General features: G+C 41.0%; 1 long non-coding RNA gene and 1 pseudogene across 1 annotated transcript, besides 3 other annotated features; one reads left to right on the forward strand and one right to left on the reverse strand.

Moving 5' to 3' along the window:
* Positions 1 to 10,253: 10,253 nt before the first annotated feature.
* Positions 10,254 to 19,386, reverse strand: LOC124902172 (uncharacterized). The gene is made up of 2 exons (XR_007061559.1): positions 19,286 to 19,386; positions 10,254 to 10,549 (listed from the first exon to the last, which is right to left on the reverse strand). It is a non-coding gene; the product is annotated as an uncharacterized LOC124902172 (long non-coding RNA).
* Positions 12,543 to 13,050: an enhancer, noted in NCBI's record as "OCT4-NANOG-H3K27ac hESC enhancer chr9:66128303-66128810 (GRCh37/hg19 assembly coordinates)". NCBI's record gives its function as "activates a minimal SCP1, AML or CMV promoter by ChIP-STARR-seq in primed H9 embryonic stem cells {active_cell/tissue: H9 hESC(primed)}" and the evidence as "EXISTENCE:reporter gene assay evidence [ECO:0000049][PMID:30033119]".
* Positions 13,051 to 13,558: an enhancer, noted in NCBI's record as "OCT4-NANOG-H3K27ac hESC enhancer chr9:66128811-66129318 (GRCh37/hg19 assembly coordinates)". NCBI's record gives its function as "activates a minimal SCP1, AML or CMV promoter by ChIP-STARR-seq in naive and primed H9 embryonic stem cells {active_cell/tissue: H9 hESC(naive and primed)}" and the evidence as "EXISTENCE:reporter gene assay evidence [ECO:0000049][PMID:30033119]".
* Positions 33,540 to 34,341: an enhancer, noted in NCBI's record as "OCT4-NANOG-H3K27ac hESC enhancer chr9:41202640-41203441 (GRCh37/hg19 assembly coordinates)". NCBI's record gives its function as "activates a minimal SCP1, AML or CMV promoter by ChIP-STARR-seq in naive H9 embryonic stem cells {active_cell/tissue: H9 hESC(naive)}" and the evidence as "EXISTENCE:reporter gene assay evidence [ECO:0000049][PMID:30033119]".
* CNTNAP3P9 (CNTNAP3 pseudogene 9) lies at positions 45,886 to 46,078 on the forward strand (annotated as a pseudogene).

Here is a 72,089-nt window from a genome sequence, read left to right on the forward strand (position 1 = left end):
TAAGATGGCTTTCCAAATTGATATACAGTCACCACGTCTCTATAGAAATCCCAACAGCCTTTTCTGTGGAAATTGACAAGCCCATCCAAAAATTCATGTGGAAATGCAAGGGACTCCTGATAGTCAAAGTAATCTCAAAAGTGAAGAGCAAATTTGGAGTATGCACACTTCTCTATTTCAAAATTTACTACAAAGCTATAGTAATAATTACAGACTTGTACTGGCATAAGGATAGACATATAGACCAATGGGATACAGCTAAGAGTCTAGAAATCAATGTTTACATTAATAGTTGATTTTCAACCAGAATGCCAAGGCTGTTCAATGGAAATAATAGTCTTTTCAACAAATGGTGTTGGGAAAACTGGATGTCACATGCTAACGACTGAAACTGGACCCTTTCTTCATATTTTATACAAAAAGTTACCTCAAAAATATATACTAAAATTTAATAGATAAAATTATAAAACTCTTAGAAGAGAGCATAGGGGAAAAAAATCTTCTTGACTTTAGCTTTCTTAGATATGACACCAAAAGCACAAGCAACAAAAGAAGAAAATAGATAAGTTGGACTTCCTATAATTTATACATATATGAATATATCACATTGTATCCCATAAATACACACAGTCATTATTTGTCAATTGAATTTTTTTTTAAAGTAAAAAAAAATTTTTTTTGAGGTGGAGTCTTACTCTGTCACCCGGGCTAGAGTGCAGTGGTGTGATCTTGGCTCTCTGCAATCTCTGCCTCCTGGGTTCAAGCAATTCTCGTGCCTCAGCCTCCCCAGTAGCTGGGATTACAGGTATGCGCCACCACAGGTTAATTTTTGTATTTTTAGTAGAGACGGGTTTTCGCCATGTTGGCCAGGCTTGTCTTGAACCCCTGACATCAGGTGATCTGCCCGCCTCGGCCTCCCTAAATGCTAGGATTACAGGCCTCAGCCACTGCGCCTGGCCAGAATTTTTGTAGTTCCAAAGATGCTACCAAGAAACTGAAAAGACGACACACAGAATGAGAGAAAATATTTGCAAATCATATATCTGATAAGATATTATATCCAGAATGTATAAAGAACACTTACCACTCAGTAATAAAAAGACAAATAACCCAGTTTAAAAATGAGCAATAAATGTGACTAAAGATTTTTCCAAAGATTGGCCTATGTGCTCATAGGAAGATGATCAACATTATTTGTCATTAGAACAATATAAATCAAAACCACAAAAAAGGCTGGGCATGGTGGCTCACACCTGTAATCCCAGCACTTTGGGAGGCTGAGATGGGCAGATCACTTGAGGTCAGGAGTTCGAGACAAGTCTGGCCAACATGGCAAAACCCTGTCTCTACTAAAAATGCTAGCTAAAAATTAGCTAGCTAAAAAATTAGCTAGCTAAAAATTAGCTAGGCATGGTGGTAGGTGCCTGTAATCCCAGGTACTTGGGAGGCTGAATTTTACTTTTAGATGGATAAAATGTACATTATATAAACTATATGTCAATACAGCTATGTATTTTTTTAAAGTACAAACTATTTTTTTAAATACAAAAACATTACATAGAGTGAACTCTGTGGCACAGCTGCCATACTGAAGGAATTATACTGTGTTTAAAAACCTGATTAAAAATTAAGTTTTTAAAAAATGGGGTCATTAAATTTTATTTTAAGGTTTTAACAGTTCTTTACCCAAGCCAAACATTTTATCTACAGTTGCCCAAGGAAATGCAGTAAGCGGGTTACTTAATTTCCTCCCTGTGGCAATCCTTGGCTCTCGCCCTTCTTAACACTTTATTAATGCAAGTCAGCAACTGCTAGTTTTACATCTTATCTTTCATCAATGTTTAAGAGATAGCAAGTCTAGGGCTCACTATGATCTGCTAATATAGTTCTTAACAAGACACTTAGCTTCCATAGTTATTTGCCAATGAAGCAAGAAAGTGGTACCACTTCATCATTATTCTGATTTTATTGGAGAGAGTGAATGTGTGAGTTTACTGAGGGAAGCAGCCCAAGGAAGTGGGATGGGACAAATTCTACAACAGAGATCACCCATAGACAAGGAGTGGACCCATGAAACTTAAAGACGTAGCGATTTAGGGAGTGACTTTACATCCTAGGATTAATGTCTTTGGGGGTTTATGATTAATATTTAGTTCCTTGTTGCCATGTAACAGAAGATGTAAATGGGTTGCTGTGGTGAGTCATATTATAATTTTTGTTTTTTTTTTTGAGACGGAGTCTTGCTCTGTCTCCTATGCTAAAGTGCAGCGGCGTGATTTTGGCTCACTGCAACCTCTGCCTCCCTGGTTCAAGTGATTCTCTTGCCTCAGCCTCCCGAGTAGCTGGGACTACAGGTGCCCACCACCACGCCCGGCTAATTTTTGTATTTTTGGTAGAGACGGGGTTTCACCATATTGGCCAGGCTGGTCTTGAACTCCTGACCTCGTGATCTGCCCGCCTCGGCCTCCCAAAGTGCTGGGATTACAGGTGTGAGCCACCGCGCCCAGCCAATTTTGGTTTTAATTAGAAACTAGATAGGATGCGTACCAAATATATATTATGACGTGTCCCCACCCCCTGCCAAATAGACACATATACATTGTCTCCTTATCTTTTCTCCAATCACAGTATCTATTTCACTCACAACTTTTATGCAAAATCATGAAATAAAAATAATTTAAAAAATTATTAATCTTCAAAATCTTAAAAATTATTAATCAAATGGATAAATTTGATATATGTGATATTATTTGTCTTTGGTAATTTTGTAAAGACTTTTAAACTGTTTTTAACATTCAAAAGGAAAGACACATCTCTCTCTTTTAATGTAGAAGGTCAGTCTTGGTTATTTACAGCATACATGGGGGGCCTTATCTGATTCCCCAATCCCTGGAAAAATAGAGTTGAACGCTCATTTGATCCCATTCCACATGCTACTGGTTTCCCTCCTGTTCACCCTGCTCCAGCCTTGAGGATGTTCTTGTTGAAATATCACCATCCAAAGCTCTTCCTCTATCAGGCTTTTGCATTTGCTGTTCCCTTTTCCACATCTTCTCAAGGCTGGATCTTCTTTAGTTTTCAGCAAAATGTGAACTCTGTGAAGAGGCCTCCCTGACCACTCAAACTAAATTAGCCACTGCCCCATGACTAGTTTTTTTTTTTTTTAACTTCCTTAAAGTGCTTTAACTTCCTCAAGCCCTTATTATTATTCTTTGAGTGCATTTTGATTATTTGTTTCTTGTTTATCATCTAGAAGTAGATGACAACTTCATGACAACAGGAACATAATCCTCATGAGGGCAGGCATTTTACTAGTATTGTTCACGATTACTCTCCCACTCCCATGTCAAGTTCTGTGCTGTGATAGGCATTCAATAAATAATGGAATGAATGAATGACAGACAAATGTCACACATCATGCCACCTGATGTTATAACATCCAATGTTGATAACCGAACAGAAGCAAAATTAAAGGCCATGAGATATTGGAATGGTCACACTGATTAAAGGCTTTGTGGGCTGCACCTCATTGCACACATTTATCAATGACTGAATTAAGGTGATATTTAGCAGTTTGATATTACCTATGAAAACAAACCAAATGGATGTAGCATGCTTTCTTTTTTTGAAACATATTTAATAATTGATTTCAATCATTTTCAATCTGAATTTTAATATACTTTTAACAACAGATTTCATAGTTTGGTCTTGTTTTTCTTGTTTGTTTAGTGACTCGTTTACTTGAGCATTAATATTAAGCCAGTTCTTTGTGTAGTTATATGTAGAAGTAGCCATCAACTCCCAAGCACCAACTCCAGGCCAGTTCGAATACGGAGGACTCACTTGAATTCCTGCATCTCAATGATGGTACAGCCTGGAGCCCTTCTGTCCTCCATACCAATAGGCAGTTACAGCTGATTTGGTTGTTTGGCAGCGAATCTCTGTCCTGCTGCCTTCAAGCTGCCATTTCATTTCTTCAATATGGAGACAGGAAACGTGGCTTACCATCAGCAACAAGCTAGTAGTAATCATCCTCATGGAAGACATAAAAACGTTTGTCAAGAGGGTCCAAAGTTTGTAGCTGGTGAGAATGTACAGGAAAGAAGGAAGGAAGGAAGAGAGGGAGGAAGAGAGGGAGGGAGGGTGGAAGAGACAGAGGGAAAGTGGAAGAAAGGGAGGAAGGAAGGAAACAGGGAGGGAGTAAGAGAGTAAGAGAGAGAGCCTGAGAAAGATAGAGGTGGATTCCACACATACCAGCAAAACAAACTCATGAGGTAGAACTTTTTAGCATTTAAGCTTTGACCAGCATCCAGATGATTTTCTTTTCTTTTCTTTTTTTTTTTTGAGACACAGTCTTGGGCCATCTCCCAGGCTGGAGTGCAATGGCGCGATCTTGGCTCACTGCAACCCCCTCCTCCTGGGTTCAAGCGATTCTCCTGCCTCAGCCTCCCAAGTAGCTGGGATTACAGGTGCCTACCACCAAGCCTGGCCACCACGCCATCACTTCTCCATGTTGGCCAGCCTGGTCTCGAACTCCTGACCTCAGGTTATCCACCCGCCTCAGCCTTTCAAAGTGCTGGGATTACAGGCGTGAGCCACCGCACCCGGCCTCAAATGATTTTCAAATGTACTCAGCAATGCAAAACTATCGTCCCGAATTCTTAATTTGGTGCATTTTGCTTAAAGGAATGTAAGTTGACAAATGGTATGTGTAATTTCCCCTGTGGTTTCCCTCTTCAGAGTCTGTGCTCCCTGCATTGAATAATGAGATGTAAGTTTAGGAAATGCCTCCATGGTGTTCATTATACTTTGTGTATTTTCCCTGAGACAGGAAACAGGACTGTCTGCCAAAGAAAGCAATTTTTATAAATTCACAGCCAACGGGGAATATTCCTTTCATTTTTTTTTAGCTAAATCTGTGATTTAACAAGTGTAGAGAAGTGTTTGTCAGCAAGGAGATTGAAACCATTATGTCTTTCTCTACCTGTTGATAATGATATTGCAAGTGGGAAGTCGCAAATATATTGGCATCAATAGCAACACGGCAAGCAGATGAAGCTCCAAAACTCGTCACCCACTTTGAAGCCAAATAAAAAGCCCATTTTTCTTTCTAGTTATTAATGATGTGAAACTACAGACTGTAACTGCAAATAATCATTGGCAAGGGCAACATAAAAGTTATAAATTTAGGCTTTGAAAACAAATCAAACTTGAAGCAATCCTCTGTATTTTATTCCTAAATTAAAGATTTCCTCTTTTTTTTGAGTGAAAGAACTTATACGTAAGCATGGAAATGAGAACTAAATCATTTGCTGAAACAATTGTCTGAGAGTTACTTAATTCAAAACCACTCTTGTCATATGAAATAAAGCAGAACTTGATTAGCACGTAATAAAAGGCGATTAGTTTAACAGACAGTAAATATATTGCTAATTCCTGAAGTCTCTGGCCCCATTTTATCTTCAGAAAACTATTTCAACTGATAGCATTCTCTCCTTTCATTGAAGTCCTATAGTAATTAAAATCAGTTATTTAATTATATACTGCCTTGATATACAGAGTTCAGAGTTTGTAGGACTATTGCTAATCATCTAAATCAGGAGTTTGGTAAACTATGGCCCAAAGAATTAAACTTGGCCATAACCATTTTTTTTTCATTCTTTTTTTTTTTTTTTTTTTGAGATGGAGTCTTGCTCTGTTGCCCAGGCTGGAGTGCAGTGGTGCTATCTGGGCTCACTGCAAGCTCCGCCTCCCAGGTTCACACCATTCTCCTGCCTCAGCCTCCAGAGTAGCTGGGACTACAGGCGCCCGCCACCACGCCTGGCAAATTCTTTTGTATTTTTAGCAGAGACAGTGTTTCACGGTGTTAGCCAGGATGGTCTCGATCTCCTGACCTCATGATCCACCCACCTCGGCCTCCCAAAGTGCTGGGATTACAGGCGTGAGCCACTGCTCCCGGCCCTTGGCCATACCCATTTTTTTACATTTTATCTATGATTGCTTTCCTGTGATTGAGTTGCACAGCTGTACAGAGACATTACAGCCTCTAGAACAAAAGTAAATTTACTATCTGGCCCTTTGTTGAAATAGACCTTAAGATTGTCACGGGAAAAAATTGAATCTCCTACTCAGAGGATATTGTTTCACAAGTGCGGTCCCTAAAATGGAGCAGGGAACCCTCTTGGGGCCTGCACCCCCTCCATCCACCACCCTGCACCCCCATGCATGGAAATAAAGGAAAATATTGAGTTCCTTCAAGGGAAATTCCAGGCACCTAGCTAGCCCTGAGAAGCAAGCAACTTGATAAGCAAGAAAGTAATCACAGCTTAAAACAACAGCCAAGGAACTTCTAGCCATAAGATATTTGAAACTAAAGGCAACATTTTAACATATGTCCCTGAGTTGTTTTTCAGAAACCCAGACTCCCTACCGAGCAGATCCGCTGGCGAGTAGAACACAGATAAGGGGGAGCTGAGGACTGAACCCCGAACTCCGTTTGTCCTTGGCTCTAAATTTATTCTTGAGGGACCTGGAGGAAGCCGTGCCCACGTGCCAGAGCTAATAATCTTTTCTGCTGACCCCAAATGTTTAAACAAACTCTTTTTTCATCAATTGCAAAACAGTCTTTGAATATACCTATGACCGGTAATCTCCTACCTCAAACTATCCCACCTTTTTAGGCCAAACCAATGTATCAGTTCACAATGTTGTAACTTCTGTTTTCCTGAAATTTACCCCTGCCTTTAAAACCCTTACTTGTGGCCGGGCGCAGTGGCTGACGCCTGTAATCCCAGCACTTTGGGAGGCCGAGGCTGGCGGTTCACAAGGTCAGGAGATGGAGACCATCCTGGCTAACACGGTGAAACCCCGTCTCTACTAAAAATACAAAAAATTTGCCGGGCGGGGTGTCGGGCACCTGTAATCCCAGCTACTCGGGAGGCTGAGGCAGGAGAATGGCGTGAACCCAGGAGGCGGAGCTTGCAGTGAACCGAGATTGCGCCACTGCACTCCAGCCTGGGGGACAGAGCGAGACTCTGACTCAAAAAAAAAAAATAGGTGCTTGCGATAACTTGGAGTGCTGTTCTTACTGATGCTTACACTTTGGTAGCTCACCTCTCCTACGGGAACTGTGTTCTCAGACATGTCATGGGAAGTATGTCATCGGCACAGCTTCATTGGTAGAATTTACTAAAAATACAAGTTATCTGTATTTGCCTTATAAAGGCCTTCGTATAGTGTCCAATATTTTCTAACCAGATGTACAGTGAAAATGATTGATGCTCAAATACATTTTCATGGTCAATGCAACAACCGTTGAGCAAAAAAAATAACATTTATTGCAGACACTGGGCAGTTGTCAAACAATATTAATGTCATTAAATCAATAAATGGGCACAGAATAATGGAAGCAAGGTCGTGGATGAACAGATGGCAGTGTAATGGAGTCAATCCTTTACTGATTTAACCACTCTCCTCTTATTTCTAATGTCCCTTCCATCACGATGAGTTCTCTTTGGGATGATGTGTATCTAACTGAAGCTCCTCCTCAACAGCTGCTGAGAATTGAGTGTTGATGGTAATTATCCATATGATTTTTAATCAGACACTTTTCACAGATTCAAGTGGAATGATAACTCTATGGGAAATTGATAGGACAGCCAGAGTTATGTAAATTTTGGAAAAAAAATTAATCAACAGCTAATACAAATATTATGTCTAAAGGCTAACAACGATGATCATAATAACTCAATGGCTAATAAATAAACTAGGGAAATCCAAGCCGGAATTAGAAGTAAAAATTGGCCATTATATAATTATGACCAAGAAGTTCTTTCTTAATTAGCAAGGGGTACAGCTGTATGTTTATTTCAAAGTAATTTTTTGTTTGCAGTTACAATGTTGAATGAAAGGCTGAAACAATTCCTTCCTTAGCCCTTTCCCTTTGATGTGAAAAATTAACTCTGAGTACCCTCAGTAACTTTGAATACGCTTTTTATACCCTTAAAGACAAAAATAAAGTCATCATTTTTTCATTGACTGTAACTATTAATATATATTCATGTTACTGTAGCTTTAACTGATGACTCATTTTTAGATCATACTATCGTTGATCTATGGCAAATGCTTTTAAAACTCCTCAGAAGCTAATCATTTATGTTGAAAACTCACAAAACTGCACATAATATAATAGATAAAGGGAGGGCACAGTGAAGTTTTCATTTGACTTATCTGGGTTTTGGGATTTACCCCCTTACAGTATGTGAGCCTATGAATAAGTAGGTGAGCTTCCAGTGCTCAGAGGTTTAATGTAGAGTGTGTTTATTTTTAATATTTGTGAATTTTCTATAGAGCAGAGCTGTTTCCATTGAATTAAACCATATTTACTTCTGCTACAATATTGTAGAATGTAATTGTTCCCTTTACTATATATATATTTTTTTCTTATTTATTTATTTATTTATTTTGAAAATGAATCTTGCTCGGTCACCCAGGCTAGAGTGCAGTGGTGTGATCTCGGCTCACTGCAAACTCCACCTCCCAGGTTCAAGCAATTCTCCTGCCTCAGCCTCCAAGTAGCTGAGATTACAGGCACATGCAACCATGCCAACTAATTTTGTATTTTTAGTAGAGATGGGGTTTTGTCATGTTGGCCAGGCTGGTATCAAACTCTTGACCTCAGGTGATCCACCTGCTTCGGCCTCCCAAAGTGCTGGGATTACAGACATGAGCCACCTCACCTAGCCCCCTTTACTATATTTAAAGATGACATTGTCCTGTGATGTGTATGATGAAAAGTATATCATTGAACTCTATTCTCATATGAAAGGACATCTGATTTTCTAGAAGATTTATCTGCCCCAGGTATATTCCTGTGGGAATAATACAAACCAAATTAAAATGAAGTCTGCTTTTTTTTTTTCTATTCCTTATTGAGATTGAATTCAGAATTCCAAACAGGTTTGCTATTCATTTTCATCTTGACAAAATCAAAACCTAAATATTCTATGTGTCACCTACTGTGATGGGAAAGATAAAACTAATTATTTAATTATCAAACATGAGTAGGTGAATTATTTTTATTAATCAACATTACATAAACGTGTTTTGAGAATAAAATTTTGTATCCTCATTTTTTAACCAAAGACATAAAATATAACTGACATTCTGTAGCCAAATCAATGATATATACACCCAGATTGACCTTTAAGAGTTTAAAAATAAATGTACGCTGCATGGTCAAATGGATTTGGAGATACATAGGCTAGTAGATGAAGCACTAGGGCTTTATGAAACCTTTTTTGAGGGCCGGTGCGGTGGCTCAAGCCTATAATCCCAGCAGTTTGGGAGGCCCAAGCGGGCAGACCACTTGAGGTGAGAAGTTCGAGACTAGCTTGGCCAACGTGGCAAAACATCTTTACTAAAAATACAAAATTAGCCAGGCATGGTGGTGCACAACTGTCATCCCAGCTATTTGGGAGGCTGAGGCATGAGAATCACTTGAACACGGGAAGTGGAGACTGCAGTCAGCTGAGATTGTGCCACTGCACTGCAGCCTGGGCAACAGAGTGATACTCCACCTCAAAAAAAAAAAAAAGGTTTTTTTTTTGAGTTAGTGATACATGTTAATAAATTAATCCAGAGATTAAAAAACCACTTTTACTTTCCATGTTAAAAAAAATCAGCATACTTTCCAACTATAACCTAAAAATCTACAAAAAACTTTCCAAATTCTCAGTAAAGGAAGTATTGCAATCCACAGGAGATTATTGCTTTGTTCTAAAGACAGTTGAAACATTTTCGAATCTCTGACATTTTTTAGATCACCCTTTGCAGGGTGTGGTTCACGGAACACTTTTTTTCCTGATCATATGACATTGCCTACATAATTTTGTGATTAAATGACTTTGGAAAATCAGGATTGAGTCAAGTAAACATTCCTATCAGAACTAAATATGTTAATGTATGGTGTCCCCAAGGGGTGTGATATGCAGCATTAACTCTTAAATGTAGATAATCATGGGACTTTTATAAGCAGATACACTTTGTGAATTACTACTTTAAATATTGGTAGTAATAGATTGCTTAATCGAACTTAAATTTAAAGAGATGATGTTGGACTTCTAGTGAATGGAAGCCAAGTATTTCTATTTACTAGAAAAATGTACATGATCTATTATCCACAGTGAACTAGCAAACCTTCCATCTTGATATTTAGTTTTCATATTAATTGTATTATATTTCATCAGCTTACATTTTTTACTCACTAGGGCATACTTTTATTTTTTTCATTGCAATAGCTTATTCAATATCTGCCTATTCATATATTAAGTAATAACTTTTTTTTAACCTGCATCTCACACAGAGAAATCATGAGGAAATCTCCACTCATTCTGGTCAGCATCACAGTTGCAGTATGTTGCAGGATTCCTGGGAGTCGATGTGATTTTTTCTAATACACACATATGTTTCTCAACATTGGGCAAATAACCTCTCCGGTAACTGTGCGCTTCGCTGGTTCTTCCTACCTACCAGCTCAACAGGGTATCATCTGAAAAAAGAATATGAGAAAGGCGAGTCCTATTTAGCCCAACTACTCACCCTCTAATGCGGTTCCGCTTCCGCTCAGATAATGACGTAAAAACAGTTTTTTGGTGTGTGTGGGTTTTTTTTTTTTTGGGGGGGTGGTGGCAGAGTCTTGCTCTGTTGCCCAGGCTGGAGTGCAGTGGCGTGATCTCGGCTCACTGCAAGCTCCGCCTCCTGGGTTCACGCCATTCTCCTGCCTCAGCCTCCCGAGTAGCTGGGACTACAGGCACCCGCCACCACGCCCGGCTAGCTTTTTGTATTTTTAGTAGAGACGGGGTTTCACCGTGTTCGCCAGGATGGTCTCGATCTCCTGACCTTGTGATCTGCCCGCCTCGGCCTCCCAAAGTGCTGGGATTACAGGTGTGAGCCACTGCACCCAGCCGAAAGAAACAGCTTTAAGAAAATAACAATCCAAACCCTGCAACAGAACATTTCTTTAAGAATACTAACCAGCTTTTTTTTTTTTTTAATTAAAAAAATATTTACGGCTGGGCGCGGTGGCTCATGCCTGTAATCCCAGCACTTTGGGAGGCTGAGGCGGGCGGATCACGAGGTCAGGAGATCAAGACCATCCTGGCCAACACGGTGAAACCCTGTCTCTGCTGAAAATACAAAAAAATTAGCCGGGCATGGTCGTGGGCTCATGTAGTCCCAGTTCACGGGAGGCTGAGGCAGGAGAATGGTGTGAACTCAGGAGGCGGAGCTTACAGTGAACCGAGATGGCGCCACTGCACTCCAGCCTGGGGGACAGAGCGAGACTCTGTCTCAAAAAAACATAAAATAAAATAAAGAGCCTTTAATATGTTCAGTAATTACACAAAATTAATTATCTTGAGCAGACCAGTTACATAATTTCTTTTGTTTTTGTTTTCTCTTTCTTTCTTTCTTTTTTTTTACACAGAGTCTTGCTTTGTCACCCAGGCTGGAGTGCGGTGGCCTGATCTTGGCTCGCTGCAGCCTCTGCCACCTGAATTCAAGCGATTCTCCTGTCTCACTCTCCAAGTAGCTAGTACTACAGGTGCATTCCACCCCACCTGGCTAATTTTGTGTTTTTAGTAGAGACGGGATGTCACCATGTTGGCCAGGCTGATCTTGAACTCCTAACCTCTGGTGATCCTCCTGCCTTGGCCTCCCAAAATGCTGGGATTACAGGCATAAGCCATCACGCCCTGCCCTGTAATTTCTTGAAAACAATTTTCAAAGATTGTTTTCATAAAAATAAGTAGCAGCTATGTAGAGATTGAAGCTAAAATCTGTTTGAGACAATGGAGTGCCTATCTAAAACCCTAATGTCATGAGGAGATATGATTTGTTATTGCATTTATTAGATAAAACCCCCAGCTGCATATTAAACATTTAGCGTGACATGGTTCTACTTCTTTGTATTATCGGAGCTCAGAGCACAGTACCCCAAAGTATGGTGCCTTGGCATGTGTGGATTGTTGCACTAAAGGAGACAGGAGGGTTTTAGAAGCAAGTAGTTCTCTTTGGCCTTCTCCCATCCTTCTGTCTCCTGAAACAAGCCATAAAATCTAGAAAGCTTATCTTTTACCTACCTCCCCTGAGAGCTCATAAGACCCTCATTCCAGAGGAGTCCTGCCCCTTACCTGGAGAAAGGAATGCTACACATGAAACCGTCATTGCAAAATTATAACTGAGGCAGTGAAAGAGATCTGACCTAACCAACTCCATCTTGCTTCTAACTTCCAAGCTGTCCTTCGTCATTCCTTGGCGTAGGCTGAACTAACTTTGGAAGGAACTTAGTTTATAATTTATAGATTAAAATGAACATAATGACAGCTCTTTCCCAAAACAAATCCCTTTCTTGCTTAGGGACTAGACTGCCTTTGTAGGACTAACAAACTAGTCACAAGATTAGAAATTATGGTTTAGGAGTCATGCAGCTGGAGGCTACGAGGTTCTTTCCAGATTGCTCCAGGGGATAACATCACTACTGTAAAGCCTAAGACCAGCTCTTGAGATATTTTGCAGACGCTGCACTTGATGGATCAGCAGCCATCACCCCGATCGATAAACTGGCTCATCTGATATTGTGGCCCCACTCAGGAACTGACTCAGCACAAGAGGACAGCTTTGACTCCCTATGACCTGACCAATCAGCACACCCAACTCACTGCCCCCCACCAGTTCACAAATTATCCTTAAAAACTCTGATCCCCAAATGCTCCAGGAGACTAATTTGAACAATAATAAAACTTCAGTCTCCCACACAGCTGGTTCTGTGTGTATTACACTTTCTCTGTTGCAATTCCCCTGTCTTGATAAATCAGCTCTGTCTAGGCAGGGGGCTAGATGAACCCATTGGGCGGTTACACACAGAGAGACCAAGAAGAATCAGAACAAACAGGCCTTGCTGGGCTCTGCTCAGTTTATTACCATTAGATCATATCCCTTTTGTCCAGTTACGTTGCTCCACAACTATTCACTTCTTTCATCAGATTTAACATAAAAATACAGTTTCCCCCTGGGTGTTTGGGTCTTCATTTCTGAAGCCTCCTGTGTCAAGCAAAACTTTGATTAAATACCTTTGTTATGCTTTTCTCTTGTTAACCTGTCTTTTGTTATGGGGGTTTTGGGCTGTAAACCTTGTGGCGGGTGAAGAAAAGATAGGACTTTTCTCCCCTAGAGTATTTTAAAAGTCTTGTGGAGGCCTGTGCTTATGTCAAAGATGTCTGGAGGCATGGCTTGACTGTTCATTCAAAGACAAAGAAACAACACTCATGGACTTTCCTGCCTGGAGGAAATGTCACCCTTGGCCACACAGCTTCTCAGAGCAACGTTCACGTCCACCAGCGGCACTGATAACTGACTCCTCAGCACTGTCCAGCGAATGCTGCATGGAGGCTCGCAGGCACCCCAGCTTAAAAAGGAGGAGGAGAAGGTAAATACCTACCTAGTACACAGGAAATCAAAGAGCAAATCTTAAGAAGTGGGCTTAGACTCATCAACCCCTCAAAAATACTCAGCCACTTTTATGTTTTCTTCCCCAACCCCAAGCTCTCATCCTGAGGTCCTGACTGAATCTGGAGCGTGCTTCAGTATCTCCCTAATTTATAAGCGCCACTGCTCATTAAGGCTCCCTGTTAGATGAGACCTCTGCTGCAACAGCCTCTCTGCTTGTAAACATCACTGCATATATCACCACCCACCCCAGCCCAGCAGGGAAAGGAAAACAACAACAACAAATAAAATGCAATTCTAGGAATAGTGAGATATGCAAGAAGGCATCAGTATTAAACTTTCTGTTTTGTTTTGTTTGAGACTGAGTTTTGCTCTTGTTGCCCAGGCTGGAGTGCAATGGTACGATCTCCGCTCACTGCAACCTCTGCCTCCCGGGTTCAAGCGATTCTCCTGCCTCAGCCTCCGAAGTAGCTGGGATTACAGGCGTGTGCCACCATGCCTGGCTAATTTTTTTTTTTTTTTTTTTTTAGAAGAGATGGGGTTTCACCATGTTGGTGAATACAACTCCTGACCTCAAGTGATCCACTCATCTTGGCCTCCCAAAGTACTGAGGTTACAGGTGTGAGCCATCGCACCCGGCCAGTATTAAACATTTTTTTAAAAATTATGTTGAAACTTAAAACTAGGTAGTAGAAAGTACGTAAAACAATTAATAGATGGTTTTCAAATACCACTTCCAACTTAATTACTAGTCATTATATTTTCTCTTCAGATTGAAGAGCCAAGACATCATTACACCTAAATGCAAAACTGTGTGTTTACATCCAAATCTCTCATCTGTCTTATAAAATAGGAAATAAAATTTTAAAGGTACCAAATGTGTTTAGAACCATTGAAGATAGTTTAAATATTGTTAAACATTTAGGGGACTATAAGAAAAAGTTTGTTTTTTTTTTTTTAAATGAGATGGAGTCTTGCTCTGTCACCGAGGCTGGAGTGCAGTGGCGCGATCTCTGCGCACTGCAAGCTCCGCCTCCCGGGTTCACGCCATTCTCCTGCCTCAGCCTCCGGAGTAGCTGGGACTACAGGCGCCCGCCACCACGCACAGCTAATTTTTTTGTATTTTCAGTAGAGACGGGGTTTCACTGTGTTAGCCAGGACGGTCTCGATTTCCTGACCTCGTGATCCGCCCGCCTCGGCCTCCCAAAGTGCTGGGATTAAGGCGTGAGCTACCGCGCCCGGCCAAGAAAAAGTTTTTTTAAAATTAGTGAAAATATTAGACTCTGAAGAATAGAAATAATAAATAAGAAAAATGTAAATGACCTTCTCAACAATTTTAGCCACTGACTCCCATCCTCCTCTGTGCCCTCAAATTCAATTTTCAGTGACTTTCGCAGGCCAAGAGTCATCATTCCCGTTGCTGACAGCTCAGCTCCTCAGCTTGGGAGTATCCATTTTTGGACATGCATTTTTTATTGTACTTGCTTTTTTAACAACTCACATTCATGGTTTCATTTTAGAATATCCATGGTGTAAATAACACATTACTTCGTGCAATGGAGACAATATTGCTTGATTGATTCTGTATTACTCAAAAAAAAAAAAAAAGGCGAGAAAAGAACTTTTATCTGAGGAATGTGAGTCCTTTTAAATAATGAGGCCCAGAGAGACATTAAAATGAGGCAGCAGTCAAGTCCTACTCCCCGCTTTGAGCTAGGTATTCATCTCCTGAAACTGCTTATTGCCACAAGTAGCTATAAATTAACCTAATAATGTCAGAGCAAACGCTATAACCCACACCCTGTAGCTTAACAATGTATAGCCAATCACTAATCAATGTTATTTCTATAAATCAATAAGAATGCCTGACAAACAACTTTGTATCAGCCATGCCTTCTCCCCCTTTTTTGCCTTTAAAAATCTGTTTGTAACAAAGGCCAAACTCATATCCAAGGTTACACGGGTCCGAGTCCTCCTGACAGCTGTCTTCACTTTGGCTCAGTAAACTCTTTAAATTACAGAGTTTGTGTCTCAGCCTCTTCCTTTTAGGTCGACAAAATGATAGAGCTTTGGAGGTCAATATTTATCAAAACTGCCATCTTTGGGAAATCTTCTGCATATAAGAGCTGGATGTAATTGAGACAGATGCTGCTTTATTCCACAGCACTGCAAAATATTACCCTCCCTTTCAACTCTACCCCAATCGAAAGCTTCTGGAAATACTAAGTCTCTCGTGGATATTTGTGTACATTAACTTTTAAAAGAAATTCTCGAATGGCAGCTTTGCTGTGGCAGCTGTCAGGCATGCATATGAGGAAATGTGTTGTAAGTGCACAGATAAGGAATTACCTGATGTTTCTGTAGACAGATTTTCAAACTCATAATTCTTTTCATGTTCATCATCTTCTCCCCAAATTAAAAAAAATTATCGTCTATATATTTATCTTTTCAGCTAGGGTTTTCCTCATCTCTATATGCATTTCTCTCATTTTCAAATATATTTTTAGGACACGCATGTTCAGATCATGTGGACTACAAGTTATCATAACTTTTGTTAAATAAAAATATATTATCCAGTATCAGCTCCTCAAACAAAATGACTTTGGGTCCATAATGGCTACTGAAATGTCAACTGACAAAAATTCAAATATATTTCTGGCACATCGTTTATTTACTTCTTTTGTATTTAAAAATGAAATACAACCTGCCCAATCGTGTAACAGGCAAAAGCATTCTTAGATCTTTTACCCCTCTAAGACCAAATGCCCAACTGGAGCATTTATGCTGTTTGTACAGCATTGCCCAGCTGCAGAGAAGCCCAAGGCTCAGAGGGTAAGAAGTGACTGGAAGTTGTCTTGCTACGTATGTGGTGCAGGTTCTTTAACTTTCATAAAAATATATTTGATAAGATGGTCAATTTGCATGAGTATTTACCCAATCAGAGGGTGCAGAGAACAGTTATATGGAGATTTTTTTTTAAGCTATTACATTTACATCATTTAGAAATCAAAACGAGATAAGTTACCTACCAAGGGTACCTTCCCCATTTCTACTCCCATCATAGGGAGCTGAGAATGGCCTGACTAATAAATTTGCATTAGAATTAACAACCACAGGGATGGCATACTTTACAACAACAACCCAGGGACAAGGAAAGGGGAGAGGATGTTACCAAGCCTAGGGAAACAACTCAGGCTCATGGTGAACAGGGAGGGAAACTGATAGTGTCTAACTAACACAATTTTAAATTCAGTAAGAAAATGGTTTGTTAGATCATGTAGCTCACTTACTCGCCATTGAAAAATGCTGTGAGTGTTTCCATGGAAATCTGAATTCAAAAGATCTTTCCTTTAATCATATTCTGAGATTTACACGGAAAATATCTAAAATAGGCTTTTTTTTTCCTTGAACATTACCTACTCTATATTCACCCTCAGGGTTTTTTCTCTCAAATGAATCAAATATAAAGAGAACCTTGTAGAATACTGAGTTGGGTTGTGGAGTTGACTTATCAAGTGCTATTTTTCTCATTCTCATCACAGCTCATAGCGTGTTGGGAAAAAAAATGATGCCTGAATAGCTCATATGGGCAGGTGGTCAGTATAATTGATTTCCAGTTATGTATGGTTAAAATTTAATAATAGAAAAAACATCCTCCGTAAAGGGAAGTATTGAGAATACATCTATAAAATGTTTTCTTAAGAGTAGAATAAGTTAATCTGTGGATAATAGGTGTGTGTGTGTGTGTGTGTGAGAATAATCCCTCTAAGTCACAGATTTTTACAATACTAATATTTGAAACACCCAAGCAAGGGCACAGACAATTATGTTATGTTTCCCTAATTGTCCATAGCTTATCTTCAAAGAATGAAAGAATGTTAGAGATGGGGGGAAGAAACAGCCTAAGGAATTATAAGTAACCTGCAAAACAGAAAAGTATATAGCTGATGTTCACCACCTTTGAATCATGAATAGACTTGGGAGACTAATTTTAAGAATGGCAAAATGTTGAGACAGTTTCTGTGATGTGGTTGAGTAAGACACTTCAGAACGTGTTTGCTCTGACTCACTGGAGCTTGTCTGGCATCAAAAAGGGTGATTCTTAATTGACCCTTTGTCCACCCTGTCAAGAGCGGTCAAAAGAACACACAATTTAGCAGGTTAAACTATTTTAATTTCATTATTTAATGGGATTTCACAGTATAAATAATAAAATTTACTAGATGTCATATGAAACCCCATGTTTCAGTTCATTTGCCATATTACAGCAATTTTGCAATATTGCAACTTTTTCCTAGATTTTATAATTTCCTATAAAATGTCTTCTATAATCCATCTATGTGATTTCTAAGGGAAAAAGTGATCTTATGTAAAAGGAAAATAAACTTGGATTTTCACATTAGATAGGAATGTACTCATTCCCACGTCTCCTGGAGGAAAAAAATAAAGACCCTGTCAAGAAAACATTGACAGTACTATAATTAGTGAGTCCATCATTCATGATTTGGAAATTGACCTATAAGAAAGTGGAGAAAAAACCCCCTGTCTCACAGAAGGCAAAAATCATTTCCATTTATGTCAAAATACCATCCTTTAAGAAGAAATGGAGGGCACTGATTCTGATGAGAAAGGGGAATGCAAGTCATGAAGGAATTGTGAAATAAACACACAGAGAGGATCTATCCTGTCATTTTATCTCTAAATAAAGAACTGATCCATGTCTTGGACTCATGTTGATGAGTAGTGAGGGATGGATGTAACACTAGCATCTGTGCCCAGATACACGAGGATAAACGACGTGCTACTTCATGACTCTGAGGATTTGCTGCCAAGACGGATATTTAAAGTGCAGAAATTCTTCCACAATATTGCTGCCCTTACAGAGACAGGGCATTGGTTAGGCCCTGTATTTTATCCAGGCTAACCCCCTCATCATACAGATGAGGAAAATGAGTCCTGGAAAAATTATTATGACAGAACTGGTGAACTCTGACGCTTCGGGTTTTGAACTTGGCTAAATTCTTAGATTTTGCCCAAGAACACACTCTAGGGTTTCTCACTGTAGTTTGACTGTTTTGTTCTGAGGATTTTGGAAATAGTATCTCCTGACAGGATTTCTGTGTTTTTTGCTGCTCCACTGGCTCTGAAATTTCTGAACATGCCCTATGCAGTTTCAACATTCTTCTGTAATCTCTGCTGAAACATTTTTGTATCTATATTTTATATCGATACTTTCAGTGTGTGTGTGTGTGTGTGTGTGTGTGTGTGTGTGTATGTATGTTCTAGGACCCACTTGAGGAAGATTACCTAGTCAAAGTTCATATAAATGCTGCATATTGTTAGGTATTGAATAAGTATTTGGTATCTCTTTATGTTATGAAGAAGTAAAGAGTGTATCCGCGTTTAAATATGAAGACAGGGTTACAGTGGAAGCATGATGCTATCATCTAGTGACACTCATCTTGCAGTATCATATTTTTACTAGTTAAGTGTTCTTTATTTTAAGTAGGAGGTACAGGATTCTGAAGCATAGTGTAAAAGATTGGAAAAGGTTTCACAGGGAAACCTGTGGGTATGAATCATACATGCTGTGGAAACCAAGGATCTTCTCAAAGTCATAGTTACTGGACTTCAAATGAAGCCCTGTGATTAAAGAAGCAAGTCAGCTTAGTAATAGCCAATATTGACTGAAAATCTGAAGGGCATTTGTTTAACCTCCTTAAATAGTTGTTATCCAACAAATCTGCTAAAAAATAGTTTTCAATTATTTAATACTTACTGTCTTTGTTCACTTAAACACAACTTGCAAATAAGAAGTAGTTATTGCAAAAGGTAGAAATGATCATCCAATGTGCAATTCCTTGTCATGAAAACCCTCCAAGGCTGGTTTAAAACAGAAACTTCCTTAAATGTTCTGCAAATAAAAATTCAAGATAATTAAAATCCAGAACAAAGGAGAAAATATTTACATAAAACACACTTCTACAGTATTTTAATTTATTCTGAATCATCATTGAATAGAATATTTTAATTTGTTCAAGTAAATATTTTACTGTGTTCATGATAGGGGCTTAGTATCTGCAAGTGATGGGCCTTGTTAATCTTCAGAATAAGTTTAAATGACAGCTCAGCAGGGCAGCATCTCCCATGCAGCAGCCCCTGTGGAGCAGCAGGAAGGAAGGCTCCGGAGGAAGCCGCAGGAAGCCGATGGCTCCTGTGAGAAACTGCCTGACTGATGCTGTCACGGTGTTGACTCTCTCCCTAAGAGCCCTGAGATCACACTCGCCCTTTTTACATCACCCAACAGGGCTGACTTAACATCCAGGGAGGACAAATAAAGGGGAAGAATAAAATAATCCAACAAAGCCAGGACAGAATGCACTCATGTCATTAATGGAGCTACATTCTTACTTTGAATGAATTACCTACATTATGTTACCTTCCTAAAGACTTACTGAAAAAAAGGTGTTCAAGGAACTAAGGGAAACCCAGGGTGGCACTTGAGGTTGCGGGTCACAGACCACACTCTGCGTAGCCCTGAGGCTGGGTGCAGGGCCAGGCTGCCTGTGTGCAGATCTCCTGGCCGTGTGTTAGAGGTTGAACCATGCATCTCTCAGAATTCAAATGTTGAATTTTTATTTTATTTTTATTTATTTAGTTTTTTTGAGACAGAGTCTCACTCTGTCACCCAGACTGGAGTGCAGTGGCCCTATCTCAGCTCACTGCAACTTCCAACTGCTGGGTTGAAGTGATTCTCCTGCCTCAGCCTCCTGAGTAGCTGGGATTACAGGCGCCTGACACCATGCCCAGCTAATTTTTGTACCTTTAGTAGAGATGGGTTTTTGCCATGTTTGTCAGGCTTGTCTCAAACTCCTGACCTCAGGTGATCCGCCTGCCTCAGCCTCCCAAAGTGCTAGGATTACAGGTGTGAGCCACCATGCCCAGCCCATATGTTGAATTTTTAAACACTGAGTACTGCAGAACCCAGGAATTATTTGGATTTAGGGTCTTTACATGGGAGTTAAAATGAGGTTGTTGCGAAGGGACCCTAATCCAATTTGACTAATATCCTTGTAAAAAGGGAAATTTGGAGACAGACACACGTAGAGGGAAGATGATGTGAAGAGATCAAAGAAGAAGACAGGTGTCTACAAAACCAGGAAAGAGGCCTGGAATAGATGCTTCGTTCATAGCCTTCAGAAGGAGCCAACCCTGCTGGCACCTTAGTGTTAGACTTCTATCCTCCAGAACTATCAGACAAAAAATGCCCATTGTTTAAGTCACCCAGTGTGTGGCTCTTTGTTATGATGTCTCTAGCAAACTAATATACCTTGTGACTTTGGCAGTTCTGTCTTCCTGCCTCTGTAAAATGCAAATATTACTGATATATTGCCTCCTAGGGCTTCTGTGAAGAGGCGATGAGTTAATACATGCAAAGTGCTACAATAGTGCAGACATAATATTAATACTCAGTAAATGTTAAGATGATTATTAACATCAACATCATCATCACCACTGTATAAAAAAAAGAAAATTGGGGCTGATATCTGATCTCTACAACTTTACCGTGCAGCATCCCTGTCCATTGCTTTTTCTAAATTCTATTATTAACCTTGAGTGTCTTGTAATTGATCATGTTTCAACCTTTCTTTGACAGCAAGTACTCTCAGAAATAAAAGTATTACTCGGACCAAGCAATTGAACAACATATTCATGCATTTATGTTCATGTAGAAATACCAATTATACACGTTTTATTTTATTTTATTCATGACTCTATTTTGTATCTTATACTTATTTCCCCATTGAAATGAGGTGAATTAAAAATAAAAACTTTATAAATTAATTAGCTGCAAAAATACTTATTTTTGTTTGTTTTTCCAAATGGTTGCAACTTACATAGTGTAAAATACAATTCATGAAAGTGGAAAGATGCAGAAATCAGAATGGAAATGAGAACCAGCAACCTGAGAGTCCCACAGAAATATTCAGTCACATCTGTGTAACCAGGGGCTGTACAGTCTTAGGTGGAGGTATTCCAGATTTTTGTTTCTTAGTTTCTGTCAGATGTAAAATGTGTATGTGGAACTATTGTGCACTTTCTTTGTTTGGTAGAGACAGTCTCTCTGTGTTGCCCAGGCTAGTCTCAAATTCCTGGCCTCAAGTGATCCTCCCACCTCAGCCTCTCAAAGTGTTGGTACTACAGGTGTGAGCCACCATCCCCAGCCTACTGTGCATTTTCTATTATTTGAAGCAAAATTGGGGCCACAAAGAAGGTCATCTGTAGTATGCCAATAACATAAACCTCTGACATTTCAGTAAAATATTGCCTTTGCCTCTGCATAGTATGCCAGCATGTTCTGCAGGGTGGGCAGCCGCAAGCAGTGGTTAGAACAGGGGCTCTAGAACCAGGGCCTGAACCTGAGGCTGTGCTCTGCTCTCCTTAATAGTGAAATCAGAGGCAAGTTGCTTGACCTTTCTGCTTTGTGTTTCTGCTTTTGCCAGATGCACAATATCTGGTTTGTGGAGTTTTTTGAGGACCAAGGGAGATAGTGATTCCTATCAAATGTTTACCAGAGCCTCTGATAATCTGGGTTTTCTTCCTCCACTTCCTTCCCCTCCTTCCTTCTTCAAGATGATTCTATTTAATGGCATGTTGGAAATCATGTCAGCAGTCATGACATGCCAAGGTAAAATGAAACTTTTTTCCTTAAAAGTAGGAGAATGAGGTAAGAGATGATTTTAGAAGTTAAAGCCTACCCAAACATAAAAGGATATGATTTGTGTCACTGTCATCTAAAGTGTCTACTGCTACATTTTCCATGGGGCTGAAGTTTTGATTAAAAAGAATAATGTCGTATCCCAGGTGTATCCCTAAATTGGTAACTACTTCCGAAAGTCTTTTTTAAGCTTGTACTTAAATGACTTTTTTTTAAGGATAATAGTTTTGTATTATAAAAGATAAATGCACAAAGCAGCTACATGTAAAATGCCACTTTAGGACACGCTGTTCTAACACAAATACTGTCAACATATCATTTGTGAGTGAACTGACAAGATGTCCAAGGAATGAGTTACAGTGGAGAAAATTCAACGTGCATCACAGAATAGTTACCAGCTCCTGGCCCTCCACAGATGTGGACCTAAAACCACCTGGAGGGCAGAGTCGGCTCCCTCCCGCTGTGAGTGCTTCCTAGTGAGCCAGCAGCTGAAGGCCTCCCTAGCTTCACTTCTCCAGAGCGGGCATGGAGATAACTAGTGAAAGTGGTCACAAAGTCGGGGCCAAGAAGTCTCTAACCCCTAAATCAAGATTGAGAGATACTGGACCGGGCACAGTGTCTCACACCTGTAATCCCAGCACTTTGGGAGGCCTAGGCAGGCGGATCACCTGAGGTCAGGAATTCAAGACCACGCCTGGCCAACATGGTGAAACCCAGTCTCTACTAGAAAATACAAACAAATTTAGCTGGGTGTGGTGGCAGGCTCCTGTAATCCCAGCTACTCTAGAGGCTGAAGCAGGAAGAATTGCTTGAGCCCCGGAGGTGGAGGTTGCAGTGAACCCGGATCGTGCCACTGCACCCCAGACTGGGCAACAGAGCGAGACTCAGTCTCAAAAAAAAAAAAAAAGAAAAAGAAAAAGAAAAAAAGATTGAGAGATACTGGAGAAATTCTTCCTTTATGCATCCCTCATCCTTGCATCAATTTTTTCCTACAAATCAATGGAGTGTACACATATGGGGCATTATTTCACGTTAAAGGAACTAAGTCCATATACATGATTTGTTTTTTGAGAGGTGAGGTCTCACTTTGTTGCCAAGGCTGGAGTGTAGTGGTGTGATCAGACCTCACTGCGGCCTACACCTCCCAGGTTCAGATGATCCTCCCACCTCAGCCACCCTAGTAATTGGGACCACAGGCGTGCCACTGTGCCTGGCAAATTTTTACATTTTTTTGTAGAAATGTTGTCCAGGTTGGTTTTGAACTCCTGGGCTCAAGTGATCCTCTCCCCTTGAGCTCCCGATGTGCAAGGATTACAGCTGTGAGCCACTGGGCTTGGCCAAGTAGAAATTATATCCTGCTACTAGTTGACCAAACATGATTCATAAACTATAACTAGTATGGCCGCCATTAATCTAAAAATTAATTTTTAGATTAATGTTTATTGACAGTATCTACTCTATAAAGTAAAAAAATAAAATATGCTTTTATGATGTGGACCATAGTATCCATAAGATTGCTTTTCTGTTTGAATTGGCTATAAAAATGGAAAAAGTATCATTTTGTAACTGTGTGGCATTTGTTCATTTATTCAACAATAATACCAGAGTGGAAAGCAACAAGTTAGGTGTGACATAATATAGAAATGGTTTTGTTTTGTTTGTTTGTTCTACATATATTATTAGTAAGGTTTCTCTAGAGTACTGTCTCTCTCTATCTCTCTTTCTATCTCTGTCTACACATAGACACACACACACACACACACACACACAGATGTTCCTCAACTTACAATGGGGTTATGTCACAATAAACCCATCATAAGTTTGTTACAGGAAAGAGGTCCAGATCCAGACCCCAAGAGAGGGTTCTTGGATCTTGTGCAAGAAAGAATTCAGGGCGAGTTCACAGTGCAAAGTGAAAGTAAGTTTATTAAGAAAGTAAAGGAATAAAAGAATGGTTACTCCATAGAAAGAGCAGCCCCAAGGGCTGCTGATTGCGCCTTTTTTTTTTTTTTTTTTTTTGAGATGGAGTCTTGCTCTGTTGCCCAGCCTGAAGTGCAGTGGCACTATCTAGGCTCACTGCAACCTCCCCTTCCAGGGCTCAAGTGATTCTCCTGCCTCAGCCTCCTGAGCAGCTGGGATTACAGGCGTGCACCACCAGGCCTGGCTAATTTTTGTATTTTTAGTAGAGACAGGGTTTCACCATATTGGTCAGGCTGGTCTCAAACTCCCGACCTTGTGATCCACCCGCCTCGGCCTCCGAAAGTGCTGGGATTACAGGCGTGAGCCACCACACCCGGCCGGTTGCCCATTTTTATGGTTATTTCTTGAGATTTGCCAAACAAGGGGTGGATTATTCATCCCTCCCCTTTTAGACCATATAGGGCAACTTTCTGACGTTGCCATGGCATCTGTAAACTGTCATGGTGCTGGTGGGAGAGTAGCAGTGAGGACAACCAGAGTCACTCTCATCACCATTTTGGTTTGGGTGGGTTTTGGCTGGTTGCTTTACTGCAACCTGTTTTATCAGCAAGGTCTTTATGATCTGTATTTTGTGCTGACCTCCTATCTCATTCTATGACTTAGAATGCCTTAACCATCTGGGAATGCAGCCCAGGAGATTTCAGCCTCATTTTACCCAGCTCCTATTTAAGATGGAGTTGCTCTGGTTCACTTGTCTCTGACAAGTTGAAAATGCATTTAATACACCTAACCTACTGGACCTCATAGCTTAGCTTAGCCTACCTTAAATGTGCTCAGAACACTTACATTAGCATACATTTAGCCTACGGTTGGGCCAAATCATCTAACACAAAGCCTATTTTATAATGAAGTGTTGAATATTTAATGTAACTTATTAAATACTATGTTGAAAGTAAAAAACAAAATGCAATCTTTATTATTTTAGCTAAAGTAATTGTCAATTTATTAAATAAAAACAAAACAGCCCACACCATCATTAGCTGAAAAATCGTTTTGAACCATTGTAAGTTGGGGACTGTCTAAAGAATTGTGAATTGGCTCAAGTAATGACAGAAGCTGATTAGTATGGAAATTTGAAGTCAGCAAGTTGGAGACCCAGCAGAGGTAAGGTATAGTCCAAAAGCTTGCAGCCTTGAGGCTCAAGAAGAGCCAATGTTTTCATTCATTTAAGAAGGTAGGAAAAGACCAATGTCCCAGTTCACACAGTCAGGCAAAAGGAGCTCCCCAGTACTCATGGGAGGGTCAGCTGTTTCGTTCTATTCAGGCCTCCCACCAAGAGGATGAGGTCCATCCATACTGGGGAGTGCAGTGGGCTTCACTCAGCTAGAGATTCAAATGTTAATCTCATTCAGAAAACACCCTCACAGACACACAGAATAATGTTTGACCAAATATCTGAGTCACCCTGTGGCCCAGTCAAACTGATAGTTTTTCCTTAGGTTATCTCCAGTGTCATTTAAATATTAATATTTATAGTATATTATTGATGTAAATATTAACATTTATTACCCAGGGGTTGTGTTCTCTTGATAATGTTCTATTTTTTTAATCTCTGTGAAAAAATGTTTTATGAAGTGTGGAATTTATCTACTACACTGACATATTCTGCATTAATCTTTCTCTATTTTGTGGTTGTCAATCACTGGTACAGTTTCAGAGAGCAGGAAATAAAGATTCAGCCTTTAACTCCTACACAATCCACAGTGTTTTTTTCCCCTCAGAACTGTCATAAAACTGTTGTATTTTATTTAGATTTTTAAATTAACAACTAAAGCCATATTCTAGTAATACTTTAATAATCTAGATTTCCTATTTTTAGAGTAGAAGGCTGCATCATATTTAAAATCACTGCAGAGACTTTGAGGTTTTCAAATTAATATCATATTAAAATTTTTTGCACTCTGAAGGCTTTCATTTATTGCTTTAAAAAAATGTTGAAACTCAGAGTTCAAATGATTTTAAAAACTCTACATCTAGATACAGTTAATGTAAACTTTGTATATCTCTGTAATGACTTTCACTGCCCCTCATTATCAATCAAGAGCATTGAGATAAGGACTGGAAAATATTAAATATATATGTTAATATTTATATAAACATATTAAATGTGTGTGTGTGTCACACATACACACACAGAACAAGAGAAAGAGCAAGAGAGGGACAGTAACTGTCTTCAGAATATCAAAAGTTCTGCTAATCGGCTCTTTTGCAGAAGCTTGTCCTCACTCTCCGCATAGGGGAAAGAGAATGAGCTTTAAGACAGAACTTCCTGCTGAATTAATTAAATATATCCATTACTACTGACAGAAACAGTGAGGTTAAGCCCCTCTGAAGATGACAAGATAAATTGTCACTATTATGGCACTAGAAATGAGATACTGGGATACGATTTCATTACCGTATTATCATAGGTTTACTTAATTGGCAAAGTTTCACTTAAGAAGGATGCAGAAATTCTGAACACAAGTTAGCATTTCTAGCACGATGGTACAAGATGTGTTATTGAATAAGTCAAAGATGCCATAAACGCAAATTTCAAGGAATGGCGTAAGGCCGGGGTGGTGGCTCACACCTGTAACCCTAGCACTTTGGGAAGCTGAGGCAGGTGGATCACCTAAGGTCAGAAGTTCGAGACCAGCCTGACTAACGTGGTGAAACCCCGTCTCTACTAAAAATACAAAATTAGCTGGGCCTGGTGGTGGGTGCCTGTAGTCCCAGCTACAAGGGAGGCTGAGGCAGGAGAATCACTTGAACCCGGGAGGCAGAGGTTACAGTGAGCCAAGATCGCACCACTGCACTCCAGCCTGAGCAACAAGAGTGAGACTCTGTCTAAATAAATAAATAAGTATAAAAGGATGGCAGGAATGCAAAACTCGGTGCACAGTGCGCTGCAGTGCTGCCTGCTGTCTGATGGAAACATCACAAAGACACAAGCACAGACTAAGAAAAAAAGTTTTAAAAGTCAAAGGGATAGGTAAGTAAAAAATTGAATGCAATATGTAGGAAATGCTGCTTTCTTATTTTTATTTTTATTATTTATTTATTTATTTATTTATTTTTGAGACAGAGTCTCTCTCTGTCGCCCAGGCCGGAGTGCAGTGGTGCGATCTTGGCTCACTGCAAGCTCTGCCTCCCGGGTTCACACCATTCTCCTCCCTCAGCCTCCCAGAAATGCTGCTTTTTAAAAGTGGCCACTCTTATGCTAATAAAGTCATCCATGAGACAAGAACGTGCTTAAAATATAATAGCGCATACTGAAAGCAATACTGCTTTGTCCAAGTCAGTCCCATTAGTCCTGGCATGATTTCTGTAGCACTCCTTTCAAATAAAGAATGTCCCAATTTGAATGAAGAAAACTATATAATCATCCTAATCATGATAGCAAGATTAAGTCATCATTTGTAGTAAAATCTTACAACAGATTGTGACTGGCTGTGTAGTGACAAAATAATTGGAAAGTGGCAAATAAAACTGGTCATAGAGGGTCTTAGACTATATTTGTTGCCTTGAAGACATGATGGGAGAATTAAACTTAATAAATGACCTCGTCCTAGATGAAATATCCTTCTTAGACCAAATATTTCTGCAAGGTATGGATTGAATCTTCATACCAAGTCCAACGAATTTTTGTCCTGCTGGAAACTAATTGAGAAGGAAATTAACAGGAATTAAGGTGAGATGAACAAGGTGAGTTGCAAAAGTGCAGGCTCAGATCCTGCTAAATTTTAATATTTGCTCATGGTGACTTTTTTGCATTAATTTTAATATTTTTAAATAATGTATTAAAACATTATTTATTTTGATTGCTAAGTTTTGTGCTTACCCATTTAATTGTGTTCCTAAGGGGAGTACCTCACTTACCTCACCTTGTAACAGATTCTATACAAGGTATACCTGGGATTAGATATAAAGAACAATGAAGTCAGAACTGTGATATGGGGGTTTCCACTCCAGCTACCTGAAACTGAGGTTGCCCTATCTTAGTGAGTTCAAAGCTGGAGATTCTGTAAATAGACACGGGGACTGTGAGGTCCCTGCACAAACAGGTCATATCTGTAAATTAAACTTTGTGATTATAATAATTTTTTTTTTGAGATAGAGTCTTGCTCTGTCACCCAGGCTGGAGTGCAGTGGTGCAATCTCAGCTCACAGCAACCTCCACCTGCTGGGTTCAAGCAATTCTCCTGCCTCAGCCTCCAGAGTAGCTGCGATTACAGGTGCACACCACCACACCCGGCTAATTTTTTAATTTTTACTAGAGATGGGGTTTTGCCATGTTGGCCAAGCTGGTCTTGAACTCCTGACCTCAGGTGATCTGCCCGCCTTGGCTTTGAGAACAAGAACCCCATGTCTGCTGGTGTGTTAGTCGATTTTGTGTTGCTATAAAGAAATATGTGAGGCTGGATAATTTATAAGGAAAAGAGGTTTATTTGGTTCACAGTTCTGCAGGCTGTACAAAAAGTGTAATGACAGTATCAGCTTTTGCTGAGGCCACAGGAAGCTTACAATCATTGCAGAAGGCAAAGTGGGAGCTGGTGTATGACATGGTAAGAGAGGGAACAAGAGAGATGCCAGACTCATTTATTTATTTATTTATTTATTTATTTATTTATTTATTTGAGACAGAGTCTCACTCTGTAGCCCCAGCTGGAGTGCAGTGGTGCGATCTTGGCTCACTGCAACCTCTGCCTCCAAGGCTCAAGCAATTCTTGTGCCTCAGCCTCCCGTGTAGCTGGGACTACAGGTGCACTCCACCAGGCCTGGCTACTTTTTTGTATTTTAGTAGAGGTGAGCTTTCACCATGTTGCCCAGGGTGGTCTCGAACTCCTAAGATCAATCAATCCGCCGGCCTCAGCCTCTCAAAGTGCTGGGATTACAGCCGTGAGCCACTGTACCCGGCCTAGACTCCTTTAAACAACCAGCTTTTGCATGAACTAATGCAGGGAGGACTTATTCGTTACTATGAGGAAGGCATCAAACCATTCATGAGGTCTCCACCCCCATGACCCAAACACCTCCCACCAGGGCCTACCTCCAACATGGGAATCACATCTTAACATGAGATTTGGAAAGAACAAACATCCAAACTATATATATATATATATATATATATATATTTTTTTTTTTTTTTTTTTTTTTTGAGATGGAGTCTTGCACTCTCGCCCAGGCTGGAGGGCAGTGGCACGATCTCGGCTCACTGCAACCTCGCCTCCCGGGTTTACGCCATTCTCCTGCCTCAGCCTCCCGAGTAGCTGGGACTACAGGCGCCAGCCACCATGCCCGGCTAATTTTTGTATTTTTAGTAGAGATGGGGTTTCACCATGTTAGCCAGGATGGTCTCGATCTTCTGACCTTGTGATCAGCCCGCCTCGGCCTCCCAAAGTGCTGGGAATTACAGGCGTGAGCCACCGCGCCTGGCCATCTAAACTATATCAGCTGGTGGTTTGCCCTAAGCTTTTCTCCCCTAAGTTTCTTTTTTCAGAAATAAAGTTTGTCTTTATCTGACGTCAGCAGATTGGTGTTTGTTTTGCCTGCTGTATTCCTTTAGTTTCTAAAATAGTCCAAATTCCTCACCCTTCCCTGAAAATGTTGCTCTTACGTTGACATAATGTCTAGTTTCATTCAGCAGTTAATATTATAATATAGTACTCAGATTAGAGTTTGCAGCTGTTGTCGTTAAATTTAGGTCATTCTAAATTTACAAGTTAGTTGGGAAGAAAACAACCGCAAATTCTCAACCCTCATCACCATTTCTGCCTCTCAGTGCTCATATAAAGTCACTACAGAAAAAGAAGGAAAGCAGCAATTAAACAAGCTCATCTGTAACACGATTAATTTTTAACTCTTTAATTCACTTGTTTCTCATAGGAAACTACATTAACATGACAGGTTGTTGTTTTTTTTGTTTTTTTTTTTTTTGAGACGGAGTCTCTCTCTTCTCCCAGGCTGGAGTGCAGTGGCGCCATCTCGGCTCACTGCAAGCTCCGCCTCCCAGGTTCACGCCATTCTCTTGCCTCAGCCTCCTGAATAGCTGTAATTACAGGCTCCTGCCACCACGCCTGGCTAATTTTTTGTATTTTTAGTAGAGACGGGGTTTCACCATGTTAGCCAGGATGGTCTTGATCTCCTGACCTCGTGATCCGCCCGCCTTGGCCTCCCAAAGTGCTGGGATTACAGGCGTGAGCCACCGCATCCAGCCATGACAGTAATTTTTGAAAATGCATTGGCACAGCAATTCAAGAAGAGGAAATTGGACCCATGTTCTCTAAAGGACTTCCCAGCAATAATGTGCTGGGCTGTTCAGAATTATCACTGAGAAAAGGCTATGCCCATGTGCACAACTGACCTGACCTCATGTGCACATCAGTTCACCTCAACCACCATCCCGTCTGCTAAAATAAGTCACATTGGTTGCCTCCCAAAGTTCTCTATTCAAACCAGTAAACTCAGTTAAATAGGTTGTGAATAGGAAAATCCAAAAGTCACTGGGAAAAGATGTTATAAACTAAAATATTCATAGAAACATTTTTTTATGAAAGCCAAAAAAGGAAAAATAAACAACTAAGATGCCTAAAAACCAAAAAATGGATGAATAAAATGTGGCAGATGCATTCAGTGGAATATCATATAGCAGTGAAAATTAAGGACATTAATTACATGTATCAGCATGCCTGAATCTCAAAAACTCAAGTTGAACAATAATAGCTTTTAAAAAATCACAGAGTTAATATGTATGTTCCAAGTCTATGAAGTCTTCAAAAAGAGGAAAAACAGGCCAGGCACAGTGGCTCATGCCTGTAATCCCAGCACTTTGGGAGGCCGAGATGGGCGGATCACGAGGTCAGGAGATCAAGACCATCCTGGCTAACACGGTGAAACCCTGTTTCTACTAAAAAACCAAAAAAATTAGCCAGACGTGGTGGCGGGCGCCTGTAGTCCCAGCTACTCGGGAGGCTGAGGCAGGAGAATGGCATGAACTCGGGAGGTGGAGCTTGCAGTGAGCTGAGATTGCGCCACTGCACTCCCGCCTAGGCGACAAAGCAAGACTCCATCTCAAAAAAAAAAAAAAGGGAAAAACAAAAGAGTATATTCAAAGAATCACAAACAAAAAGTAAAGGAATGATAAACAAAATTTAGGATAGCGTTTACCTTGGGGACTAATAAATATGGGTAATGTTTAATTTATTAAGCTAGGAGATGGGCACATATATTTTCATTCATAGAACTTTTTTTCCTAAATGTATGTGTATGATATATGTCACATGCATGACATATATGTGCATGACATGTGATATATATGTGAACTACATATAGTTCACAAAAACTAAATGTAGATATGGTATACAATCACACAAAAGCATTTAATGTATCAATGTGTCTATATATACATTTATGCCTAACTTATGACAATAAATATACTCTCAAATACCTGGTCGTCATTAAATCTAATATGTAGAATATTAAAATATGAAAGAGGATGCTGTATTTGTTATTAGTCATTTTTCTCCGGTCTATTTTCTTTTACATCATTTAATAAATTAGTAGAGAACTTTCCTCCCATTCCTTTTAGTGTTTTAAAATCTTTTAATTTAAAAATTATAGCTCTTAGATAATTGCCTTATATATTGTTTTTAAATTTTGTTTCCTATGGGTTGCTGTAAATCTATCCTAAGTGGCAAAGTTTTAAAAACAATATGGGTCAAAAGTGCACAAAGCTCTGAAAATGAGAAAAGAAAATGACCAAACCTTTAAGATTCCTAGCATTATTCTGCCTATCACCATAATGTTTGCTTGGAGGGAGGCAGGCTATGAACTGAACAACCTAATTTATGGCTGATGTGCTCTCTGGCCATTATGGGCAGAATGTGGGCTTCTTCACAGCAGTGGCTCTCAGCATTTCTCTTCATGTTCTATGGGCTACAGCAAGTCACATGACCAATCCCAACTCCATTGTGTCAGGGATGTATAATCCTCTTACTTGGAGGACAGCAAGTAATTGGGAACAGTAATACAATTTGGCACACAAAACAAATCTTCAGAGAGTGTCAGTGTCAAGAGAAGCATTTGTCCTAGAAAAAGTTACTCTAAACTTGCAAAAAGATAAAAATCATAATGCTTGATTAAAAAAATACTGAATTATTTTCTAATTATTTACTTGACCCTAACCTGACAACATTTATAGGAGTGATATCAAGTCAGACTATTTACAGACTGTGAGTCTAGAGGTCAGCAGCAAAATTTAGAAATTATCATGACTCTGTAGTCCAGTGGTTTACTGTCATAAAAGATATATTTTATAATGAAATAGACCACCAAGTAGAACAACAGACCACTGAAATAAACCATCAAATGACATCCTATAATTTAAAGGTATGATGAAAAATGGAAAGAGTTGTAAATGTTTCTTCTAGAGTTGTCATTTGGTGCTTCTGTTAGAAGGGCTATGGAGGAGGCCGGGCGCAGCGGCTGACGCCTGTAATCACAGCACTTTGGGAGGCTGAGGCTGGCGGATCACGAGGTCAGGAGATAGAAACCATCCTGGCTAACACGGTGAAACCCTGCCACTACTAAAAATACAAAAAAATCAGCCGGGTGTGGTGGCAGGCGCCTGTAGTCCCAGCCACTCGGGAGGCTGAGGCAGGAGAACGGCGTGAACCCGGGAGGTGGAGCTTGCAGTGAGCCAAGATCGCGCCACTGCACACTAGCCTGGGCGACAGAGCGAGACTCCATCTCAAAAAAAAAAAGAAAAAAAAAAAGTTTGACACAGTTTGATCTATTTCTAACACCTGGTGGCATTTTTACAGCATAACCTTTAAAAAGTCATTCTAGAATATCCTAATAGATGTATACATCCCTCTACCTAAATTTTTGTAGATGTTATTTGCCTACATAGTGAATGACATTGTATTTCAGCGGAATTTATTATTCAACTTTTAAAAACAAATCTCCTGCATTTACATCCATTTTCCATATATCTATGTCGTAAAGATAATGAATTTAATTGGACAATTTTCTTTCAAATGTGTGCAGGCTCCTTCCACTTCCAGGTCTGAAAGAGGACAGTATATTTTATAGACCACACGATTGCCAGAGTGGAAACTGGAGTGAGTGGAAGATTCCACATAGTTTTACTTGTGATACTCTAGAGACTAGTGGTGAGGTGTCTTGGAGATGGCATAATAATACAAATAACTAAATATTACTGAGTTGTTACTGTATATGGCACTATGTTAAAGGTTTCATAGGCATCACTCCTCATCACAACAATAATAGCCCACCTCGGCCTCCCAAAGTGTCTGTCCCTTCTTTATTCACCAGCCACAATGACACACAGAACATAGTAGGAAGAAAATAGTTTATATTTATTCCTAAGAATATAAACTTCTGTTACCATTCTAAATTTCCAGAAAAACTTATTGTGAGTGCTAAACTAATATCATCCTGACCTAAGACAAATTGTCAGTTCCTAAGGGTGAGATTTATAGGAGAAAACCATGTCTACGCTTGAGGCAGAGTTCTTAGTAGAGATACAATAGCCAGTTGCTATTATTTCAAAGTTTGTCTGTCCCTAAATATTGCCTGCTTAGGTTTGACTATGCTAGGATTAGTGATCATCTGCTCTGAATTAAAGGTTTAGATGCGCTCTTCCCAGGATAAAATTAAGTTTGGGGACTTTCTCTTTTCCTGGGAGCAAAAACCTCAGGAACTAAGTGCCATATGCTGGAAGATGGAAACATTCCAACAGCCAGAAGTAGAGGGAAGATAAAAATGGCTTCCCTAAAGCAAGGCAAATCAGCGACAGCCACTCCTGTGGCCACCACTAATCACTTGTAAATGAATGCTGCGATGTGTTTCAAAAGCCCTCATTCTGACTCTGCCTGATCTGCTACTGAAATGTTAATTATATGCCTAATCTTCTCTTGCAAGCAAAGGCAGCAGAGTTGCTAAAGATCATAGCAGGTAAAAGCCTTCAAGGAGAGGTAAGGAGTAAATGGAGCTGGGAGAGAATGCTGTCTCTCAGGACAGAGCCTGGCTCATTGAAAGGGCATAGTCCTACCCTATAAGGGATGCCTCCCAGTGTGACCAGGTCTTCTATGATTTCTTTTTATGAGAAACCAGAAATCTGATTATGTTCATGAGAAATTGGAGTTTTACAAATTAGCAAAACTGTGCTGTGCTGAGAAAATAGAATAAACCTGAAGGCCAGAGGTGTGCTGGGAGAGTCACTTACAGAACCAGAGCAAATACTTAGATAGAGCAATGATGTGTTTTAATAAAAACAGGGACTACTGTGCTTTGTAAATGTCTTTATGCCTTCTAAACGTCCTTTCTCCTGAAGTCTATAACGTGACATGGGATAGCAAAGTATTTTTTGGCATGAACCATTGCATTGAATATCTTAACCCATTTGTGTTGCTATTAAAAAAACTCCTGAGACTAAAAAATGTATTTAAAAAAGAGGTTTATTTGGCTCATGATTCTGCAGCCCATACAGGAAGAATGGCAGCAGCATCTGCTCAGCTTCTGGTGAATTTCTCATGTTGCTTCCACACATGGCGGAAGGCAAAGGGAAGCCAGCATGTAGTGAGATCACATAGTGAGAAAAGAGGAAAGAGTGGGGAGGGGGTGCTAGGCTCTTTGTAACAACTAGCTTTCTTGGGAACTAACAGAGAGCTCATTCATCCCCTCTCCCCGGGGAGGGCAACAATCTTTTCATGAGGGATCTGCTCCCAAGACCCTAACACCTCCCATTAGGCCCCACCTCCAACACAGGGGTTCAAATTTCAACATGAGGTTTAGGAGACAAACATCCAGGCTATGTCATTGGATCCCTAATAGGCTGAAGTAATGTGTTAAAAATAAGTTGTAAATAATTATATGCAAAAACACATAGCATTTTGGAAACTTTGCAAGATAATGAAAATATTTATCTGGATTTTAACTTAATTCACTCCGTATTCTACACAAACATATTTTTAAAAGATAATACAATATTTGAGACATTAATATATGTTAGATAACCAATTTACATCCTCAAGAGCTAAGAAAGTGTTAAGTTGCCCTTTCTTAATAAAAACAAAATTTATGATGTTAACTGTTTTTTGTTTGTTTGTTTGTTTTATTGAGACAGAGTCTTGCCCTGTTGCCCAGGCTGTAGTGATCATGGCTCACTGCAGCCTTGACCTCCTGGGCTCAAGTGATTCTTCCACCTCAGTCTTTGGAGTAGCTGGGATTACAGGCGCATGCCAACATATCTGGTTATTTTTTGTAGAAGCTGTGCTTCACCATGTTGCCCAGGCTGGTCTCAAACTCCTGGGTTCAAGCAATCTGCCTGCCTTGACCTTCCAAAGTGCTGGGATTTTAGGTGTGAGCCACTGTGCCTGGCCTATGACGATAACTTTTTTAAAAGACAAAATTAGAACAAATTTAGTTATAGATGTAATTGGCTTCTATTTGTAAGTCATGAATCAGGGCAGCCTGCATTCTACAAAATAGGATGAGAGCTTCCACAGACAATGGAAGAACGGTAGCTTCTGTAAAATGAGAACAATTAAACAAAACAATAGACAAAAAGCTGATTGGTTAAGATCAGGGTTAATCCAGGTTAATTTGTTGTAAGGGTTAAAGCAGAGAAAAGTTCCTTTTTGCACTGACTCAGGTAGACCGGAATTTCCTGTCTTGAGGAAAAACTGCTCTGTTCTGGGACCTGTGTACTTTCTTAAAGTTTCAGTTTGATTATGTGGTTTAACATAGCACATGAATAACAATGCGATTAATTTAAAAGAGTTATTATAATAAATTTTGATAAATTTGCTCAGTCATTATCTCTAATAATCAAATTATCTCAAATTTAATTAATTGCAGTATGTGTCATTTATTTCAAAAGTGAAATAAAAACCTGTTCCACAAATCACAGTTTAGTTTATTTTCAAATTCAAACTTTACTTGCTTCACTGAATCTAGCAAAAGTAAATGTTTCAAAATAATGCAAAAAAAAGAGGTTTGTAAAGTTGGTAAGAAAATATTTGCTGAGCAAGTAATCAGATGTTTATTGTCTTACCTATGTCATTTCTTATATATTTACATTCACATTGATTTGTATTAGCTATCAAGTTAATCATGTTAAAAAAAGTGGTACCATAATGAATTGTGTTTGATGTTGAAATTAATATTTAAAGATTTAAAAATTATGAGAGAGTATTCTGTGTTATCTCAGAATACTGGTAATGTCTTAAAGATTTCTGGCTACAAAGTAGTTTTACAAGACATTAGTTTTATGGGCACTGCATGCATTGCATTGATCAAAGCAGCATTGCATTGGTATTTAACACTAGGCCATGACTGAAAGGGCTTCAGAAGACATCATGATGAACTACATACAGAGTAATGGCAAGTTTACTATAAAATTAACATTCTCAGTTGTCACAAGAAATCTGACAATCACTAAAATGGCAAGCACTGTGTTCTATTTGTGTCCTTTTCAGACATGATTGATAAGAATTTGTTACCTTATTAGCATGTCATAAGTAGACAGCAAAGTATGTTTTAAATTTGAAAATTATTATTTTCTGCTCACGTTCTACTTTCAGCAATGTACACAGTGATAGTAATGAAAGCAGCCATCAGAATAGTCTATTTTCTTCATAGTTAGCTGCCAAATACTTCTTTTTTTCTATCCAGATCATACTTGTATTGCTTTTGTGCCTTTGAGCATAGTCATAAATTAGTACACAGAGGAAGCAGGGCAGTGACAGCTATACATTTTTCTATAGAAGATCAGCTATTAAATCAAGAACCAAGAGAACCATCTCAGCCTGGACACTGAGAACCGAAGCCACACCTTCCCACTGATATTAACATGACTTTGTTATTCTATTGTTCCATTAGTATTACTTTTCGAGGACTGTCCTACCTAAAGAATGGTTTGATTTTTCATTATAGGAACTTCCCAAATGCTTTATCAACCTTCAGGGGAAGTCATAGACCGAGTTTACAGCTTGAGTCTTTGAATCCTTCCCCACAAATCCTCACCTCACTATTTTCTCTAAGCCCAGACTGTTGTATCATGATTCTCACACAATTCTAATCAAATCCTCTCCTTCAGAGACCCATCTTAAACCAAACTTGCAATTCTCAATAAATTCTGATCTCCCCTTCTCTCCTCTGAGATGCTGATAGAAATTTACAAAGGCTGTACTCTCTCCCTTGCCAGTGTATTAGTTTTCTATTGCTGCTGTAACAAATTACCACAAACAGTGTTGTAAACAATCCAGACTTGTTATCCTACAGTCCTCTTGGTCAGACATTCAATGTGGGTCTCACTGACCTAAAATCCAGGCATCAGCAGGGTAGAGGTTCCTCCTGCAGGCTCTGGGCTCCTGTGTCTGACTTTTCCAGCATCTAGAGGCTGCCTGCTGTCCTCAGCCCCTGGCCCCTTCCTCCATCTTCACAGTCAGCAATGATAGGCTGGGAGGCCTTCTCACGCTGCCATCTCTTTGGTTCTTTCTCTTCTGCCCCCCTCTTCCACTTTTAAGAACTTGTGATTAGCCCCATCTGGATAATCCAGGATAATCTCCCTATTTCAAAGTGAGTTAACAACTTTAATTCCAAATGTGGTCTTAATTTCCATTTTTCATGTAAGTTCACATGTTCACATATTCCAGAGATGAGTGTGTGGACATCTTTGGGAGGTCAATTATTTTCCTGCCACATAGGTAAGCAATAAACTTCGCAATAAGCCGGGTGCTGTGGCTCATGCCTATAATCCCAGCACTTTGGGAGGCTGAGGCGGGTGGATCACCTGAGGTCAGGAGTTCAAGACTAGCCTGGCCAACATGGTGAAACCCCACCTCTACTAAAACTACAAAAAATTAGTTCGGCATGATGTCACATGCCTGTAATCCCAGCTACTCAGGAGGCTGAGACAGGAGAATCGCTTGAACCTGGGAGGCAGAGGTTGCAGTGAGCCGAGACTGCGCCACTGCGCTCCAGCCTAGGCGACAAGAGCGAAACTTCATCTCAAAAAAACAAAAAAACTTTGCAATAAATAAGCAATCAACTTTGTCTCATCAACATGTTATGTTGGTGATAATTGGGGATACAGCTTTGACAAGCAATTAGCACAAACATGACCTACTTGCAGAAACTTGTCATAGCTATTATTCTAAATATGGTAATAGATGACTGTAATAATCCAAGCCAAGAATTATGACATTTTAAATCCACACACACTCTTACTCCTGGAATATCCTCAAATGGACATTAACATACAAATATTTTAATTAGATTCTTTTAAATTCTTAAGATTATGTGATATAACCCAAAAGTGGGGCTGAAATGTCAGGTGACAATAACACCCAAATGGAGGTTCCACTCAGCACCTCCAGGGACACCCCCCCCAACATATATACACTCTTTACAGAAACATATTTGGAAATGAATTCATTATTCATAAGTAGTTGTGAATAGTTAGAAAATAGATTTTACATTTCACATTCAATAAAACTCCCACAGAATGTCAATTCTGATTATTCGTGGATTTTGTATTTTCAAATCCACCTTCTTGCTAAAATGTATTTGTATTTGCAAATTCACCCACCTGCTAAAATTTATTACTAACCCCAAAATTCACACCCACAGCACCTTTGTTGTCATACACAGACTGGCCAAAAATTTCATTCTCCCAGCTTGCACATTCCCAGCTGATGTTGAACAAAACCGTGTTCTGCCTTCTTGTTTCAACTCTCATACTAAAATCAAGTGTCCTTTTCACAATCTGTTTAGTGTCGTGGTTTTCATATTTTTGTGCTTTTTTGGTGATTTTGATGTTTACAATGGCCCCCAAACATAGTGCTAAAGTGCTCTCAAAGCACAAAAAGACCGTGATGTGCATTATGGAGGCACATGTGACATAAACTTTGTTCAGATATGACCTATAGTATAGTGCCATTGGCTATAATCTCAATGCTGATGAATAAATTTTATATGTTAAATAAGGTGTCTTTAAACAGAAACACATATAAAACAAGATTATGTCTTGATCATTTGATGAAAATGTTGCAGCCAGAGGCTCACAGAAACTTCCCCTTACATTTTCCCAAGAAGCAACAATTTAATACTTGCTAATGTTGGAGCTCTGAAAACCATATCCTCAAAAATGGCACTTTGACGTGTTGAGTGCTTTGAATTAAATAAAATTGAAAGGCCTCAGAAATAAGCCTCAGGACCAACACTCTGTCTAACACCATCAGCCCCCCCAACCCCACCCTACTGTATTAGTCTGTTCTCATGCTGCTGATAAAGACATACCCAAGACTGAGTAATTGATAAAGAAAAAGAGGTTTAATGGACTCACAGTTCCACATGGCCGGCGAGGCCTCACAATCACAGTGGAAGGCAAAAGGCACACCTTACATGGCAGCAAACAAGAAAGAATGAGAACCAAGTGAAAGAGGTTTCCCCTTATAAAAACATCAGCTCTCATAAGACTTATTCTGTTCCAGGAGAACAATATGGGGATATGGGGGGAACAGCCTCCATGACTCAATTATTTCCTACTGGGTCCTTCCCACAACATGTGGGAATTATGGGAGCTACAATTCAAGATGAGATTTGTGTGGGGACGTAGCCAAACCATATCACCTACCATCCTCTTTCTTTCCTGAAGCAAGGAAGCAAGAAAGGAGAGGCTTTTGCTGAAGTTTCCTTATCTGATTAAGTCTGACCAAGGGAGGTTTCTCCAGAAGAAATGCAGTGTTTTTGTTTGTTTGTTTGTTTCAATTTAGCCCAGTCAAATTGACATATACAAATGCAGGGTTTTTTTGTTTGTTTGTTTTTGTTTTTTGAGACGGAATCTCTCTCTGTCACCCAGGCTGGAATGCAGTGGCGTGATCTTAGCTCACTGCAACCTTTGCCTCCTGGATTCAAGCAATTCTCCTGCCTCAGCCTCCCAAGTAGCTGGGATTACAGGCATGTACCACCATGCCCGGCTAATTTTTTTGTATTTTTAGTAGAGACAAGGTTTCACCATATTGGCCAGGCTGGCCTCGAACTCCTGACCTTGTGATCCACCCACCTCGACCTCCCAAAGTGCTGGGATTACAGGCATGAGCCACTGTGCCCGGCCTGTTTTTTTTTTTTTTTTTTTTTGAGACGGAGTCTCGCTCTGTCACCCAGGCTGGAGTGCAGTGGCGCAATCTCAGCTCACTGCTAGCTCCACCTCCCAGGTTCACACCATTCTCCTGCCTCAGCCTCTCGAGTAGCTAGGATTACAGTTGCCCGCCACCACGCCCGGCTAATTTTTTGGTATTTTTTAGGGGAGACAGGGTTTTACCGTGTTAGCCAGGATGGTCTCGATCTCCTGACCTCGTGATCCACCCTCCTCGGCCTTCCCAGAGTGCTGGGATTACAGGCGTGAGCCACTGCACCGGGCCAGAAATGCAGATGTTTTAAAACTCCCTCTCTACAGATCTTATCATATAACCAGGAAAGAGTAACCACCAGAGAGGAGAAAATAAGTCATTACCATGTCCAGACAGACTTTTCATCTATCCTTCTGAGGGCAGCTCAGAGAGATTATGGGAAAGATTTTATCTGCATAATGACAACCTTTGTTTACAATGAAGTTCTGGTCTCACCTTTCCATAATTTGCTTGTACTTCCCCCAGAGCTCAGACGAACTTTGTACCAGGCCAATTGTCTTTTCTTTGAGCTCATTCATTTTCCCTAAAATAATTTACTTTCCCTCTAGATGTGCCCACAGTCCCCCTTTTCCCTGTCCCCTGTGAATAGGATATTTAAGAATTAACCAACTAGAGGGCATTTAAGGCTTAACCAAAGCTCTTCTTTGAGTCTCATATTTTTAGGACTCCCATCTCCATGTGCATATTAATAAATTGCATGCATTTTTCCCTTGTTAATCTGTCTATTGTCAGCTCATTTCAGCAGTGAACTATCAGAGGGCAGAGGGGAAGATTTCTCTCTGCCCCTACAGTAATTTGATATTTACAGAAACTTTATAGAACATAACTACTGTGAATAATGAGAATCAACTGTATATGTCACCTTTGAATACCTCTCTTCTCTCTTCACTGCATTCCTTTGGCACAGAGATGGAGCCAAACTCTAGTGGCTAGGGAAGTAAATAAAAGACTGGGTCTGAGTCACCTGTTTCCCTAAAGGTAGCATCACCCTCTGAAGGTGCCCCTTACAGGCCTCTCTGGGAAGGGTTTCACAATCTCCTTCCACACTTTACAGTTGGCAAATTATGGAGCCAAGGGCCAAATCCAGTGCCCATTTGGGCAACAAGCTAAGAATGTTTTTTACATTAATGACAGGCTGTGGAAAAAAAAAAAAACAGCAAAGAAAATAATATGACCTAAAACTGTATGTGACACATAAAGCCTAAATATTTACTATCTGGGCCTTTACAGAAAAAGCTTGCTGACCCCTTCTTTGCAGCCTCAAGTATAGCAAATATCTAGTGTTTGGGAAATAATTTAAAACAAAACCTGTTCAGGAAACCTCTCCACAAAAGTAGAATAGATGTTGTTGAATAAGCACTAAAGCTCACTTCAATGTGCATCACAAGAAATCTGCCAAAGAGATTGAAAAACAGACAGAAATCTCACCCTTTCATGTGGCCAAGTAGGTAAAACCCTCACATACACGTTCTCAAGATCGATGATAAGTAGTTTGCAAGTAAGTAAAAGGACTTGACAGCACCACTTGCCACATAGAGTTCATCCCAGATTCACTGGGTAATTGAAATTGGCCATGGGTGCTTGCTAATTACCTTTATCCAAAGGAAAAACAAATTCTCATATCTTTATACCAGGAGGTAGTTTTGCAATGTGGAGCCCGACGCCTAGGTAACATTAGGTTCCTACCCTCCCATGAAAATGTCAATAAAAAGAGTCCAACTTTGTAACACATTTGTAGAAATTTATTCTGAGCCAAATATGAGTGACCATGACCCATGACACAGCCCTCAGGAGATCCCGAGAACATGTGTCCAAGGTGGTTGCAGCACAGCCTAGTTTTATACATTTTAGGGAGACATGAGACATCAATCAAATACATTTAAGATATAAGTTGGTTCAGTCCAGAAAAGTGGGACAACTCAAAGCAAGGGGGTGTCCGGGTTATAGGTAGAATGAAAAATTTCAGATTGGCAATTGCTTGAAAGAGTTATTATCATAGAAAACAATGTCTGGGTTATGATAAGAGGTTGCAGAGACCAAAGTTTTATCATGAAGATGAAGCCTCCATTTCGCAGGCTTCAGAGAAAATAGATTGTACAGGTTTCTTCTCAGACCTAAGGCTTGTGTTGATGTTAAATGGTGATTGGCTTTTCCTGAATTCCAAGAGGAAAGAGGGCATAATGAGGCATATCTGACCCTCCCTCCCCATTGTTGTGGGACTTTTCCTTAGTTCAGCTAAAGATGCAGTCTTTGTCCCATGGCCACGAAAATTTAGGCTTGCAGACGAGTTGAAGGGTGAGTAAAGCAGGGTTTTATTGGGTGAAAAGGAAAAAAAAGGGGGAACAGGGACCCTCTGCAAAGTCAGAGTCTCTGCTGGTGTGCTTCCTGCCTTGCAGATTGAATCCCAGTTTCCACACAGGAAGAGGTGGGACCAGGCTCCTCCCTCTGCAAACAGTGCAAACTTCTGTGGCTCCACCCCAAGGTGCATTCCTTCCAGTGTGGGCTGGTTGCAGTTTCACTGGGGACCCTCTCCCACCTGGCTGTCTCACCATCATGGCCTAAACCAGTCTTTCAGGTTAAATTTAGGGTGCCCTGGCAGAGGAGGGGTCCATTCAGATGTTTGTGAGGGGTGGAGGGGGTGGCTATGAGTTTTATTTTTGGTTTATAAAGATGAGGGGATGAGGTACAATCCTCCTTGGTGATTCTATCTCAGAGATAGTTCCAGACCCTTGAGAAACACATTCCTACATTGTAAAACCTGCAAGAGACTTATCTTTTTTCTTTAAAAAATTGCTATATCCCTAAGAAGCAGAGAAAGAATTTATGTTTCTGAAAGAAAATATTCTGAGGAAATGGTGGTGGTGGTGGTGGAGATCTCTTTCCCTTTTTCCATCAGGGAGAATTATTATTTTTTTCCTATGTTCCATTTGTATTTACTGTTACACTAGTTAACTAAGTATCTAGCCAAAAGGAACTATAATTTGAGAAGGTGGTTCCCATGACTTCTCCTCTTTCTTTTCTTTCAGACTTCTGCTTCCTCAGAAATGCCCTCATTTTGTCCCAAGGTACTCAGATCTGTCACTCTACTTGAATCCAATCAGCAAAACAACAGCTCTGCAGTTAGCTGACTTGCTTCTAACCTCCATCATCTAAAGTAGAATATTAACCTCTTATATCGTTATTCAAAATTGTCACCTGGGGTTTCAGCTCCTATTCTAACAGGTCAATAGAAGCATTTCCTGAAGAGAAACAGGAGTGTGTGTGTTTTGGGAGTACGGAAGATATTTCTACTAAGAAAAGGAGTTTTTCTCCACAGTGTTAACATTAGAAATCTAGCACCTATCATTTCACAAATTGAATACCTGAGGCTTAGGGAGGTGAAGTGACTTCCTTGAAGGAAACAAGTAGCAAATGTGGAGGTTCATGTCTGCAGCCTATAGAACCCAGGAACCCTCTTTCCACTATGCCAGACTAACCTGGGAACCCAATTAGCTGCCATCAAAAGTATAAGAATTCTTTTTATTTGCCTATTATCTCTCATGATAAGTGAATCAATTACTTACTGAGCACAATTCCTACAAAGTGCAAAATGACCAAAGTCCCCAGAGTAGCTTCCTCTACATCGTGAGCTGCAACTCCAGTAAAAGAGGCTGGCAACTCTCAAAGACAAAATGCACTGGACTGTGGAGCATATGATTTCATTAGGACTATTTGTAATAGAGAGAACATGGCCAGATCTCAGCAGGTTGTGACTGTTTAACTGGTGGTATAATTTACTATCAAAATTATTCTGCAATCGGGGGGGTCTTAGTCAACTCAACAGGAAATGTTTATCTTAGGATTTTGTTAGTTCGGAGGGACAAACAGTTCTAATCTTAGCTGATTAATAATGAGACAAAGAATGGGTGGTTGGAGGATCTGTGTTTTGCCTTGTCAGCAGACTTAGGCCAAAGGGGAAAGGTCTGTGTTTGATCTTGTCAACAGCAATGTGCTAATTGTGACTCCTAATGGGGATGGAGCTTGGTGTGTGCTTGGACATGGCATTCCATATGTGCCCAGGACATGCTGTCTTTTTAAGAGAAAATAAGAATCTGACCAGGCACGGTGGCTCATGCCTGTAATCCCAGCACTTTGGGAGGCCGAGGTGAGCAGATCACGAAGTCAGGAGATTGAGACCATCCTGGCTAACGTGGTGAAACCCTGTCTCTACTAAAAATACAAAAAAATTAGCCAGGCGTGGTGGCGGGTGCCTGTAGTCCCAGCTACTCGGGAGGCTGAGGCAGAAGAATGGCGTGAACCCAGGAGGCAGAGCTTGCAGTGAGCCAAGATCGCGCCACTGCACTCCAGCCTGGGCAACAGAGTGAGACTCCATCTCAAAAAAAAAAAAAAAAAAAAAAGAGAAAATAAGAATTTAATTTCTTCAGGGATCCTGAGTATCTCTCATTACCTAAAGTGTTCATTTATTACCAAATGATTAACTTTCTATTTATGTGTGAGGTTTGTGGGAGACCATAGAGAAGTTTTGTTTAAAACATCTACGTATTTCTTTACATAATTCATTTATTATATCCCTTGTTGAATGTTCTGGCTGAGAAAGATTTAATTTAAGCTTTCCATCAATGAGAACAAAGATGAGGCTTGCTGAAATATGTTGATGTTCACTGGACAGCAAATATCCTGCTCTGTTCTATATTCAAAGTTGAAAAGTGATGGAAACCTCATCCTCATCCTCAGGGCTCAGAAAAGTCACAAGGTCTTTGACTTTGAAGAGTGGAACAAGAGGGCAACATGTTTTCTAGTAAGTAAAGTAAGTGAGGCTATGGAGTAGGTTTCAGAGTGGCACTTTCAATCTTACTCGGACATGTCAAAGTCTTTACAAAGGCTTCTTCTAGACCTGTAAGCCTAGAATTAATATAAACGCTCACCTAGGTCAAATTCAATGATATTTATCTTAAAGGACTTTCAAATCTAAGTGGGTTTCAATAAGGCAAACCCTTCTGAGTCTTTTATTTCCCTAAGCATAAAATTCTATCTTCTCTACCTTCTGTACTTCTCAGCATTAGCAAAGGAATCTCATGATAATTGAATTCAATAGTAGTTTATCTGATGCCAACTATTTTCCCGTCTCTATGCTGGGCCCTGGGTACACAACAATGAAAACAATGTCCTCCTCTCCACTACCCAGGCTGCCTTCTCCTCTAAATTGAACAATTGTCTGTGATTCACCAACAACAAGAACTTTTCTTTACTTACCTACCTAAAATATATAAACACAATTGACAACTTTAGGCATGTTCTTTCAATTGGAGGACAATTACAAATAGTTGTCCTTTGTATTGATGAAAAGGCTAGTGGCAAGGTTGGTTGTGGCCTGGGCAGCAGGCTAGATGGGCCTCTCAGGAGGACTTGCTAGGTTGCAGTGCCCCAGAGCAATTTATGACATAAAATCTGTAATATTTGAGAGATAATTGTCACATCTTATAATCAAGATCAAATAACTGGGTTCTCCTTTTGTCTGCAAATGATGATTGTGCTTGCCCACGGTGAAGCCGACCTGCGTGTCAAGGAGCTCGATGAGGATGGAATCCCAGTGCTGGCTGCCAGGGTGAGGGTCATTTTGGTTGCAGGCGAGGGTGATAGAATGTTACCAAAAAGAGAGGAAAAACAAACTTTCAATTATGACAAGTGCAAAAATCTTTTTATTTTGAGGTTTAGCATTTCTCAAAATAATTACAGTTACATGCTTCCGTACTACATACTTCTCTCTCAAAGATTAGTTGGTTGGATTTATCTAGGGCTTGAACACAATATCCTATCAACCTTGTAATCCTTTACATATCATTTGTATTGTTTTTACTCATTTAGCTCAGTTTCCATTGAAATGTTACCTTTGCTCATTATTGCTACCTCTAAATGTCCTGTCCTTGTTTTTATGAGAACGGTGTGTAGCTATGTTGTTACATTAGAACTATATAAAGAGCATTAAAAGATGTACTTATTTCACAAATTGTTAAAATATAAACAAAATATAAAGCAAAAGACAATAGAGATATATAAACATAGCCCTTAAGAGCTGTAGATACACTCTTTTTTTGCCAAAGATTTCTATTTTTTATTGTAGATTTGGAGCGGGGGTACATGTGCAGGTTTGCTACAAGGATATATTGCATGATGCTGAGGTTTGGGTTTCAACTGAATCCATCACCCAAATAGTGAACATAGTACCCGATAGGTAGTTTTTCACCCTTTGCCCCTTCCCTCTTTTCTGTCCTTCAGATTCTCCAGAATCTATTGTTCTCATTTTTGTGTACATGTGTACCTAATGTTTAGCTTCCACTTGTAGGTAAGAACATGTGATATAAATATACTCTTAAATTGTTCAAAGACTATGAATGCATCAAAAATATTTCCAAATGCCTTGCCTGAGAGTTTTATCTGAGTGAAAAGAGTTTTCTTTTTATTAATCCCAGGTTGATATGAGCTCCACTTTGTTCTCTGTGGAGTAAAATCCTATCTCTCTGAGGTTTTTGTTTTTAACAATTCTCATTGATTTTTATTGTACATATAAAAATGAAATCATTTAAGAAGATTCATAATGACAAGATATCTGTAGGGTAAACCCAGAAAGGGTTCAAGCTTTATGACAGCAAAGGAAACAATTAATAGATTGAAAAGGCAACCTATAAAATAGGAGAAAATATTTGCAAACTATTTATCTAATAAGGTGTTAATATCCAACATATATAAGGAAACCCTACAACTGAATAGCCAGAAACAAATACCCAGATTTTTAAAAGGTGTACAGTACTTGGATTGACATTTCTCTAAAAGAATATCCGAGTAGCCAACACACATATGAAAAATGCTCAATGTCACTAATCAGAGAAATGCCAATCAAAACCATAATGAGATATCACTCCCCACTGGTTGTCAAAACAACAACAAAAAGATAACAAGTGTTAGCAAAGATGTGGAGAAGTTGGAATCCTTGTACTCTATTGGGAGTGTAAAATGGTGCAGCCACTATAGAAAACAGTATGGAGGCTCCTCAAAAACATTAAAAATAGAACTATCGTATGATCCAGCAATCCCACACTTGGTATTTATTCAAAAAATTAAGATCTTGAAGACATATTCGAACTCTCATGTTCATTGCAGCAGTACTCACGATAGCCAGGATGTAGAAGCCGCATAAAGACCCACCGACATATGAATAGATAAGGAAAATGTGGCATCTACTTACAACAAAATATTATTGTCTGAAATGAAATCCTTCCATATGTGGCAACATGGATGAACCTTGATGACGTTATGCTAAGCGAAATAAGCCAAAAGGAAAATACAGTGTGAGTCCGCTATTATATGTCCAATATAAAATAACCCCATTCACAGAAGCACAAAGTGCAGTGGGTTACCAGGGGCTGGGAGAAGTGGAAAATAGGGAGTTACTGTTTAACAGGTATAAAGCTTCAGGTATGCAAGATGAATAAGTCCTAGAGATCTGCTATGTACAACATTGTGCCTGTAGTTAAGAACACTGTGTTGTATTCCTAAAAATTTAAGAGGGTAGCTCTCATGCTGTTTTTATCCCAATTTTTAAAAATTAGATTGCATGGAAAAGAAGATCCTTGCACATGGACTTTTCCTCTTTCCATAATTTCAAATTGCAAGCAAATTAATCTGGGATGATGACTTATATTTCTCCTCAACTATAATTTTACTTCTGCCTCAGGAGGATCTCCTATGAATTTCTGATAACCTAGTTTTCCTGTGCTTCTCCACTCACAGGTTGTCCTAAAATCCTAGTTAATTTACATGCTTGAAATTGCTTGCATGGTTTTTTTTTTTTTTTTTTTTTTGAGACGGAGTCTCGCTCTGTCGCCCAGGCTGGAGTGCAGTGGCGGGATCTCGGCTCACTGCAAGCTCCGCCTCCCGGGTTCACGCCATTCTCCTGCCTCAGCCTCCCAAGTAGCTGGGACTACAGGCGCCCGCCACTACGCCCGGCTAATTTTTTGTATTTTTAGTAGAGACGGGGTTTCACCGTTTTAGCCGGGATGGTCTCGATCTCCTGACCTCGTGATCCGCCCGCCTCGGTCTCCCAAAGTGCTGGGATTACAGGCGTGAGCCACCGCGCCCGGCCGCTTGCATGGTTTTTAAATTTCAAATAAATAATACCTTTGATTGGACTCATGGGCTTCTGATCAAACCCATAGACTTTCTTTCATCAAAACTAAACACTTCAGTAGATCCTAGAAAAACAGTGAAAACTATCCAAGTATAAAAATGATGCTGAATAAGGTGTTTAAAATATATGAAGCTTTATACATACACATACTTCTTTAGTATGAGGTTATCTCTGGCCTATTCACTTAAGGAAAAACATACCACCAGAAATGGAATTCCCTTTCAGTATCAGAGGTTAATATGTTAAATCCCATTGTTAGCTAACATTTTTCTAAAATACACCAACTAGAAGTTTGTCTTATACCCTACTCTTTACTGCTCCTATCTTACACGTATCATTATGAAAACAAATAAATGTCCATTTTGTTTCCTTTTTAAAAAACATATGATAATCAAAACATTTGGTCAACGTCTACTCCATCTTTTTGTTTATTTAAAGACAACTTTTATGAAATGATAATATTGGAAAGTTATGATATCCTTCAGCTAGTTGCAAAGACTAAAGAAAATATGCTACTCAAGGTAAATGATTTGTAACCCCTGAGCAGAGTCACAGTCTCTCTCTCTCTCTGTCTCTCTCTCTCTCTCTCTCTCTCTCTCACACACACACACACACACACACACACACACACACACATTTTAGAATCTTCAAAAACCACTTCCAATACAAACTAGGTATCTGAAGTAAAGAGATACTCATTTTGGCTGAATAAAATGCAAATTCATTTTGTGTTTTTCAACTTATTTTTAGAGAAAGCTTTGAAATGACATTACAAGTCATGTCTTTTGCAGCCCTGTCATAACCATGTCACTGTACTTTCAGCTTCTCAATTCCTTGGCAGGTCACATGCATTGTCATGTTGAATATCAGTATTTTAAAAGAATAGCTGTCAACATCAGTGGCATCCTGAAAAAGATGTACAAAGAAGCTCATATTACCCAGAAAAATCTCACATTGTCTTTCATACTTCAGAAATAAAAAGGGAAAAGGAAAGGTAATTGTCCTTTAAACATACATTTATATAGATGCCAGAGAAACCAAATAAAATAGGAAGCTATTTTTCAACTGACATGTTCTAAGTCAATATAATGGCATTACATATTTTCTCAATTTGTTTAATTTGATTTTAAAAGTCACAAACATTTGAATCTACGGGTATGAATTTCATTCACATTATATATAATGTAAAATATTTACTTCCATGATTTTAAAAAGCTTGTCTATTTTGTGTAGTTTTCTTTTGAAAATTTAATGTGTTTTCTCACATCTTGTTAATGTACTTCTAAAAATTCATTTACCGAGTACACAATGAGTAAGCATCAAATTACATCTAAATAATCTGTTGATTGGACAGTTTCTCCTCATACACTACAGAACAATTAGGCACAATAGAAAAAAATCTCTATGTCAAATATAAGTGATTTTTAAAAGTGATTATTAATCATAATAACATAAGAACAATTGGAGCAGGGCCTTCAATATTGTCACATTTATGACAGTACAGTTATCTTTGTGTTACGAGTATCTTAAATAAGAATAGTAAGGTTTTATTTTATATGAGAACTATTTTTACAATTTAGCTAATTATAAAAAGTTTGCTTTGAGATATAGTCTAGGTTATTTTGGTATGTTCTTTTCTCTTTTTCATCTTGGCTAGTATTACTGTTAGATTGTAATAGCAATATTTATCCTCCATGGCATATAACATCTGCCATTTCAGTCTTCCGAAGTGATGTTGTTGGGGTTCAGAACACAATACTCCAACAGATGGCACCTTGGCCTGCTGAATACTTTGAACTAAAGGAGACTGGAGGCTTCAGAATCAAGGGCAAGGTCGCTGACCTTCTCCTGCCCTCCTGTCTCCCTCCCCTCTCATTACTCTGAAGCTGAAACCAGAATTCCTTTTCCCCAAGGCAAGTCACAGAATCTAGAGCCCCTCTTCCCCAAAGCAAGTCATAAAACCTAGAAAAGTCATTCTTTTCCTTCTCCCTTGAAGACTGTGTGTCCCACACCAGGAGAAATAAATGCAGCTTAGAGGCCAGGAAGACAGGTCTTGCTGGGTTCTTTCTCAGCCTATTACCATGGGATCATTCCTTTTTGTCCAATCACATTTCCACATCGCTGTCCCTTCTTCATGAAGCCTACCTATAAAAATAGATGATTTCCCTGGGTCTTTGGTTCTTCATTTTTGAAGGCTCTTCTGACATGTAAAACTTTGATTAAATTGATTTGCTATACTTTTCTTTAAACTGCCTTTTGTTATAGGAGTACTGGTTGTGACCTTTCTGATGGGGAACTTTGGAAAGGTATCACCCCTTTCTGCCCTTACTGTATAAAGAGTAAACAGGTAGTTGAGACACAGAACAATATCATAAAATTTCTTTTGTCCTTTAGACAAGGCCTTGACTTTTTCTCCATTGAGATTTTGATCGACTGCAAATAAAAATGGAAACTTATTTCATATATTTTAACATAAGACTATCCAACCATTTCTAGACTAAAAGCAGCGATCATGAAGCAGATTCTGCTAATCGGCTGTTTCTATTTCATTAGAATTTTTTGCATGGTTAACTGAGATTGTAACTGTAATTTTATTTTTTGTATTTAATCTTTTAAAAGTAATTTAGCTTTAATGTTGTACTTATTTCATAAAATGAATTAGAAAGCTTTTATCAGTTTTCAATTCTTCGGAATAGTATAGACTGCACTGGAATTTACTTCTCTTTAAAGGAGCGATACAATTCTCTTAGAAAGTAGTGGCCACCTAATATTCTGAAGGACTGACATTTTTCTTTGTCTTTTGCATGGAAGTCAGTCAATTTAGACTTTTCTAATTTTTATAGGATTCATTTTGTTAAATTATATTTTCTTGGAAAATTATATACTTTATTAAGATTATCAAACTAATTTGAATAACTAAGCTAAATAGATTCTTACAATTCTTTTAATTTCCTCATTAGCTCTTCTTTTTTCTGTTTTTGTTTTGTTTTGTTTTGTTTGTTTGTTTGTTTGTTTTGAGATGGAGTCTCCCTCTTGTCACCCAGGCTGGAGTACCGTGGCCCGATCTTGGCTCACTGCAACCTCCACCTCCTGGGTTCAAGCGACTCTCCTGCCTCAGCCTCCGGAGTAGCTGGAATTACAGGCACCCGCCACCACGCCTAGCTAATTTTTGTATTTTTAGTAGAGATGGGGTTTCGTCATGTTGGCCAGGCTGGTCCCGAACTCCTGACCTCAGGTGATCCGCCCTCCTCAGCCTCCCGAAGTGCTGGGATTAGTCATGAGCCACTGCGCCCGGCCCGGCCTGGAAATCTTATCTAAAACGTAGCAACTGCTGGAAAAAGGGCCTGGGGCCTGGGGGGCGGGGGTGGTTCTTGTCACAGCCCCCAGGCTCCTGTCTCAGGGATGAATGTGGCCTTCTCATTGGGATTCTTCTCTTGTCCAAAAGGGCTGCTTTTGGGGACTAACAATACTGGGGAGTGGGGGTGAAGCCAGACCTAGCTCAGGGTGAGGATTTCGGGGCCCTGGCTTACTGAACACACCCCACACCCCAACATTCTCCTCCTTCTATCTCTTCCTCTTCTCCCGACCGCTTTTGTGCCGGGGCTGCGAGCTCCCTGAGTTGTGCGGTGACTAAATCGAGGCCGAGAAGGGAGGCTGCCCCCCAACCCTGTGGGTCAGTGCCCCTCTGCCAGCCTAGGAGAAAGTGGGTTTACAGCAGCCGAGCTGGGGGTTATTTTGGCTGGAGCTGCTGGAGCAGAAAGGCAGGAGTCTGAAATGCTCGGCAGGGTCTGGGGACCTTGTTGGACCCGCCTGGTGACCGGCTGGGCTGTCGCGTCCTACACGGGAGCTCCGGGCTTTCATTTCTCTTGTGGTGGGGTGGGGATTAACTCAGCTATTCCCATGGTAAGCCTGGGTCTCTAATTGGGCCCTGGGAGCCCTGTTAGGCCACCGGCATTGGGGGTCGGTGAGGAAGGGGACTCCCCAACTCCCCCGACTCCCAACCGCCCAACCTCCGCATAGCCTTGGAGACCCCTGGGGGAGGGGGCTGGGGGGCTTCTGAGCCCCTGAGTCTAGGTTCACTCTCCCGTCGGGCTGTGGGAGGGGACTTTCACTTTCCTTTGTCTTTGGGGACGGGACCCCACTTTCTTCTGATCTCAGGGCCATTGACACACACCCCCTTTCCAGGAGGGGGTGGTGGGCAGCTAGGTTCTCCCTGCCCCTTCCCGGGGCCGGCACCGTAGCAGCACAATCACCCCGGGAAGGGGGTGTCTTTTCGCCCCAAGACGCAATCGGGCCCCACTCGCAGAACCGCCTGGACCCCGTCCGTGTCTGCCCTCCGGCCTCCAGGGCTCCTCTCCCCGGAGCCGCTGTCCCGCGCCTGGGTCCCGCGCTGGGGGAAGCGCCTGCTGCTTATCTCTGTCTACCTCAGGTCTGACTTTTGATGCCAAAATCTGAGCCCCTGGGGTGCCTCTCCCCCGCCTCCCGTGCACCAGGGTCTGCAGCAGCCACTGGGGCCTGGTTGCCTGCTGCATCTGGCGGCCCTGGAGGGGGCCATGGGCCCCTTTGCACCCGCCCGCCTCGGTGTCTGGGGAGGGGCTGCGCAGGGCCGTGGGCTGGGTGGTCTCTCTCGGGCTGCGTGTGTTGCGCTCCCGTGTGCACGTGTGTGTGTCGGGAATCCTGCGTGTCGTGCCTGTGTGGGCGATCCGGCCCCCTGGCTGTGGGTGGGACTGGATTCTAACTCAGGGAACTTGGGCCTGCTGTTAACTTCGATGATTGTAGGGACAGGTGGGGCGGGCGGTGGGTGGGCACGGGGCTGGGTCCTGGGCGGCCTGGCGACTCCAGGAGAAGGAAATCACTGAAGGCAGTGGTCGTGGAAATGGGAGGGGGTCGCAGGGGGTCTGTGGGGCCCGGTCCTGGATACTGGGCAGGAAGCCTTGGTCTCCAGAGGGTACTCCCTGCCTCAGGTGGCCCCGTTCAACCCCAGCCGTACCCATCTCCCGCCACTGCCTGTCGGTGGGGGTTTAAAGTTGGGGTGGCTTTCTGGGGTGCAGCTCAGCATCCCCTCTTATGCAGACTGGGATGGGGTCGGGCACCTCCCTCAGCCACGAGGACCCTGGACGGGTTCGAGTTCTCTTGGGGCCGTGGGGTTAGCTGTGTACTGGGCGGGGACCCCACACTCGAGGCCGAGCGGGGGCTCTCCCTGCTCTGAGATGTTGGGGGACAGGCAGCTTCTGGAATCTTCAGTGGGACCCTTAAGTGGCCGTCAGGACAGGCGGGAGGGTGGGCATGGGGCACTGGGGAGAGCCGGGGTCGTTAAGGGTCACGCATCTGTACAGTCTGAATTTCCTTTATCTTTTTTTTTTTTTTTTACCCACTTTGTCCCTCTTTTCCCCTAATTGTGCTTTTGCATTTTTTTTTCTTGGCAAACGTAAACTCAGCCTTTCATTCGTGACGTGTGAAATTTCAGTTTCTCTGGGGTTTGTCAGAGGATGTGGGGACCACGCCTGAAACTTAGGTAATGGAAGAAAAAAAAATAGACTTTAAAAAAATTAAAAATAAAAGAATCATAAAACTACTCTCTACCTCTGGCTGGGCCCAGCCTTTCTTGCCCTGGCTGCAGCAGGGTGGCCTGTAACAATTTCAGTTTTTGCAGAACATCCAGGTATTGAAAGGAAAAAAAATAAAAAAAGACAAAAAGACCAGAAAAAAGGTGTGATTTTGAAATTTAAAAGAACGCTGAAAGTTTACATTTTATAATAGCATTATTATGCAGATTGTATTTTAACTTCAGAAATATTTAAGACGATTGTAACCCTGTAAAGCTGATAAGATATTAAAACGAGACAAAACACTTCTTTTAACAGAAAAAAAAAAGAAAGAAATTTCTTCTGTCAGATAATCTAAATCATCTCTCTGAAGTTCAAAGTTCCACAGATCTCTAGGGCAGGGGCAAAATGCTGCCAGTCTCTTTGCTAAAACATAACAAGAGTCACTTTTGCTCCAGTTCCCAACAAGTTGCTCATCTCCATCTGAGACCACCTCAGCCTGGCCCTTATTGTTCATATCACTATCAGCTTTTTTGTCAAAGCCATTCAACAAGTCTCTGGGAAGTTTCAAACTTTCCCATATTTTCCTGTCTTCTTCTGAGCCCTCTAAACTGTTCCAACCTCTGCCTTTTACCCAGTTCCAAAATTGCTTCCGCATTTTCGGATGTCTTTTCAGCAGCACCCCACTCTACTGGTACCAATTTACTGTATTAGTCTGTTTTCACGCTGCTGATAAAGGCATACCCAAGACTGGGCAATTTACAAAAGAAAGGTTTATTGGGCTTAACAGTTTCATGTGGCTGGGGAAGCCTTGCAACCCTGGCAGAAGGCAAGGAGGAGCAAGTCACGTCTTACATGGATGGCAGCAGGCAAAAAGAGAGAGAGCTTGTGCTTTATTTTTATTTTTGTTGTGCATATATGTGTATGTATTTATTTATTTATTTATTTTTATTTTAAGTTCTGGGATACATGTGCAGAACATGCAGTTTCGTTACATAGGTATACATGTCTCATGATGTTTTGCTTCACCTATCAACCTGTCATCTAGGTTTTTAAGCCCTGCATGCATTAGGTATTTATTCTAATGCTCTCGCTCCCCTTTCCCCCAACCATGACAGGCCCTGGGTGTGTGATGTTCCCCTCCGTGTGTCCATGAGGAACTCCTCTTTTTAAAACCATCAGATCGTGTAAGACTTATTCACTATCACGATAACAGCATGGGAAAGATTTGCCCCCATGATTCAATTACCTCCCACCAGGTCTCTCCCACAAAATATGGGAATTCAAGATGAGATTTCGGTGGGGACACAGCCAAACCATATCAAGTCCCTAGAGTGAGTAGGTGGGTGGAGCTTATAATTACTGGATTGGAAGCTCATCAATATCTTTTAAGATTTATATGTCATAATTTGTCCAGCATCTGAGTACTTTGTAGCATGAAATGCTTCATGTTACAATGAAGTATTAGTCTCACATATTATAGGCGCTGTCTTCATTTTCTGTTGCTGCATAATGAATTACCATAAATTCAGCTGCTTAAAATAATACGAATCTATTATCTCACAGTTTTAGTTGCCTGGGCACAACAATTTAGGTGTTGTCTGAGGTAACTTAGGGTTTCTGAGTCATATTCCTCATTTTCTTCTGTCTTCCTTCCACTGCCTAATTATGAAGCCACTCCTAGTCTCAATTATAAAATCTGTCTTTGTTTTCTGTTGCTGTACTGCCAATTACTACAAATTTAGCAGGTTCCAACTAAGCCATTTATAAATTCATAGTTTTGTAGGATAGAAATCTGGTGTGGTGAGGCCAGTTGCAGTGGCTCACACCTGTAATCCTAGCACTTTGGGAGGCCGAGGCAGGTGGATCTCCTGAGGTCAGGAGTTCAAGACCAGCCTGGCCAAAGTGGTGAAACCCTATCTCTACTAAAAATACAAAAATCAGCTGGGCGTGGTGGCGGGTGCCTGTAATCCCAGGTACTTGGGAGGCTAAGGTAGGAGAATTGCTTGAACCCAGGAGGCAGAGGTTGCAGTGAGCTGAGATCGTGCCATTGCACTCCAGCCTGGGCAACAAGAGTGAAACTCTGTCTCAAAAAAAAAAAAAAAAAAAAAAGAAAGAAAGAAAAAAAAAAGAAATCTGGTGTGGCTTGCTTGGGTTCTCTGCTCATCATCTCACAAAGCTGAAATCAAACTGCTGTGGGCTGTTTTCATCTGGAGGACTGAGCAAGGAAGAATCTGCTTCCAGCTTATCAGCACAATTGAGAGAATCCAATTCCTTGTGGTTGTAGAACTGGGATCCTGTTTGCTCACTGGCTGTCCACTGAGGCCACTGTCACATCCTAGAGGATACTGTATTACTTCAAAACTGCAATAGCATGTCAAATTCTTCTTGTGTTTTGAATCTCTGACTTCCTCTTTTGACATCAGCTGGAGAAAATTTTCTGCTTTGTAAGGACTCATATGATTAGAAAAATCTCCCCATGTTAGGGTCCATCCAGATAATCTCCTTATCAGTGAATCAGGACCTTAATTACATCGGCAAAATCTCTTCACAGCAGTATCTATATCAGTGTTTGAAAAACTGGGAGTAGGTGTGTATACAACAGGGTAAAAAATCTTGCCCATGGGCAGTGGGAGGAGGTATCTTATAATTCTGTCTACTATAAACATGTTGTTTCCTAAAATTTTCTCTTGAGTTGATTTAATACTATATTATTTTATTTTGGGGGGCAAAAGATATATAAAGTATTACAAATATTAATTTACTCAATGTAAATTTGGAGTGCCATTAATTGTTCCTCATGGCCTAAAAGGCTTAAAGCCCTGATAATAATCTCATTATAATAAACAACTTTGCAAGACACTGAATTGGTCCACTGACCTTTGTTTCAATTCATATGTCTTCAAAAATTCATCCCTCAATGTAAACAATCATAATAGACTCAACAGTCCAGAGAAATGGTGTAAATGGTGTACAAACTTCAAGAAGAGCTGTGTGTGTCTTTGTGTGTGTTTGTGTGTGATCACAAAACCTAGATATATGTTAACATGAAATATTATGGAAGAAAATTAATTTAAGGAAGTGAGGTGGAAATGCAAACACAGAAACCAAAAGATGGAACTGTCCCCACAAATTTTAGAAATAGATTGTGTTCCAAACATCAAATAAAATCAAGCCACAGAAAGGAAGAAAATACTAAATACACAAGTAAAATTTGCTGTTTTTCTCTCAGTCTCTATTTATTTTGTTTTCCACATGCTTTAAGTTGATCACTGTTTCCTTTACTCAGCAATGCAGAAGAGATGAGTGATAGGAAGAAATTACCATGGCAAATCATGAATAGATTGATAACAGCTAGTGACTACTTTGCAAGTAGTTATTTGAAACTACTTGCAAAGTAGACCGGGTAAAAATTTATATAACAAAATGCAAAAATTGAGTAATTAACCGCTGAGTTATAAGAATTTGACTTAACCCTGATAATTCCTGTTGAACAAGGACATTGGGTGTTCTTCTATTAATTCCTTAATCATGACTCGTAGATTGAAAATGAGAAACACTTCTTGATAGATAAAACACAGATCTTTTTTTTTTTTTTTTTTTTTTTGAGACGGAGTCTCGCTGTTGCCCAGGCTGGAGTGCAGTGGCCCGATCGCTGCTCACTGCAGGCTCCGCCCCCCGGGGTTCACGCCATTCTCCTGCCTCAGCCGCCCGAGTAGCTAGGACTACAGGCGCCCGCCACCTCGCCCGGCTAATTTTTTTTTTTTTTGTAGAGATGGGGTTACACTGTGTTAGCCAGGATGGTCTCGATCTCCTGACCTCGTGATCCGCCTGCCTTGGCCTCCCAAAGTGCTGGGATTACAGGCGTGAGCCACCGCGCCCGGCCAAAACACAGATCTTATAGCAACAAGAGGAAAGAACTATGGGCCAAATTTTCTTAGCTATGCTTGAAGTAAACTTTGACAACTAATCACTCTTTATTTTATTTAAGAATTCCCAACCAGGAGTAAAAGTCCAAACCTGACTTATAAGGCATATAATTTAAAAAATAATAAAGTGAAATAACTTAATACAAATAACAAAATGTTGAAGGTAGGCATGTTAAATCCACACTATCAGATTGGGTTTTAAAGAGAAGGAGAGGAGACTTCAAGCATTTAGAAATCAATAGGAAAAAGATTGTTCTATTTTTATACCATAATGCAAAGGAGGCAGAGTGATTTTAAGAACATTGAAGTTAAAAGCAATTAACTTGGCCGGGCGCGGTGGCTCACGCCTGTAATCCCAGCACTTTGGGAGGCCGAGGCGGGCGGATCACGAGGTCAGGAGATCGAGACCATCCCGGCTAAAACGGTGAAACCCCGTCTCTACTAAAAATACAAAAAAAAATTAGCCGGGCGTAGTGGCGGGCGCCTGTAGTCCCAGCTACTTGGGAGGCTGAGGCAGGAGAATGGCGTGAACCCGGGAGGCGGAGCTTGCAGTGAGCCGAGATCCCGCCACTGCACTCCAGCCTGGGCGACAGAGCGAGACTCCGTCTCAAAAAAAAAAAAAAAAAAAAAAGCAATTAACTTGGTAAAATAAAATAGAGGTAGGTAGATAATCAGATATATGTAAAAACAAACTTCAAAAATTATTTTAACATCATAATTTTAGATAAATTGAATCAGTGGCTTATTCTTGAAGGTATAGTAGCAAATGAGATGACTGTTAAGTAACAAACAACTTTTTGTTTGACATAGTTGAAGTTAGTACCATCTGTGTGCAAGAGACACCGTTCCTATCACACAGATAGCATGGGAAATACCTGCCTGCATGATTCAATTACCTCACACCAGGTCCCTCCCACGACACGTAGAAATTCAAGATGAGATTTGAGTGGGTGTGAGAAATCTACTCATCCATCCAAACCCAAAGAATGGACTTAGAGGCATGAAGAAAAGCGAAAGTGAGACTTAATAATGGTCTTGCAAGATTGGGTGTCTGGTAGGTAGGTACATCTGGGGCAGTCACAACAAGTAATTTATCTTCTAGTACGCAAGTCCCTCCCCAAGTTCCTCATTGGTTGAGTGCTATGGGGTTACAATTTTCCTGGATGTCACCTACGTTTCATTATCCCCCTTATAAGGTTATATCTCGGTCCTCTTTCTTGCTTGTTTCAATTTCCCAATAATGAAACTTTTTTCCCTTTTATGGGCTGACCCCTCCTTTTCATTGTTTGCTTACTGTGACCTTCTAGGTGCATGAGCAGTGCGGTTTGTTAAATTTGCAGGCTGGCTTCCAGTACTTTTGATTTATCATGCCTTGAAAATGGACCATTTAAAATGGTTTCTCATAAATTCCCTCCTCTTTTCTATTTATTTCCTTTGGTCTTCTTTTTATTTAAACCCTTTTGGTCTTTGAATCACTGGGGACGCAGCCAAACCATATCAGCATTTAAACACTGTTTCCTTATTAGGTAATCTGGATAATAAAACTCGCTCTTTCTACAATATGCCACATAAAATGGAAGTATAGATGTGACACTGTCATTAAATCTGTGAATTATATGTCATTATTTTTCTAAAACACATAAATCGTAGTGAAGTTATTCCATCTCAGAGACGGCCCATTTAACTATAATAAACTTCTAGGTATTCATTATATACTGTATTTTTTATCATCAAATCACTGATCAGATATTTTCCTTAATGATTTATTCTTCCATTTGACAAATAGATTTTGGGGCAAGTTCTTTGTTAGGTGTTGGCGTGGTAGCAGTGAAGAAAATTCAGCACTCGGGGACCCTGCTGTCTAATTGGGAAGAGCACATCGGGGGACACACAGACATGGGAACGTGCAGGGTTTTTAGAACTGAGAGACCCAATTGAGGCTCTCAGCAAAGTCATTTTTCAGGAAGTGGCATTTAAGCTGAGACCTAAATGATGATTTGTAGCCAGGAAAGAAATCCAGAGAGGGGGAGGGGAGACCACATAAGCAAAGACCTTGTGTCAGGAAAGAACTTTATACCAGAGACGGATGGAGGATGAGAGTGGAAGTCAGAAAGGCGGGGGCTGGGCCGGGCGCGGTGGCTCACGCCTGTAATCCTAGCACTTTGGGAGGCCGAGGCGGGTGGATCACAAGGTCATCAGATCGAGACCATCCTGGCTAACGTGGTGAAACCCCGTCTCTACTAAAAATACAAAAAAATTAGCCGGGCGTAGTGGTGGGCGCCTGTAGTCCCAGCTACTCGGGAGACTGAGGCAGGAGAATGGCGTGAACCCGGAAGGCGGAGCTTGCAGTGAGCCGAGATGGCACCACTGCACTCCAGCCTGGGTGACAGAGCGAGACTCCATCTCCCAAAAAAAAAAAAAAAAAAAAAAAAAAAAAAAAAAGGCGGGGGCTAAGTCACTGAGGCCTGAGGCTGCACAGGGAGCTGGATGGTGTCTTTGGAGGAAACAAAGACAAAGAGGTTCAAAGCTGCTCAAAGGTCTTGCAGGAAAGTGATAAAGTCAGATTTGCATCTTTTGAAAGGTCATGTTAGCATCTTTTAAAAGGTCATTTATAGGAGTCTGCCCCAGTACTGCACTGCATATGCCACATTGATTAATGGCAAACACCACTTGGGCCCTATTTCCTGCACATCGAACTTGTAATACAGCATGCTCTGCCATGATGGGGACAGTACGAGATAGTTCATTATGGGAAGACATGAGAACCTCCTTTGTCTTGAACATGAGATGGAGATGTGGAGATGTTAGGAAAATTAGCAGAAAGCAAGCGACTTCTTTACTGAGATCTGGAGAATGAAAAGAATCAGGTAGTAAGGAAATGATAGGTGGGTGTAAAGGGAATGTGGCAGGTGTCTGAGGTGGTGTGGGCAGAGCCCATGAAGCTAGAAAAATCATTCTTGTTCAGAGCGAAAATTGATTCAGTGTTTCTGAATAGTTGAATATTCTGCTCCATGAACTGCTTCCGAGTCTGGAAGGGGCATGGAATATGAGATGACATTGAAGATCAACTCGGGCATAAAGAATTTGGGATTTAATCCAAAGGCAAGGAGGAGCTCTTACAGTATCTGAGGGGCACATTTAAGAGCAAGACAGATTATTTTTCAGAGAATCTGGTGTACATTTTGGAAGGATACCCCTGACTGCAGTGTAATTCCAACATGAAGGGATTAGGACTTGAGGCAGGTGGCGTACATAGGATGCAGAAACTTATGCCAAGGATGATGGCACCCTAAGCAAGATGCCAGTCATCCAGACAGAGAAGAGTGGGCACATTCAAAATGTATTAAGAATGTGGCATCCACAGGGCTTAGAGTGCCACTGAGCGTCAACAGTCTGGAATATGTGTTTTAGCAACTGATAGGATGTTGCTGTCAAGATAGGGGACGCTAGAGAATAAGACAGCTTTGGACGAGAACAAAGGAGGTAATACTGGTTTCAAACAGACTGAGTATTGCACGCCTGTAATCCGGGCACTTTGGGAGGCCGAGGGGGCGTGGGGGTGGATCACCTGACGTTAGGAGTTCGAGACCAGCCTGGCCAATATGGTGAAACCCCGTCTCTACTAAAAATACAAAAATTAGCCGGGCACGGAGGCACCTCACCTGTAATCCCAGCTACTCTGAGGCTGAGGCAGGAGAATCGCTAGAACCCAGGAGACAGAAGTTGCGAAGGTTGCAGTGAGCCAAGATTGTGTCACTGCACTCCAGCCTGGGTGATTCCGTCTCAAACAAACAAACAAACAAACAAACAAATAGACTGAGTATTAATGGTCCGTGGCTCATGCAAGTGGAGGTGTCTGGTTAGCAGTTTGATATGAAAGACTGAGCTCCAGAGAGATCTCATAACTTGGGAATATGTTTTACTCCATACATATTCAGGTAAGACTAAAGATCCTGGGATTTTGGAGTCATGGGGGAAAGTGATATTATTCCTGAGCACTTGCTAGGAACTATCCCCAGGTTGCCTCAGGACCAGCCCCTCTCACTACAGTAACCCCATAAAGCAGTGCCTACACTTTACATTTTATGGGTTCGAAACCAGCTCAGTGGGACTTAGTTAACTGCCCACAGTCAAGTGTCAGCATCAAAACTGGAGTCTCACCCAAAGCCAGCTGACCCCAAAGCTCACACTCCTGTAAGATGTAATTGCTTAAGAGATCTTAGACCTCACCTGATCCAATCTCCTCTTTTCTTTCCCCCCTGAGACAAAGTCTCGCTCTGTCACCCAGGCTGGAGTGCAGTGGCGTGATCTCGGCTCACTGCAACCTCCACCTCCCGGGTTCAAGCGATTCTCCTGCCTTGGCCTCCCGAGTAGCTGGGGCTACAGATGTGTGCCACCACACCTGGCTAAATTTTTTTTTTGTTTTTTGTATTTTTAGTACAGACGGGGTTTCACCGTGTTAGCCAAGATGGTCTCAGTCTCCCGACCTTGTGATCTGTCCGCCTCGGCCTCCCAAAGCGTTGGGATTACTGGTGTGAGCCACCGTGCCCGGCCTCCTCATTTTCTTTAACAGATGTTTTTGGTTAAAACTCCTGAGTTGATTTGTTTTCATTACTCAAAGCATAATACAGCAACAATGATTAAGAACAAAGACTCCAGAGCCTTACAAAGCTCCCTGCTCACTGAACGTGGGCTCTGGGTGAAATCCCTTAACCTCATTGTGCCTGAGTTTCCTCATCTGGAAAATTATGAGTTCTCACTTCAGAGAGATGCACTGAGTGTGCATGCACAATAAGTGCTGTTTTATTTTTACTAATGTACATATTTGTAGACCACAAATGCATTTTTATAAAAGTTTCAAACAATGTCTAAGTTTAGCTAGTAAATTTCTCTAAACACACTGTGTTGTCTGGCTGCATTCTAGCATCAATGGAATATTACTTTATGCATTATTATCTGACTTCCTTTCTTCTCTCATGTCATTTCTGTCTTGGTGATCTCTCCGTGTCACGCCGTAGCTAGGTTTCTCTCCTACTTTCTCACAGCTGCACCCTGCTAGATAGCAAGGATTCAGAATGATTTTTCTATCCCTCACTGATAACATTCTAGAGAGTTGTCAGGTTTTTAGAAATTATTATTACAAACAGTGCTGCAGTAAACATTCTACTACATATTAGGGGGATGTTTTGTCCTTATTTGAGAATTTCTGTAAGAAAAATGCCTATGTCCTAACACCGGATGTAAAACATATAAATAGTTTATGCTAGAGCAAGAGGTTCATATACTGAGTGTTTCTAAAATATTTTTTTGATTTAATAGTTTATTACTTTCATTGTGTAACTGTACATGCTCCAAGTACATTCTACAGGAAAATCTCAAACACTTCAGGAAAGCAGTAAACATTACCATAATGTGATAAAATTGGTATTTTATTAATTTTAAATTATATTTCTAACACATAAGCCATATTACCCTTGACAAGGTACTCTTGTTAGGAGTCAGACAAATTTATGAATGTGTGCAATCTCTATTCTATTTCTGTCTAGAACTATATTTCTTTAAAAACTAGTAGCTCACATTCTTAGCAAACTAACATAGAGAAAAGAATAGAGGTTTTCAAGTTGGAAGATCTTAATCAGTGTGGTTTTTAAAGTTTCACCTTATTGAGTTGAATGAACAATGGGAGATCATAGTATTAATTATTCAAAAGTGATTAATGCAGGTTAAATGCCAATAGGCTGGAAGAGCATGTAAATGCATCGCTAAGCTCTTAGCAACTATAAAGATTTGTTTGTTTACATATTTCACCATATGGATATCATTGAACTCTTCAGCCTTATAATGGATATTTTGTGAATAAAATATTATTTTGCAAGAAATAAAAAATAGTGTTTGTCTTTAAGCATTGCACTGTTGAGACTACATTTACTCAATAGTTCAAAAAAGGTAATTTAGTGCTAGGAATATCATCTCCCCTGAGCATAGCTGCAATATGCTCTATACACAGGGAATTATCTGTTTTAAGATTTGGTATAATGGGGCCCGGCTCAGTGGCTCACGCCTGTGATCCCAGCACTTTGGGAGGCTGAGGTGGGCGGATCACCTGAGGTCAGGAGTTTGAGACCATCCTGGCCAACATTGTAACACCCCATCTCTACTAAAAATACAAAAAATTAGCTGGGCATAGTGGGGCACGCCTGTAGTCTCAGCTACTTGGGAGACCAAAGCAGGTGAATCGCTTGAACATGGGAGGCGGAAGTTGCAGTGAGCCAAGATTGTGCCACTGCACTCCAGCCTGGGCAACACAGCGAGACTCTGTCTCAATAAACAAACAAACAAACAAACAAAGAATAAATTAAAAAGATTTCATATAATGAGGCAGCTGCTTTTAACTGGAATGCAATAAATCCTCACATACTTTCGAAAGACTGACTTTGGTGAGATAGCATACTAGGCATAGAGAGACAGGGACCTCACTTTCAGGATTGTCACAACTCAGTGCCTGACATAGGCATGTAGGCAAACCTCATGCCGGGAAGTTCAGAAAAGGGAGGAAATAATGCGTGGCAAAGGAGGCCAGGAAACACTCCATCTTACAGCTCTGTAAATCAGAGGTCTGCCACAGTCTTTCTGGGCTAACGTCTGTGCGTCACTCGGACTATCATAGACTCAACATTCTTTAAAGACCTGAAATTGCAAATTATTTTATTTCCTGGTGCAAAACCAGGTGCCCGTCACCCACCCATCACCCAACACACATACACTTCTTTTGCAAATTGCTACAGTTACAACAAAGTTGTGGTCAATTTGCAGTAACAATTAAAGATGTCCATAGGTGTGAAGAGCTGAGGTAAGGAAAGTCACATTCTCCTTATATGAGCCTGACTCACAAAGGACTTACTGTGAAGGAAGGTGAGAGAGTCCTGGAGAGGCTACATGAGATTGCTGAGCCCTTTCAGAACCCACTTCTCAGGCATTGCTGGTTGCATGAGGTTACAGTTTATTGGACCTGCCCCATTACCTGGTGGAGTGACCTGTGCATCTCTTCGAATCTCCCAGAAAGAGATTTGGGCTCATGGGGCCTGAGGGCCTGAGAGGCTGCTCCATAAGAGCTCAGTCTTCACAACTCACTTCAGCCGCTACTACGGACACTATGGAGCACTTCTTTTTTTGTTGCGGTTGAGTTTTGCTCTGTCACCCAGGCTGGAGTGCAGTGGTGCAACCTCGGCTCACTGCAACCTCCACCTCCTGGGTTCAAGCGATTCTCGTGCCTCAGCCTCCTGAGTAGCTGGGATTACAGGCATATGCCACCACACCCAGCTAATTTTCGTTGTTTTTTTTATTTGTTTGTTTTTTTGAGACGGAGTCTTGCTCTGTCACCCAGGCTGGAGTGCAGTGGCATGATCTCGGGTCTCTGCAAGCTCTGCCTCCCCGGTTCACACCATTCTCCTGCCTCAGCCTCCCGAGTAGCTGGGACTACAGATGCCTGTCACCATGCCCGGCTAATTTTTTTTTGTATTTTTAGTAGAGACGGGGTTTCACCATGTTAGCCAGGATGGTCTCAATCTCCTGACCTCGTGATCCACCTGCCTCGGCCTCCCATAGTGCTGGGATTACAGGCGTGAGCCATCGCGCCCGGCCAATTTTCATACTTTTAGCAGAGATGGTGTTTCACTGTGTTGGCCAGGCTGGTCTTGAACTCCTGACCTCAAGTGATCTGCCCACCTCGGCCTCCCAAAGTGCTGCAATTACAGGCATGAGCCACCACGCCCAGGCACTATGGGGCACTTCTAAGGACTTTTGGGCTTTGGAGAATACCAACCTAGCAGAAATGGTTCCTTTTGGAAAGGACATTGGATGACATCAAATGCTCAGCATAAAGTATATGCTTTGGGTACCTGTCACTCTTCTAGGTTACCCTCATGAAAATTGTATGAGGAAGTTATTGTGGAGAAGCGATGAGGCGGGGTCATAGAGAGAACAGGGACTAAGAGGGTGCAAGAAGTTGGGGAAGTTGCAGAGCTAGGTGACAGAGGAGCATAGCAGAAGAAAAAGCCTCGGTGTTGGGAGAAAACATGAAGAAAAAATAAGTTCTGTGCTTGGTCTTATGATATGAACTGCCTGATGCTGGTGGCATGAGGGAAGGTTGCTTTAGCTATAAACGTACAACATCCATCAATATTCCACAGTACTCCACATTGTCTTTCTCCAAGCACTCTCCAGAGAAACAGACACCACTCATCAGTGGGAGAAAACTGAAGCATTTTGTAGAAGAATCTCCAATTATAAAGAGTCAATGAATGGATCCTTTTTATACGTGAGACTCCTGACCACATTGCATCTCGAAGGCACCTTGTTATCATTGTCATGTGACAGTTTTTGAATCTGGTGTTTTTCTTTCTGCAATAGTAAGGCCAATCCTGCAGGGACCGAAGTCTGTGCAATCACTGTGAAACACAGCTGGAAATAAGGCAGGAAGAACTTACAGAGCTCAAACGTGCCCATCAGAATATTTCGAAACATAAGTTACAGTATAGGAATTCTCCCCTAAAGTCTCCAAACTGGAGTGAGAACAGCTGAATCACTTTCATGATACAAAAACATTCGCAGAATCTCTATGAAATTATGAAAATTAAATTCTAAGGTGCATTTTCATAAATGGGGTGGTTGCTGTGTTTATTTTCTGTTGCTGCAAATTTTGCCACAGACTCACTGGCTTAAAATGATATGCATTTATTATGTCATATGTCTCCCGATCCATGGGAGTCTGCTTGGGGTCTCGTGAGGTTGGAATCAAGATGTTGCCTGGATACATTCTCATCTTGGAGGCTCAGCCAGGGAAAGAGCTGCTTCCAAGACCCCTCAGGTTATCAGCAGAATTTGTTTCCTTGTGATTGTATGACTCAGTATGCACCATCTTCCTAGCTGCCAGCTGCAGACCCCTCTCAGCTTCCAGAGATTCCTCTCAAGGCCTCCCCACGCGGCCTTGCATCTCAGCAGCAGAGAAACTCTCGCATCATCAACTCTCTCAGGCTTCTCACCTCTCCGACTTCTTCAAAGTTCTGATTAAGTCAGGTGCACCTCTGATTAAGTCAATGCACTCAAATAATATCCCTATCTTAGTGACAATTGTGCCATACAAATGACCTAATTACAGGAGTCAAACACATTATATTCATGGTTCCCGGGGTTAGGCAGGGTTTGTATGCCAGGTGGATGGGATATCGCCTTGGGAGCGCCATCTTTAGAATCCTGCCTACCACAAATCCCAATTCTATAACACAAAAGGCCTGAGTGCTTCATCGCCATCACAGCAGGAGGTATAAGTTTCCCAGATACCCAAAGGTATCTGCTGTCTGTCTCCACCTAACATCCTATGTTCATACCAGGTGGTGAAAAATCCACTCATCATCCATACCATTCAGAAGCATACAGCCTGGATTTTGTCATTCTAGTTCTTGTCACTGTGTGTTTGAGCACATATTAGCTAGAGAAGCTCTTTCATCATCAGCTCTACACAGTGCAATCCTCAAAATGCCCACCGTTATCCAGAGGTTACCAATCTCTCTCTTTTAATTACACTTAAACTAGCAGAAATCTTCTTCATATCATTAACCCAAATGGAGAAAAGAAAGCTAGAAAATTATACATCTATTTTTCCACCAAGAGAGAAGAAAAAGAACATTTTCCTCCCACATTTATTGTGCCTTCAAGTGGTTATAGCAACCTGTTAAGATCAGCCAGTGTCGTTAAACTGCTTCCCAGCGAATACAGCCAGTGAAGCTGAAAGAGATAATAAAGTTTCTTAGGAGACTGACTACTAGACTAGCTTGACACTGGCTCCATACAGAAGAAAAAATAAATCAGTAGTTACACCTCTAGCAGCTACTGACTAGACATCCTTGCATTAAGGGTGGGAAATTCAATATACAAAGAAGCAAAGTGTTGACAATAAAAAGAAAGTAAAAACTGAAAGAAAACTGTAATTGGATTGAATATGGCTAAAATCAAGATATGAAAAAGCAGAAAACAAAGCCAATTCAAACCCTGAAGAAAGAATAAATGAGAAAATAAATGAAAAAAATTAATTGGCTCAGCAAGTCATGACTGGAAAAAATAATTAACATTATTAAATTATTCTACCTTCGGGCATGGAATAAAATGAAGATGTAAGTATTAACGTTAATTTCAATCTATTTATGAATGGTAAATTGCTTTCTCCTTCCTCTTTGTATGTTTAGGTCTGGGAAATTTGTTTGGAATTAGCAACCTGGGATGAGGTTTATTAAGACAGAATGACTATGAACTTGCCTGCAAAGTGGCCGCTCCTTTCTTCCCTTCTTTTCTATCAGGTCATTCGCCCATTGAGAGGTGGTATCTATTTCTGTGCCCCCATGAATCTGCATTTGCAGATTCCAAGATTAGGACATAAGAAGCTTTTTAGCTTTTGCCTGGGTCTCGTGGAATGCAGGGGAATCTGGGGAAAGCCAAGCTCTCTACAAAAACTCTGACTAGCCCAAGACTGTCATACTGTGAGGAACCTCAAGCTTGTCACATGGAGAGGCTGTGTGGAGACCAAGTTACCTGACCAGCTCCTAGCTCTTCAATCCATAGCATTCCAGGTGCCAGGTATAGAGGTGCAGAAGCTTTCTGACAGCTTCAGCCTTGTCTGCCATCTGAGGAGTCACAAGTGAGAACTAATCTGGAGTAATCAACATCACCATCCCCTGCCATGAAATCAATGCAGTGTGTTCATTCACTAAATTAGGAGGCAGCTTGTTCTATGCAGTGGTACAGAACAGGAACAATGATGCCTAGGGCTGGGGTACAGGTTGTGAAGGAAGAAATTTCATGTCGGCAAAACTTCAGAGCACATTACATATTTTGTTTGTTTGTTTGTTTGTTTGTTTGTTTGAGATGGAGTCTTGCTCTGTCGCCCAGGCTGGAGTGCAGTGGCGCAATCCCGACTCACTGCAAGCTCTGCCTCCCGGGTTCACGCCATTCTCCTGCCTCCTAAGTAGCTGGGACTACAGGTGCCTGCCACCACGCCCAGCTAATTTTTTGTATTTTTAGTAGAGACGGGGTTTCACCATGTTAGCCAGGATGGTCTCGATCTCCTGACCTCGTGATCCACCCACCTCGGCCTCCCAAAGTGCTGGGATTACAGGCGTGAGCCACTGCGCCTGGCGAGCATATGAAATCTTAAAGGTCACGCAGCTGAATTTCTGAGCTTAAAAAAAGGAAACCAGGTACTCAAAGAAGCTGTGACCTGCCGAAAGTCACCCAGCAAATTAATAGTGGAACCAAAGCAAAAATCAAGTTTTCAGCATGTAATGTCCTTACACCACGTAAAAAAGGTTTGGGTTCCTTAGTTTGAGAAACATCAATACCCCTTCATAAATCAAGGGCATAAACTTTGCAGAAAAATTAAACTTCTTACCACCTGGCATCCAAACTGGAGTGAGAACAGCTTTGCCACATCTACATTCCCACTCCTACTCAGAAGACAGACTCCAAGAAGCATAAAACTTCTGGAGTCCTGGGGTAACCTGAGCAAAGCCCATGATAGGTTTCCAGGAAGCAAGGGCATGAGCAGGGGTGGAGACTGAAGCCCCATCCCTGCAAGGGTCCACTCTGAACCTCAAGGCCCATAATCCTCCCCCATATTTCTCTGCTCTGCCATTTTTGGGTGCTCTGTCAAGTCCCAAACCCCTTAGTAAGTCTGTCTTTTCTTCTACTCTAAGCACCTCTATTCTTCTAGCTCACCCTTTCACTGTGGTCCTGCCTTCCAGCTCTTTCCTTCTGTGCCCTCTGGGAACTCATTACATTTTCAAAAAGGACTATCTCAACATCATCACAGAATGCCCTTGTATAGCATAGCGTTTGAGAGTATGGCTTGGAAGCAACAGTCTGGATTTCTAATGCAGACTCCACCATTTACCAGTCACAAGCCTTAACAAGTCACTTAATGTCTCTGAACTTCAGTATCTTCCACTGTAAAATGAAGGTATCCATTGTGAAGATTAAATAAGATGATGCCCATAAAATGCACAGGCTAATACCTGGCACACAAAAAAATAATAAAACAACAAAAAAAGGGTTGACTATACATCCTCAACTCCACTGAAGCCTAGACCACCATTTGCAATGCCCTTGTAGAACTCATTATTTCCATAGTTTGTCTACCATAGCATCAGGAAACATTTCTGGTAAATTTCCATCAATTCCTGGTTACTGGTGTTCATAAAAAGAAGCAAGTAGGCTAGGCGCCGTGGCTCAAGCCTGCAATCCCAGCACTTTGGGAGGCCGAGGCGGGCAGATTATGAGGTCAGGAGATTGAGACCATCCTGGCTAACACGGTGAAACCCTGTCTCTACTAAAAATACAAAAAAATATTAGCCAGGCTTGGTGGCGGGCGCCTGTAGTCCCAGCTACTCAGGAGGCTGATGCAGGAGAATGGCGTGAACCTGGGAAGCGGAGCTTGCAGTGAGCCGAGATCGGGCCACTGCACTCCAGCTTGGGCGATGCAGCGAGACTCAGTCTCAAAAAAAAAAAAAAAAAAAAAAAGCAAGCAAGCAAACAAAATGACAATCTCACTTATCCTTTTAGACAAATATCAGCTGATTACAGCAACCTCTACCATTTCTAGCAAGTGTCATCTTCCAAATGGATCATTTTCTTACATCCATCACCATCTTCTCAATTCCTCAATCTTCAATTTCCTTGTGGATGACACTTAAGTGCTAGGAACTTGCAATTCCTTCATGTGTAAATGACCTTCACTGTTGCTCCTTTTCAGCACCCATGCCATGGACCTACTTGGAACTTCTCATGACCTAGGATGGTACCATCTTTTTTTTTTTTTTTTTGAGATGGAGTCTCGCTCTGTCGCCCAGGCTGGAGTGCAGTGGTGCAATCTAGGCTCACTGCAAGCTCCGCCTCCCGGGTTCTCGCCATTCTCCTGCCTCAGCCTCCCGAGTAGTAGGGACTACAGACGCCCACCACCACGCCTGGCTAATTTTTTTTTTTTTTTTGTATTTTTAGTAGAGACGGGGTTTCACCGCGTTATCCAGGATGGTCTCGATCTCCTGACCTCGTGATCCGCCTGCCTTGACCTCCCAAAATGCTGGAATTACTGGCGTGAGCCACCGCGCCCAGCCAGGATGGTACTATCTTTAAGGATTTTTTTTTTTTTTTTTTTAGATGGAGTCTATCTCTGTCGCCAGGCTGGAGTGCAGTGGTGTGATCTCGGCTCAGTGCAACCTCCGCCTACTGGCTTCATGCCATTCTCCTGCCTCAGCCTCCCAAGTAGCTGGGACTACAGACGCCCGCCACCACGCCCGGCTAATTTTTTGTATTTTTAGTAGAGACGGGGTTTCACTGTGTTAGCCAGGATGGTCTCGATCTCCTGACCTCGTGATCCGCCCGCCTCAGCCTCCCAAAGTGCTGGGATTACAGGCTTGAGCCACTGCACCCAGCCACATACTTTTTAAGATAATAAATTATCCAATACTATCTAACTATGGAGACTATCACTGGGTTCATTCATAAGATATAGTGACCTTAACCCCATTCATTCAAACCATATCAGATTCTCTTTTTTTAGTGCATTGAAACATTATTCTTTGCCAACCTTCTGTATTGATAAACATCAGGATGGCACCAAAAATCTAAAATATGCAATTCTGTAAAATGTGGCTGTTGTAAATGTGAATTTGGTGGGAACTTAATACCTGAACCATTATTTCCTCAGTTGGCAAAGTGAAGCTATTTCCTCTTCTTTATGAGATTGCAGCAGAAACATGCAATTTAAAAAGCAGGAGAGAATTAGGGATCACTCAGGCCCAACACGATTCCACCATAACCCTCATTTTTCAACCAAAGTAAAAGAATCTCATGCATGTTGCGTGACTAGCTGTTGGAAATGTTCTTGTTAAGACCCCTTCATGAGTAGTACCATGTCTTCTGGCTCTCGGCCTGCTGCTCTGTCCACATGACATAGAAGAGTCACAACAAGGTGAC

This window comes from Homo sapiens, chromosome 9, assembly GCF_000001405.40.
Source record: "Homo sapiens chromosome 9, GRCh38.p14 Primary Assembly".
Lineage (NCBI taxonomy): Eukaryota > Metazoa > Chordata > Mammalia > Primates > Hominidae > Homo > Homo sapiens.